General features: G+C 51.9%; 5 protein-coding genes across 5 annotated transcripts; 2 read left to right on the top strand and 3 right to left on the bottom strand.

The window, feature by feature from the left end:
• Positions 1-20,311: 20,311 nt before the first annotated feature.
• On the bottom strand, positions 20,312-26,396 carry CRYGS (crystallin gamma S). Its single transcript, XM_064721119.1, has 3 exons — positions 26,170-26,396; positions 21,333-21,575; positions 20,312-20,627 (listed from the first exon to the last, which is right to left on the bottom strand). Exons 1-3 carry the CDS (start codon positions 26,188-26,190, stop codon positions 20,355-20,357), a joined length of 537 nt encoding a protein of 178 aa, XP_064577189.1. The 5' UTR covers positions 26,191-26,396; the 3' UTR covers positions 20,312-20,354.
• A 1,548-nt stretch (positions 26,397-27,944) lies between these two features.
• Positions 27,945-38,322, bottom strand: TBCCD1 (TBCC domain containing 1). Its single transcript, XM_064721429.1, has 7 exons — positions 37,986-38,322; positions 37,749-37,898; positions 35,748-36,114; positions 34,022-34,208; positions 32,186-32,683; positions 28,982-29,157; positions 27,945-28,433 (listed from the first exon to the last, which is right to left on the bottom strand). The coding sequence occupies exons 1-6, from the start codon at positions 38,319-38,321 to the stop codon at positions 29,028-29,030; spliced, it is 1,668 nt and encodes a 555-aa protein (XP_064577499.1). The 5' UTR covers position 38,322; the 3' UTR covers positions 27,945-28,433; positions 28,982-29,027.
• A 316-nt stretch (positions 38,323-38,638) lies between these two features.
• On the top strand, positions 38,639-50,124 carry DNAJB11 (DnaJ heat shock protein family (Hsp40) member B11). Its single transcript, XM_064721072.1, has 10 exons — positions 38,639-38,771; positions 38,987-39,143; positions 42,151-42,248; positions 43,130-43,262; positions 44,152-44,294; positions 44,870-44,952; positions 45,395-45,452; positions 45,949-46,060; positions 46,529-46,688; positions 49,745-50,124. Exons 1-10 carry the CDS (start codon positions 38,704-38,706, stop codon positions 49,807-49,809), a joined length of 1,077 nt encoding a protein of 358 aa, XP_064577142.1. The 5' UTR covers positions 38,639-38,703; the 3' UTR covers positions 49,810-50,124.
• Positions 50,125-55,941: 5,817 nt separating this feature from the next.
• PROCR (protein C receptor) lies at positions 55,942-58,898 on the bottom strand. The gene is made up of 4 exons (XM_064720830.1): positions 58,521-58,898; positions 58,199-58,435; positions 56,893-57,159; positions 55,942-56,812 (listed from the first exon to the last, which is right to left on the bottom strand). The coding sequence occupies exons 1-4, from the start codon at positions 58,573-58,575 to the stop codon at positions 56,700-56,702; spliced, it is 672 nt and encodes a 223-aa protein (XP_064576900.1). The 5' UTR covers positions 58,576-58,898; the 3' UTR covers positions 55,942-56,699.
• Positions 58,899-61,090: 2,192 nt separating this feature from the next.
• Positions 61,091-67,223, top strand: PFKL (phosphofructokinase, liver type). Its single transcript, XM_064720829.1, has 22 exons — positions 61,091-61,245; positions 61,755-61,828; positions 61,932-62,009; positions 62,095-62,284; positions 62,416-62,581; positions 62,672-62,716; positions 62,801-62,909; positions 63,217-63,312; positions 63,392-63,484; positions 63,754-63,879; positions 63,967-64,031; positions 64,185-64,248; positions 64,335-64,481; positions 64,577-64,647; positions 64,734-64,821; positions 64,932-65,084; positions 65,204-65,368; positions 65,509-65,570; positions 65,861-65,972; positions 66,061-66,160; positions 66,276-66,381; positions 66,466-67,223. The coding sequence occupies exons 1-22, from the start codon at positions 61,158-61,160 to the stop codon at positions 66,611-66,613; spliced, it is 2,346 nt and encodes a 781-aa protein (XP_064576899.1). The 5' UTR covers positions 61,091-61,157; the 3' UTR covers positions 66,614-67,223.
• The last annotated feature ends 759 nt before the right edge of the window (positions 67,224-67,982 follow it).

Here is a 67,982-nt window from a genome sequence, read left to right as displayed (position 1 = left end):
ACAGGGACCTCAGGGCATCACAGATCTGCTACAGGTAGTGGAAATAAGTCTGAGAACATGAAAGAGGCCACATGGCCTTTGGGATCCATCTGCAGTTGAACAGGAGGAACTGGACCTTGGAGACCTCTGTTCATCACATGTTGATTTGAGCTGGAGAGAGAATGTGCAGCCACTCCTGTGTGCCAAGACTATGGCCTCAGATCCTGCACTTTCTCATCAGCTGTTCTCCCTCTTGCTCTGAGGATTCACCTTCCAAGGTGTTCCACTCCCTTCAAGTACCTACCTTCTTCATGAGGAAAACATCTCCTTTTCTCCCAAATCCAGCCTCTGTATTTCAGCACCCATTTCTACCCTTCAGCACCCAAAAGCCTGGGTTTGGAGGTTCATTCCTAGGGTATGTTGACAAGACTCTGGACTGAGGCATTTTGGAACCTCAAGTGAGCCCAGCTTTCTTTCCCAGGGCCATTGGTTGGACACAATGATCTTGGAAGGGGTTTCCAGTCTCTGTGAGTCTGTGTTTGTTGGTCTCATGTAGAGCTGTAGGATCTCTGCCCAGCAATTGATTCAACCTCTTTCCCTGGAGCCAACATTACAGGGAGGTGATCCTGAGGATTAGGTCCCAAAGATAACCTTGATATTCCTTTCTTCCAGGGGCAGAAGCTGATTTCAATGCCCAATGTTAGGCAGGTCTTAAACTCAGGAGCATCATGAGCAATTCCAGCCCTTACAGGTTTAGGAAAACACAGGAATTCAGCAGCCAGCCTTGGGAACTGATCAAGCAGAGCTCGACTCTTGCAATCATGACACTTCCCTGGATTTAGCACCAGGAGCAAGCTTATGAAGCAGCAGCAGGAGAGCAACGACCCCCTAGGCATCTCCAGGAGCTAATCCAGTCTCCTCAGGCTGATGAAGGCTCCCTCCTGTGCCCTGAGCTCTCAATCCTGCACAGTTCTGCCTCACACAGGGCTTGGGGGAGACTCCACATCCCACTGCCCCCCAGTGCCAGCACAGAGATCACAGCCACCCCCACACCCAGACAAAGGCATGAAAGAGCTGATGCACATCACACCAAGATGAGGCAGAGCTTGGGAGGATGGTCAGGACACCTGGAGAAGGTGAGAAACATCACCTGTGATTGCTGGAGCATGGCAGACCCCATACACTAAAACAATTTCATCATGAGATCTGTAACTTAAGGAGTTTTCCGAGGGCTTTAGCAAATTATAACAGGCAAAAAAAAAAAAAAAAAAAAAAAAAAAACCAAAAAAAAAAACAGAGAACTGACTCAAATGAAGCCACCAAAACCCCAGTTAGAACAGGGAGAAGTATGGAAGAGTTTTTCTTAAATATAGTATGTGTACTGCCATCTTTCAGGGAAGCTGTGCCTCCCACCATCCCAAGAGCCAAGCAGGTAAATGCACATTCCCGGCACCCTGACAAGCTACACAATCTTTTCAGGACATTTCTACCTCTATGGCTGAAACATATCCTGTGATTTTTTTATTATTTGCCTGCTCTCCACTCACCAAATCCTTGGAAGCTCTTAAAAAACAGGACAGCAGAAGTCATCCTTCTCCAGACAACATCTTCATCCTTCTCCAGACAACACCACATAACTCAGATGGCCTCTGTTTCCCATGGGACTCACCAAAAGTATCAGATTTTGCATAATGCATTTGCAAAAAGCAGCTGGATCATGAAAGCTGATCATGAAAGTGACACCATGTCCACAGGAGAAGTCAGGTCACTCCATGTTTTAAACTAAGAGGTATTTGGATCGGATATTAGGAAGAAATTCTTCCCTGTGAGGGAAGTGAGGCCCTAGCACAGGGTGCCCAGAGAAGCTGTGGCTGCCCCATCCCTGGAAGTGTCCAAAGCCAAGTTGGAAGGGTTTGGAGAAACCTGGTATAGTGAAAAGTGTCCCTTGCCCATAACAGGTGGAGGGACCGGATAGGATGATTTTTAAGGTCCCTTCCAACCCAAACCATTCCATGACTTTATGGTTGGATATCCAACAATAAAAACCAATCGAATTTGCTTCACACCCAAGCTTTAAATTTAGTTGCATTCAGAGCATGTCCCATCTGGATTATGTTTTTCATCCATAAATTTCAAAGTACTGGGAAGCCCTTAGTTTGACAACCAGCAAGTCACACACAGCAGGGCCATTCCAACAAGGTTGCACCGGTACCACACAGCAGGAAGCTCCACTACTGTCCAAGGTGGGATGAGCTGGAAGCCAAGGGTGATCCCAGAACAAGCAGTGCCCTCACCAACCCTGGCACAGCCCCTCAGCACCCACAGAGCTCACCCAGTGCTGGCAATGGACACCTTACACAACAAGGGGCTGGACCAGCCCAAAGCCCACCCCAAGAGTCCCCTCAAAAAATGGGATAAAGACAAGCTAAACCCAGCATACATTCCAGCCCTACCCAGGAGAAAGGCAAGGCTGGTGGCAAGCAGACTTGCAGCAGGGCCTTTGCCAGGAGCAAACACCCAGGTCTGGGCTTAAATGGAGTTCTTGATTCCATGGGCAGCTGGGTGTGTGTGGGGCAGGGTCCCAGGTGAACCTGCTCAGAGCAGTCAAGAGGCATCAGCACACTCAGGGCTCCGGCTTTATGCCAGGGCTGTCCACGATACCAGGGCTGGCTCCCTTTTAATCAGCTTCTAAATCTATGAAAATGCACGGAGAGCATTGAAAAGTCTCTATTCCTTATTAAAAACACACCTGGGCACTGAGAGCTTGGAAGATCATCCTGCTTCAAAGTGTGGCACAGAAATGCCTCCTCCTTCCCAGGAGCCCAAGATCCCTAGCCAGCTTCTTGCCCTTCTTGCTATGGAGGACAGAAAGACAAGGGAGGAGAATGTTTCCCAGCTCAGCCTCGGGCTGGTGGGGAGCACCAGGAGCCTCAGCCTCCTGTCCAGCCGTGCTGGCCGGGCAGAGCTCCGAGGGTGCTTCGGGACCTCAGGCAGCTGCCGGTGACTGCAAAGACAGCAGCAGCCTCCAGTGGCCAGCTGGCAAACAGCACCAGCGTGGCAGCCTGGACAGAGCCCCACAGAAATGCCAGCGGGGCCTCATGGCCATGTACCATGGTCAGCACCAGCATGGTTTCATCCCCAGTGTCCCATGGCCTACAACACTGTGGCCTTGTGTCCAGTGTCCCATAGCCTACACCACTGTGGCCTGGTGTCCAGTGTCCCATGGCCTACACCACCGTGGCCTTGTGTCCAGACTCCCATGGCCTACACCACTGTGGCCTTATGGCCAGAGTGATTTCATCCCCAGTGTCCCATGGCCCACACCACTCTGGCCTTGTGTCCAGTGTCCCCCAGCCAGCACCAGAGTGGCCTTAGGGCCAGTGTGGTTTCATCCTCAACAACCCACAGCCAACACCAGTGTGGTTTTGTGCCCAGCTGTCTCACAGCAAAGACCAGTGTGGCCTCACACCCAACACTCGTATCCAAGGTCCCACAGCCAAAACCAATGAGACCTTGAGTCCTATGGCCAACACCAATGTGGTTTCATCCTCAATGTCCCACTGCCAGCACCACTGTAGCCTCATGTCCAATGTCCCCTGGCCAATGCCAGTGTGGCCTCACTCCTGATGTCCCACAGCCATCCCACAGCCATCCCACAGCCACCAGACATGGTCCCATGTCGAGCACGCCATGAAAATACCAGTGTGGCCTCATGTCTGATCACCCACAGCCAACACCAGTGTGGCCTCACACAGCAAACACCATATCAGTGTGGTTTCATCCCCAGTGTCTCATGGTGAATTCCAGTTTGGCCTCACATCCAGTGGCCGAAGGCCACTATTAATGTGGCCATGTATTCAACATTCCCTGGTGAACACCAGTGTGGCCCTGTTCCTGACATCCCACAGCAAACACCAACACAGCCTCACACCCCAAGTCCTACAGCAAACACCGGCATGGCTGTGCACCCTGTGTCCTCCATGTGGCATGTCCACACCATCCCTCCTGTCAGATCCAAGCCCTCAGGGGCTCACAGTTGGCCCAAAGCCAGAAAGGTGTCAACCATTGAATCATGGAATCACTAAGGTTGGAAAAGCCCTCTGAGATCATCGTGTCCAACTGTTCCTTCAGTGCTACCAATGTCCCCAAGTGCCACATCCACACAGTTTTAAAGCCCTCCAGGGATGGGAATTCCACCACTGCCCTGCACTAATGTCCCAGGGCTGGACAACACTTCTGGGATGATTTTTTTCCCAACTAACCAATCTAAACCTCCCCTGGTGCCACCTGAGGCCTTTTCCTCTTGTCCTGTCAATTTTTTCTGGGAGAAGAGACCAACACCCCAGTGTTTTACCAAAAGGCAGCTTCTTACGATGAAAGATGACTCTCAGTCCTCAGTACCACTGTGTCACCAAGGCCCTCAGTGACCTCACGACATTGCTGTGCCTGCTCCAGGTCCCCAGGTCTTCACCCTGGTTTTCCTTCTCTGCTGCACAGGGAACACCTTGCAGAGAAGGAGCCCACCCAGGTGCCTGGACAAGCTGCAAAAGAGGAGTGGATGAGTTATTTCCTTGTTGTGTGCTTTCCCTGAATCCTTTGAAATAATCACAAACACAGCAATTATTGCAAAGATAAAATGCCAAGGATTACAGAATCCTCACAGGCAAAGCTCCCCATCAATTAACTAAACCAAGGCTTGCTGTAAAATATAATCCACTACAAGAAGACACAGCAAGAGAGAATTAAATTTTTTTAAAGACATAACAAATAAATATTTGTGAAAGAAACTGATGGGAAGGAGAGAGGAGGGATTTTTTTCAGAGATCAGTATCATTTTGGGTAGTTGTATGCCACATGCAAGCACCAAAAATGTCTCAGCATGGAGCAAGCCACGGCACAGTGTGAGGTTACAGATGTAACTGAGGGACTTGGGGATGTTGTGAGTTTTGGAGTAGCCCACACAAAAAAGATGGGTCAGGATTTTTTAAAGTAGTGCATAAAATTGGGTTACTCAGTCCAGTTTAGGGACACAGGGCTGGAAGAGCTCTCCGGGATCATCAAGTCCATCCTCCCTCATCCTGTTCTTTCATCTTCTCCTCACTCCCCATGTCAGCACAAACCTCATTCCTCTCCAGGGAGGGCTGAGTCTGGGGGATGGTGGAGGGGCTCCTCCCCAGGCCCCTGCTCTGCCCTCAGGAATTGGTTCAAGGAACTGAAGCTGAAGTTTCTTCCAGTTCAGCCCCATTTCTCCCAGTATCATCATCCCCTTACATTCAAATGAGCTGCCAACCACTCCAGTGCACTCTTGTTTGGGAGTAGAGGAAGCAGCACCCAAACCTCCTGCACAACCACAGGCTGAGTGATTAATTACTGTTTTAATTGAAGTTTTGCTTAATAACTCTGGTCAGGAATCAAACATCAGTATCATGGAATCAGAGAATCATGGAATGGTTTGGAAGGAACATTATAGCCCATCTTATCCCCTGCCATGGACAGGGATGCCTTCCACTATTCCAGGTAGCTCCAAGCCCCATCCAACCTGGCCTGGAACACTTCCAAGAGGAGATGTTGACCTGAAGTGAATACATGTCCTTCTGGAGAGCCCAAAACCAACACACTTGGCAGTGGTGAGCACTCATGAGCACCACAGGGCCTTGGAGACACATCCACTAAAACCTGTGGGCTCCTGTGAAAATTGGAATTGCAACTGTATGGAAGCCAGTTGGGGTGGATGTGCCACACAGCCTCAGCACCAGGCTGGCACCTGGAATAACAACAACTGGCCCATGTGTGATGAAATTTGGGGTTATGGCTCAGATGAGCCTCCAATTTCTCTTTTTTCTCCTTTTCTCTGTCCTCTGCCAGTGCTGATCACAAAAGTCCTCAGTACTGGGAGAGCCCTGGGCTATCTAGGCAGTTACAGCCACATCCCAAACCTCCTCTTCTGCTTTGTCTTCCTTTGGAAACCTCAAGCTCTGCTGCTGCAGCAGAGACAAACCATAAGGAACAATCAAAAATGTGAACACAAAAGTTGGAAACGCTCTGAAATGACAGCTCAGGCTGGAAATGTGAGCCTTCTGTTTGTTTTTCTTTGTAGCCTGCCCTGAATATCCCTGCTAATTTTCTGACTATTGCTGGCATGTACAGAAGAATTGCTGATGACACATTTTCCTAACACACACATTACACAAAAGGAGATTATATTTTAGCCTCTTTTAGGGACTATAAAATCAGATTCATCCTAACGAAACAGCAAATAAAAAGGGGTTTCCCTTTTCTTCCTCAATCTCTTGGCATTTTTTCCTCCTGTGGTTTTATTCCTCTCCTCCCCCCCCTCCTCCTTCTCCCCGTTATCTGTGTTTCCTGCTCATTCCAACTTGATGACATGTTGCTGGGACAACTAAGTCTCGTAACCTTCTTAACTTTGCCATTGTTACTGCCTGGAGTGTATTTAGGAGGAGTGTTTTAATTTCTTTTCGAATGCAGAGCGCCTGCCCCGTCGGAAGATATTAGAAATGGGGAAAGGGGGGGAGGAAGCTTTTCTTCTCTAAATGTCTGCTATTCAAATCATCTCTTTTTTTATTTCCTTTAAACCCATCATTTGTATGCTGTAGGTCGCTACTTTAAAACCCGGCTCGCTGTTGCTGAAAGGATCACCCGTATAATGATGTCATCCATATTCAGCTGGAATCTTGGCTCTGCTGGAGCCCAGCGCTTCCCTCCTCTCCCGCTGGAAGCTCAGCCGCAGGCTCCCCACTGCTCTGCACTCACCTGGAATTTCCCAGCGGGAATCAGCAGGCTCCGATGGGTATTGGTATCACCAATATTGGGGACGGGACATACCTTGGCTTGTCTGGCCCTTTGGTGCTGAACTAAATAGTGGCACTGTGGTGTTTCACCCCGGAGACACTTTTGGCTAGCTGGATGTGGTGTTTCACCCCACAGACACTTTTGGCTGGCTGGGTGTGTGGTGTTTCACCCCAGAGACACTTTTGGCTGGCTGGGTGTGTGGTGTTTCACCCCATAGACACTTTTGGCCAGCTGGATGTTGCAGCTGAGTGCTTGGAGACAAGTCCAGGCCTGCAGGAGCTCCCGTGGTGGTGGGATGGAGCTTCCTCCCATGGAGGGGCTGCTCCTCAGGTTTACCTCTGATGGAGAAGATTTAAGATGATGGTGAAGGGAAGGAGTCTCTGATGGAGGGTTTTAATCCAGAGCTTTATTCTGGCCTCCAGGCCTCTGAATGCAGCAACAGCTCCAACAGAACTCCTCGAACCGCATGGTTGCTTGCTCTTTTACCTGGGGGAGGGGAGGAGGGAAGGGGTAGAAATCCCACCAACCAGGTATGGGAAAGGACATCTCAAGGGACAAAGGACACCTGGATGGTCCAATGTCCTCCCAGGGATAAAGTGCATCTTTTGTATCTGCCCAATCACTCAATGCCCTTCTGGAATACCAGGATTGACAGACAGTGCTTGGCAGGGGTCAAGGTGGGGAAAGGAGAGGTGACTGACACACCTGGGAGGGATCATCAGGGGAGGAACCAGGGTTCTGAGGTAAACCATTAAATCACACTGCAACAGATAAGGGAGGAAGGGAGTCCTGGCACATGGAAAAATGCCACGATGCACAGTTTATAGAGCAGGAAACAATAAATCACCTGGCTTGGAGACCATCCTGGGGGAAGGTCCTTCCTTGGGGTCATCCCACACAGGAGAAGCATCTGTTGCCACTGACATGGCAGGAGAGAGAGCTGGGGGTGCTAACCTGGAGAAGAGAAGATTCCAAGCAGGCCTCAGAGCCCCTTCCAGTGCCTAAAAGGGCTCCAGGATAGTTGAAGAGGGATATTGGACAAGGGCCTGGAGCGACAGGACAAAGGGGAATGGCTTCCCACTGCCAGACACTAGGGTTAGATGGGATATTGGGAATGAATTCTTGGCTGTTAGGGGGGTGAGGCCCTGGCACAGGCTGCCCACAGAAGCTGTGGCTGCCCCTGGATCCCTGGAAGTGTCCAAGGCCAGTTTGGATGGGGCTTGGAGCAACCTGGGATAGTGGAAGGTGTCCCTGTCCATGGCAGGGGGTGGAATGGGATGAGCTTTAAAGTCCCAACCCAAACCATTCTGGGAGTCTCTGTCTGGGTCTGTCCTGGCTGTCCCAGCCCTGCCAGCCTGGGAAGAGCCAGGTTTCACACATGGAGCAGTATCTCAAACCCACCTGGATGCCTCCTGCCCACTCTAGCTTGTCTTTATTAAAATCCTAATTGTACACATGTCGTGCACAAAATCCCCCAGCCCCTTCCATGTCAGCCCTGATGTTTCCCTGACACACTCATTGTACCTGGATCAATGCTCTGTTAGCAACTAATTGATCTTTTATTAACATATAATAACTTACTTATTAAATAGAAATTAAAGACTTAATTGCAACACTTAATCAAGAGTCGCTCAGTATATCACCCTCATAAGCATAATGTATAATTTAATTAATTGACAGAGCTGATAATAGCATGTCATCTGTCACCAGTTCTCCTGACCTGGGAGTCGGTTATGCAGCCAGAGGTGTTTGCCATGGATACAAACACAGGGTTCTCCCAGGAATGCTACCATGGGATTTGGGATATTCTGGCTCATTATGCCCAGCACAGACAGCTGCAGGTGATCCCCCTCCTGCCAAAATGCACTCAGAGAATGTGGCCACTGGCCAGGGTCATAAATCCATTCTGAGGTTTATCTGTGGAGAAGGAGAACGCTGATGGGATGGACCAGCTCACCCCAGTGCTCCCCAGGATGCAAGGACATGGCTGTGCTGCCTCTCTCCTCCCTCCAAGCAGAGATTTTTCTCCAAAAACAAGATTTGGGCAGCATCCCCCAAGTGGGAAGGTGGCCCCACATTCCTTGGACTAACCAAACAGGGATTTATTTTCCCACTGGTCACTATTCCTTCTGTGCCAGCTAAAATTTGGGTCCATGCACCATTTTTCACAGCCAGGCACTTACATCCTGCTCCCCCTTCCCCATCACCATCTCCCAGCAATAAAGAATTTCATTTTAAAAACTGAAAGATTTAATTTAAAAATACAAAATGGCAAAGGGAGGGTTTTTTAAATAAAAAAATAAAGGTAAAGAGATGATGGTTGGAACAAAATGTTCTAGAAGAAAGCTGTTCCCTTGGGGTTTCTTTTCTTTAAGCTTTGCATATTACAATTTGAAATTTTTGTAAAGAGATCCCCATTTTATATTCACACTGGTAGCCTGAATTTAAATATCTCTCTCACCTGAGATTAATACAGGCTTCACCCTGAATTACTTCCCAGCTCTGAAGTACAGCTCTGGAGAGCTCAACTCTCCACAAATTCACTTCTCTTTTAGAAGCATAAAAGCTTATGAAATATATGAAATATTAAAATAGCATGTGTGCCAGGGCAGAGAGGGGGAAGGGAAGGCTGGGTCAGTGCAGGGGGGCTCCTTTGATATGAAAACACACTTTTCCCTCAAATGAAACCACAGATCTGTTAACACAGGACAAGAGCCCCATTAAATACTGGAGGCAAAGATTTGAGCCCACAGGATGATGCTTTTCTTTATTTTATTTAATTATTAAGCCCTGCAATCTGCATTGTGTGGGACAGAAATCACCATTCCCCTCTGCAATAGAAAATATCAAGTTTCTCTGGAGCAAAACAAAGGTTATAAACAAAGTTGTAAATGCTGGTTCCTTGTCAGGCCAACTCAATAATAACCAAATCCACCTGAAGGAGGGAAAATACCTTGTTTAGATGCTGAGCACCCATTAGCTGATTGCCACAGAAATCCAGCAGTTTATGAAAGGCTTTAACCCCTGAGGAGCTGTCAGGCTGGTGGGAGAGGCTGGCTGGCACAGCAGCAGGGTGGGCAGGGCAGGAGGACATCCTGGTGCCCCCACATGGATCTCCTCTCCTCCTGGGCTGTGCTGTTCCCTGTCTGCTACCCTGGCTTTACAAACTGGAGGATTGTGGTGCTGTGAAAACCAGCTCCTGCTCACCCTGAGTTTCCTTTCATCCTCTGTATCTACAAAGAAATCAACTCCATCAAATTTGGAGGGAGGTGATCTTTTAAGTCCCTTCTAACCCAAACCATTTCACGAAAATTAAGCTGTTTTCTTCTCAAACATCTGCTGGTCCCTGGTACCCCCTCTCACTGTCCCCATCTCTCCTTTTCCCCCTCCTTGGTGTTTTTCCATGTCCTTTCCTCCCTGGCTGCCCCTGCCAACCTGCACAGCCCAAAGCAGGAGCCCTGTCCCCAGCTGGCAGGGAGGACAGGAGCCGAGACAGGTAGGGTGATACAAGGTGGGACCTCCTGGAGACCCAATGCTGCTCAAATAAATTCTCAGGAGCAGCAAATCCCTGTTTCCTCATGAGCCATGAGTGGAAGATGGTGGAATCACAGTCACAGAATGGTTTGGATTGGGAGGGATTTAAACTTCATCCTCTCCCACTCCTGCCATGGGTGGGGACATCTTCCACTATCCTGGGTTGGTCCAAGCCCTGACTAACCTGGACTTGGACACTTCCAGGGATCCAGGGGCAGCCACAGCTTCCCTGGCAGCTTCTTTGTGCATCTGCAGCGTGCACCAAGCCCAGGAAATGGTGGCCCATCTCCCATTTGGGACATCCTGGATGTCCCCAAGGCAAATATGGTGGCTGCCAAAGTCAGCTGGACAGGCACATCTTGGGAGATGTCATGATGTCAACACACGGTTTGCTCTCGATAGGATAAGAAATAGTTTCAAGCTGAATCAGGAGAGGTTCAGGTTGGACATTGGGAAAGGTTCTTTGTGCAAAGAGCTGTCCAGGTCTGGCACAGCTGGCCAGGGCAGGGGGGAGTCCCCATCCCTGGAGGGATTTAAAAGCCCTGTGCATATGGCACTTGGGGACATGCGTTAAAGGTGGCTTTGGCAGCGCTGGGGGAGCAGCTGGACTCAGTGATCTCATTGACCTTTTCCAAGCTAAACCCTTGCATGATTCCATGATTCTACAGTTGTTTCTCTTCTCTGCAACATTTCCCAGGTGCCCAGTGATCCATGTGAGCTGTTCCTGGGGAAGGTCCCCAGTGCTGCGGCACAACGACTTCAGTGCAGCTGCTCCATTCTGCCAGCTGCAATAAATTCCTTTGCTGGCACTGCTCGTCTGAATCGAATATAGTTTATTTCATTTTAAGAAGTCCTTTTTCTTTTTTTTTTTTTTTTCATTTCAGGAAAATGAATGTTAGAGCCAGATAAGAAACTATAGTCTGCTTTCAAGAAGGTTACAAGAAAACTGCATCTTGCATTACTAATCCTTTATCTTTCATGTTAACAAAAAGATTACTGACATATTTTTGAATGAAAGAAAATAAAATAGCAAACGCATCTAAAGAACTGTGTAACTTTCATGCAACACACAAATCGGTTGTTAAACGGGGCAAAAAAAAGGAGGAGAATGAAGGGAAAATTCATAATACATTTCCCTTTGTAAAGTGAGCAAATCAACTTTCTATAATAAGAGAAAACTAGTGGAGGACTAGAAGATGCTCCTTTCATGAGCAGAAAACCATGCTATTTTTGCCAGAGGCTGGATTCAGGCAGCAGAGAAGGAAATCTCCCTTGCCCAGGTTTTCCAGGGAGGGGATCAGGAGATGCCAGCCCTGGCACAGCTGTCCTGCTGCATCCCACAGCTCCTTCCAGCAGCTCTGGCTCCAAAGAGCTGTGGATCTGCTCAAACTCAGAGGTGGGGGAACACATCCCACCACAGGGACACATCCAGGACAGACAGCCGTCAAAGAGAGCCTGGATGGTGGCACGTGGAGCTCACAGCAACCCTGCCTAGTGGAAGGTGCCCCTGCCCATGGCACGTTGGAGTGAGATGAGATTTAAGGTCCCTTCCAGCCCAAACCATTCTGGGATTCCATGATTCGATGATCTCTGTCCCCCGTGCACCAAATCCACCCGGGAGGATCTCTCTGGTGCTTCTCTCCCAGTCCCAGCCCTGATCCTCAGCCCTGCTTCTCCAGAAGAAAACATCCCCCTTGCCTTGGCACAGAGTGCTTCATTAGGAAACCCATAATTGAATTCCCTGACCATTCAGTTCTAAAACCCCTTTGATCGAGAATTAGTTAATTACATTGGGCCCGGTCTATTCCTTGTCACAAATTTTGCCCATGTCCCCCAGATATGCGGCGGCAGGATCCGCTCCGCATTGTGTCCTTTGAAACGCATTTAGGAGCCTTTGAAGCTCTCCCCCCTTAATGACGCATTGTTCCTTAATAAGTTGCCTGTAACGTTTCCCCATTAGGAAATAGCTGTCTGCGGCTCGCTTGGGCTTCAATGAGGAATAATAATCCAAATGTAATTGATAATGTTGGAGAATAATCGGGAAGAGGCGCTACCTGGGGAATGGGCTGGAGCGGGGCGCAGGGGGAGAGCGGGGTCCCCGCAGCCTCCCCGCCACCGCCCGACCTTGGGAGCGCTCGCCCCGCCACAAAATCCGTTTGACTTTGAGCCAGGGGCTCGATCAGGACTCAGGGAGCCTGATAAGAGCCGGGGAGATCACAGGTGGGGAGTCTGGGCAGCCGGCCCTGCCCCCAGCACGCTGGCTCTCCGGGAAGGTGAGAGGAGATAAGGAGCATCTGGAAGCGTGGCAGCGCAGGAGGCAGATCGGGAGATAACGCTGAGATGGGCAGATCGCGCCGCGCTCGTCTCGCCAAGGACGGCCTTAATGAGGCGGGTGGGGGGCTCTGCAGAGGAAGGTGGGGACGACCCTTCCTTCTTCTCCTCTAAGACCAGAGCCCTCTCTGCAAGCAGCAGCAGCCCAACAAAAAAAGCTTAAACCAGACTTCCAAATAAACATCGTTTTTTTCCTAAGGTCACACCCCGCAGCAGCAGCACCCCAAAAAACCCCCAGAGGTGCCTCCTGGAGTGTCAGGTCCTCCCAGGCATCCTACATCCAGGCCATCTGCAGCTCCCAGCCACAGAGATTTGACCCTTCCCTTTGAAATAATTGTTGTTTTCCCCCTCAAAAAGACGAGGTCTTAAGCGGGAATCTGCCAGGTGTGACTTCCCCTTGTGGTTCTGCAGATCCCCTGTCCGGGCTGTGAGGGCAGCTGTAGGATCATGCTCCTGCCATGGGACATTTTCCTTGTTAAACATCCATGACACCAAAGAATTTGGACCAAAAAAAAAAACTTAAAAACCATAGGGAGGTGACCTGGATATGTAGGAAATCCAATTGGGAATATCTGCCTAGCCAGGCAGGAGTGTGCAGGGAGCAGGAACAGAGAGCAGGAGAGGAGCTCCTGCCCAAGCTCTGTCCCAGCTGGTCCAGCTGCTGCAGGAAGCTGGAAGGGGATGCTGTTCCCAACTTCTCCCTGCTTCCTCACGCCCACAGCCTGCCGGGGTTTTCCCTCTGCAGGGAGGAAGGGAGCCCGTGGGCACTGCCAGCCCCAGCCCAGCACATCCCTCCTGCCAGGGCTCAGGCAGATCCCACAGAAGGCTCCAAGCACGCGTGGAATTTGGTTTCCAAGAGAAACTGAGCTGGGCTCAGTCGCACAATTAACCAGGTGGAATATAATCAGGGCTGGGAATTCTCAGAGCTTCCCCTCCCAGCATCGCCCACTGGAGGTGCTCAGCCACGCAGTGCTTTTCGTAAAAACTGACATCAAATCCAGAAAGTGTAAACAAAAGAGTTAATTATTTCCCTTTCCTTCTCCATCCAACCCCAAAACACTGAATTTAGGAGTTAGGAAAGCATCGATTTGCTTCAACTCCTAACAAAATAACCTTTAATTGCTGTTTTGCTCCTTCAGCAGCTGCCCCCAGCCCTGCTCCCCGCACAGCGCTCCGGGCGCACGGTCCCTGCTCTTGCACATCCCTCAGCCTGTACATCCTCCTGCACATCCCTCCGCTCTGCCTTGGAATCTGCTCCTGCCGCACATCCCTCGCAAGGTCTCGTCTCTTCCATTTGCTTCTATTGCCCTCTGCTGGGCTCTGGCAAAGGGAAGGATGGCGTCCTGGGAAGTGCCCTCTCCTCTCCTTTTCCTCTGCAATTCTAGGGGATTTCAGAGCCCCATCTGGTGTGCCAGCATCCCTCAAGGCCGTGCTCACATCCTGGAGAGGCAGCTCCCTCCCATGGCACCATTCACAGACACAGACAGCCTGGCACCTCTGGGTGACAGGACACGTGTGACAGTGGCCAGACACTGATGGAGTCTTCAGAACATCTGTGTATGACAGATACAAATCAGCTCCATCTCTCCCCGTCCAGATTTGGGCCAGACTTTCCCCATGATGTCTCAGGTTTTAGCTTTTATCTTTTCCAGATTCTGTACTGCTTTAGTGTGTGGGTCTGGGCTTCATATGAGGGGATGGTGAGCTCTCTGCACAGAGTAGGGAGACAAAACAATTCCTTCTCTAGCTGGGGACCAAGGACAAATGATCCAAATCTCAGCCCAAGAGCACAAACAACATGGTTTGTGTTTGAAGGTTTGAAGTTTTTCTCTTCAAAGAGAGAAAAACAAGCAGGATGGGACTTCGTGGGCTAAAGCTGGAATTGGACAATTAACTGCAATATGCAAATGGAGCAGAACTTATAAAAGTGAGAGATTCCATGACTGGTGGGGCATTTTGTGACCATTTTGGTTCATCTTGGGTGTAGCCCTAGCTGGGTTCTTGTGCTGCCCAAGATCCATTGAGGCCTTTTAATAAATCCCTACTTTATTCTTTAACTCTGTCCAGCCTCCATTCTAGGTCAGCCTCACAAAGCATCACCCACAGGCTCACAGGACGGAAGCAGCATCCTGAAACCACAGCTCAGTCAGGGCCAAGAGGGAATGAGCAGGGTGGGTCACACATAAAACAGAGGAAAAACAACACCTGGGAAGTGTTTTTGCCAAAAGCAAAGTGGGGGCTGCAGTCATCTTCAGACTGCCCAGACAGGGGCTGAGGTGGAGGCTGAATCCCTGATTCAGGGACTTGGGGTTCAGTGAGCAGATGGTGGGAAATGCAGGATCTGAAGTGGCAGGGCTCCAAGGGAACCAGGTGACAATGCAGTGCTGCCTTGAGTCACAGAGTCATGGAAGCATAGAATCATAGACCATAGACAAATGAAATCATAGAATGATGGAACTGTGAAATTTCAGAATTATAGAATTGCTTAAGTTGGAAAAGTCCCCAAAAAGCACCAATTGTTTCCCCAGCACTGCCATGCCCAACCCTAAACCAAAAATCAAGAAAGTACAAACAAAAGGATTGAACATCTCCTTTCTCCATCCAGCACCAAAACCATTAATTTTGCAGTTTTGAAAATTTTGCAGTTTTTCTATAACTTCTACCAAAGTGGCCTTGAACTGCTCTGTTTTGCCACATCTCTGTCCGTAAGTGCCACATCCACACACTTTTTGAGGATGGGAGGGAGAGACAGTGGCTCTCATCCAGGAATGATCTTTGCTGGAAGAGCAAAGATGTATCAAGGTGCTGACACCTTGAGACCAAGGACCATCAGCAACACCAAGGGAAGACCCACAAAGCCCTGAGGACCTTGGGAAAAGGAGGGAAAATGGGAGCCTGGGCTGGTTATAGTGGCTGTGTCCCCACTGTCAGGGCCTGGGAGCAGTTTGGGGGGAGCAGAGCTGAGTTTGAGTGTCCCACTGGGGCTGTGCAGCAAATTCCAGGCCAGATCCCAGAGATGTGCTGCTCCACCTCAGTGACATCCATGCCCCATGCTGGGCCACCACCAGCCAGCTCAGGAAAGGAACAAATTGGCAGCATTCAGAGGCAGCATTCTGTAGGCACACAGTTTGTGGTGATTGGGATGGGGCTGAGCCTCAATGGGCACAGCTGTGAGCAGCAGGTGAGCAGCACTGACAGCAATGAGCCATGGAGTGCCCAGGGGCACTGACCAACCACCAAAGGGAACAGAGGGCACACAGGGGCAGGGCAGCAGCAGGAGGGGATAAAAGGCTGGGCTAAAGAACGAGAAGGGCTGAGCTTGAAGCCTTCTGAGGAGGTAACGTGTTACTCTGTATGGATTGAAGCTTTCTGAAATTGTGTGGTGATACTCTGTGTATTGTGGCTGTCTCTACTGTGACAACATTCTTCATTTCCAAGCATGTGATTTCTGTCCTCTGGCAAAACAACACCCCCCTCAGCTTTTGTATTTTGTCAGACTGAACCCAAGATGGAAAAGGGAAGAAAGAGGAGACCATTTGCCTTAGAGGGCTGGGGAGATTTCAGCAGCAGAGGGGTTGTGGGGGCAGATTGAGGCTCCCCTGTCTGCCTCCAGAGCTGGAGGGAAGGGATGGGCCAGCCAGGACAGGTCAAGGAACAGGAGAAAGGATCAGGATGTCCTGGAATCCATTGGGGATGACCAGCTCTGAGGGAGATGATCTTTCCTCCTTCAACATAGGGCTATCTCCCACCATCACCCCATCCCATCCAGACCTGCTTTCCCCAGCAGCTGAAGAAAAATTTTGGAGGAGAGTGGCACAGGAAGGAAAAGAGGGAAAAATTACAGCAGGTCTTTGGGCACCAAAGGGATGGAAATGAAGGTGACTTCAAAATTTCCAAACCAGGCGGTGCCAGGCAGGCTGAGGAGGGGGGACAGACAGACAGACACCTGCCTGGAGGTCTCTGCTTCCAGAAGTCCTCACACACCCACCGGATTAGGGATGATGGAGGAGAGGAATGCCTTATACCAATTAATTCCCAAAGTGTAATTAACATCTGGGCCTGCTCCATGTGATCCCCAGCTGCTAATGAAGCATGGCACCGCTTTAATTCCTGCTACGCCGCACCATCTTCTCATTAAATCCAGGAGCAGGTTCCATCACATTTCCCTTAGAGGGAAAAAGGGAGAGACAGAGAAATGGAGCAGGATTTGTCTCAATGAAATATGATAGATTAGAGTTTGCTGGATAAAGAAAGTAGGGATGGGGGGGAGGGCATGGAATGGGAAATTTTGTAGGTGTGTGTGCACGGGCATCTGGAAATTCTCTCTCCCCATGACCTCCTTACACCCCATCCATCAGCCTGGGGTTGGCTTATTCCAAGCAGCAGAGCCTTTGCTCGTGTCTAACAGGCCCACCGGACACAATCTGCATGCCAATTACTGGAGCAGACCCCCTGATACTGGGGAATGGAAATTAGCTGTCAAGGAAAACCCGGCATCAGCACGGCTGCGCTCCCCGCTCATCTCCACAGGCACCCTGCTCTGCTGTGGCAGGGGAAAAATGGAAAAAGTCATCTGGAATCACAATAAAATAAAAACTAATGGTAAAAAAAACACCCAAGTAGCAGTTTATTGCTATTTGTGTCGGTTGCAAATGTTGAGGACACAATGTTCACCCAAGGGCAAGAGCCTGTGTCACTGTGATATTTTATGAAAAATCCCTTTGCCAGGATTTCTTCTCCTGGCAAGGTGAGAAGCCTCAGCTTCTCCACATTTTGCTCCTCTGGAATGTGATTTGGAGAATTGTTTGCCCAGCATGTGAATTGTTTTAATTTAATGACCAATCCCAGTCCAGTTGTGCCAGGACTCTGGTCAGTCACAAGTTTTTATTATTCATTCTTGTCTAACCTTCTGATGTATCCTTTCTCTTTCTTTAGTATAATTTTAATATATTATTTCTTTTCATATAATATCATAATAAATCAGCCTTCTGAGAACTTGGAGTCAAATTCTCGTCTCTCATCTCATCCTGGGGACCCACAACACCCAAACAAGCCTGGAGGACAAGGAGAAGGAGGGAAGACTTGGGATAATTGGGTTTTAAAAGTGGGGAGGTCGGCAGTGAAAGAGAAGGACGTGGGAAAATGTTACCTTAAGGGCAAACCAGATCCAGGTCTAGCTACTCCAATGCTCTGGGGTGGAGCAGCCACAGAACTGGAGCATTCCAAACCCATCCAGTGTAGGGCTTGTGGGATGGCAACAGGGGGACATTCCCCAAAATCAGGGTAGGAGGTAGCTAGAAATGATCTGAGTGGAGCTCACTTACCTACAGATTATTCATCCACAACAGGGACAGCAACAGGCTCACTGTCAAAAAAAAAAACAAAGCAGAAGCCAGGCTGTGCTCAAGCTGCTGCCCTCAGAGAGCTTTGCCAGAAGCCAGGGGGAAAAGGGGAGCTGGAGCTGAGGGTTGGTCCTGGAGAAATATTATGGGGAAAAATACAGTGAAATCCAACTGTGTTGTTGGATCATCTGCATCCTGCTGATCCATGATGGAGAGGAGTGAGGAGGGATGGAAGTGGGTGAAGATGCATCATCATTTGCAGAGAAAGGCTGGAGTGGGGCATGGTGCTAAGGGTGGGGGTGACAGCAGGGAGAGAATGAGGAAGGAGGGTGGAGGATGAGGAAGAAGGGGAAGGTGACTCTTCAGCTCATCTTTGTGCTGGGGGAAGCCCAGGGGGCTGGACTTGGTGGCTCCTTCCCATTCCCCACCGGCAGCAGCTTTCCCAGAGGTGGCAGCCCTGTGGCTTGATGAGGATCCCTTCCCCTGGCTCCCTGCTCTGTAATAGCCTCATACATCAGGGGGAAGAGACTGCAGAGCATGGCTGGGAGGGCTCTGCTTCCACCTCCAGCCTCATTGTCCCAAAGCCCCTCAGCTTCATGTGCAAACAGGCTGCAGCTCCCAGGGTTCCCAGGGGAAGAATCCCCAGCCATCACGGGAGGCTGTGCCTGGGACCTGCCTCCCCTCTGGTAGCACTGGGCAAAATGGGATGTTCCTGGTGGCAAACTGGGCTAACTGGGAGCCCCCTCTACTCCCTGCACATCTCAGGTGTCCAGGGAGCTCTCCCTGTCCTTCAGCAGCCACCTCCCAGAGGCACTCACTGCCTGCTGTCCTGGATCCAGCTCTCAGCTCCATGTGGTGCCCAGCCCCAGTTTAAGCAGCTGAATCCCTTGGCTCAAACCTCCAGGGGACATCCTTACCTGACACACTGGACTGCCAGTGTCCCCAGCATTCCCCATGGAGATTATGGCTGTCCCCTTCCTGCTCCATCTGGGATCTCAATTTTTACCCAGTCCTGGGAGGACAAATCCATCCAGTACCAGGACAGCAGCTGCCTGCTCAGGGTGTCCAGGAGGACACATGGCACTGACAAAAACCCCATCCCTTCTCCCAAGCCACCATGGAGCAGCAGAGCAGGCAGGGACTCCACAGGGACATGACAGACCGAGTCACCCACAGCCACCACCAACAACTGGAACCCAGGGATGTGTGGTGCCCCTGCTCCACCGGGATGGCCAAACGTTGAATCACAAACTCCAGCTTGGGGATGGCTTTTTCCTAAAGGATCAGAGGGGCAGGGTGTTGGGGAAGATGAAACAAGAAAGCCTTATAAATATAATTGCCTGGCAAAAGATTTTGAGAATATGGAAACTATAAGTGAGATTGAAATGAAAGCAAGCTTTGAGATACCTCAGTTACTGAACAACTGGAAGACAATGGTGTGGCTGGCTGAAGTGAATCCCCTTTTGATGGAACAACAGCCTCTGCTTGCAGACAGGTCCAGGGTCAGAGCAGACCCTACAGCTTGGCAGAAAGGGTCCAAAGAGGAGTTTTTAGGGTTTAAAATGTAACACAGTATGGTAATGTAGTGATTCTTATCGGCTGTATGTAAATGCTATAGAATTTGTATATTGTACTAGATTGGTTAGTGAGAATTAGAATATTCAGCACAGAAGAAGATTTATTGTATTGTAACGGGAACTTTGCGTTCTTACCCTTTTTACTCCTCTTGCCTTTTACTCTCATAGCCCTTTTACTCCCTTACCCTCTTACTCTCTCATCCTCTCTCCCCCTCTCGGGCCTGCTCTGAGCTGTGCCTGGCAGCTCCCAGCAGGGCCCTGCACCCAGGCCCTTTGCAATAAACCCCAAATCCCAGCAGGGCCCTGCCCCCAGGCCCTTTGCAATAAACCCCAAATCCCAGCAGGGCCCTGCACCCAGGCCCTTTGCAATAAACCCCAAATCCCAGCAGGGCCCTGCACCCAGGCCCTTTGCAATAAACCCCAAATCCCAGCAGGGCCCTGCACCCAGGCCCTTTGCAATAAACCCCAAGTTCCTGACCTGGCTGCAGAGATCTCTCATTTCCATCCGTCCCAACCGTGTTACCCCCGCGAGGCTCCTACAGCAGGGGATGGGGAAGGGGATGACAATGAGGCAGGGAAGGCTCGGCTCCACCCCAGCTCCCCCGGGATCAGAAGGGCAGGGGATGAGGAAGGTGACAATGAGGCAGAGAAGGCTCTGCTCCACCCCAGCTCCCCAAGGCAGGACACGTCGCACCCAAATCCCAAGAATAAGCAGGACAAGGCGGAGCTGAGCGACTCAGTTGCTTTATTGGGGGCTGTAGCAGCCCAGCACGGGGCTGGCTCACTCGGAGATGCTGCGGAAGGACTGGACGGCGGGGCTGGCCGCGCCCCACTCCACGGGCTTGCGGTACTCCCCCTTGGGCAGCACGTACTGCCGGCCCCGGTAGTTGGGGTGCTCGTAGAACACCCAGACGCCCTCCAGCACCCTGCAGGCGTGCACCTCACGCATGTGCCACTCCTCCATGATGGAGGGGCAGTCTTCGGTGGCTTCGAACATCTGCCCGCCAAAATCTCCCTTCTCAAACACCTGGATGTGGCCTCGGCCTCCACTTGGCTAGAAAAAAAAAATAAAAGGGTGAGGGAAGAGAAAATTATAGAGTCATGGAAAGGTTTGGGTTGGAAGGGGTTTAAAGATGATCCAGTTCTGCCTCCTTGCCGTGGGTGGGTGCTGCAGACAACTTTCATGAAAAATCCTTTCCTTAGGACTTTTTCTCCTGAGAAGCTGAGAGGCTTCAGGAACAAAATGTAAACAATGATTATCTGCTGCTGTGGAATGCAACAGGTGCATCTGTGATTGGTCTCATGTGGTTGTTTCTAATTAATGGCCAATCACAGTCAGCTGTATCAGACTCTCTGGTCAGTAACAAGATTTTATTATCACTCCATTCCTTTCCTTTCAAGCCTTCTGATGAAATCCTTTCTTCTATTCTTTTAGCATAGTTTTAATGTAATATATATATATCATAAAATAATAAATCAGCCTTGTGAAACATGGAGTCAGATCCTCATATCTTCCCTCATTCTGGGACCCCTGTGAGCACCACCACAGATCTGCCTTTCCCCACTGCAATCCAACTGGGACACACTCATCTTCTCCCCACACCAAACACCTTGCTACTCCCAGAGCAGGACTGTGGGACCAAACCCCTGCAGCCCACCCTCTGTGGCTCCCCAGGAAGATGAACACCACGTTCTCCCCCATGAAACCCTCCCAGGATGGGATAAATGGCAGCATCCCCTGGCTAGGGGTGACACCTACAATCTGGATGTACTTGCAGGAGCCCAGGCGGTCGTTGAGGCCCATCCAGTGGTGGTAGTCGGGGTACTCCCCGTGGGTCAGCACGTACATGTTCCCAGCATAGTTGGGCCTCTCGTAGGCCACCCAGGTGCCTCCATCCACACGGATGGAGTTGCAGCGGCTCAGGTAGCTGTGGAAATCAGGGCAGTCGCTGTCGCACTCGTAGTAACGGCCCAGGAAGTTCTTGTCTTCATAGAAGGTGACCTGAAACAAGCAGAGGGGGCAGAGAGGGGAGGTTCCTCATCCAGAACATCTCCATATTCCGTCCACATCACAGCAGGAAACATCTGAAAGCAGAGCCCTCAAGTGTGGCGTTCACATCCTCTGAAAAATCCCTTTGCCCAGGATTTTTCTCCCAGGAAGCTGAGAAGCCTCAGAGAAAAGGAAAACAATTCTTATCTCATTTGATTCTCCTGTGTTTTGCTCATGTGGAATGTATTTGGAGATTGTTAACCCACAGGTGATTGTTTCATTGGATTCTGCTGTGAGCTGTTTTCTCTCATTGGCTAAACAGGGCCAAACAGTGTAGTGACTTCTGAGTCTGGAGAGAGTCACCAGTTTTTATTATTATCTTTTTGGCATTAAGTATCCTTTCTGCATTCTTTAGTATAGTTCAGTTTAGTATTCTTCAATATAATATAGCATCATAAAATAATAAATTAATATTCTGAGAACATGGCGTCAGATTCATCATTCCTCCCTTCATTTGGGCACCCCACAAATACAATACTCAAGATATCAGAAATCATCAAGCCCAGCCTTGGAACGGGACCAACTGCAGTCAGACAGACTAATTCACCTGTCTGGCCCCAATGCCTCCAGCTGCCAACAGTGTTCTGCCCTTCTCAGACCTTTGTTCTGTCCCAGTCCAACACAACACTCCCACAGAGAAGCCCCTGTTCTTTTTTCATCAAAACACCATCAAAGCAATTCCCTCCCACACTCTCTAGATCGGGAGTTACTAAATTATGGCTGGAGAGCTGTGAGAAGTCAATGGAATTTACAAAGTAGGTTTCTGGGGACATGGGTGGGTCTGGCAGCACTGGGTTAGCAGTTGGACTTGATGCCTTTAGAGGACTTTTCCAGCCTTAACAATACCATTATTTCCTTTATGTTTTCTTACCAAGTGTTTGCAGTGAGATCTAAACTGATCTGAAGGGGGTGGAGAAGTCTCTTTCCTCCCAGATCATGTCTTCTAGCCCGTCCTTGTTCTCACTTGAACAACCCAAAACTTCCTTTCTCAAAATTCACTGCTCAAAGCTGGACATCACACAAGCTTTGCCCTTGCTAGGAGAAACTAAGGGAGCATTCCATGTTCATGGTTGGTAGCAGTTTTAAGGATATCCAAGGATTGTATTTGCAGTTGGCCCGTTCTGTTTTGGTTGCTGCAAATGAAACCTCTGACAAATTCACAATCCATCCCCACATTTCTTTCCCAAGAGCTGTTTTAAGCCAGGCTGCTGACCCCAAAGCACTTTATCCTTGAACATAACCTGGCTTGAAATGATCTTGGGAGCTGATGAGGGAATCCCATTCCTGCCACCAGAGGCATCACCCACCCAGCCAGCCCTGAAGAGGAGACCCAGTTTTCCTCAAAAATCCCTTCATGGAAATATTGCCAAGCCCTAGACACGACCAGTCCTTTCTCCAGCCCCATTTTTAGATCCTCCCAGGTGACAATTACTCATCAAACTTTTCTCCAAGAAGATTCCCAAACCATCCCATCTATCTTGACTACATCCCTTGCTTGCTCACAACACCAGATGGTCTAGAGAGAATCTTTCTGGCCACACTCAACATGCAGTGGTCCATAATCCATTTTTCCCATGTTTTTTTCCTGCAGTTTGACTATTAAAACATCCCCCTACCTGCAGTACTTCACCTACAGTGCTTTGGCTACTACTGGTATCGATGTAACCTCCCTGCTCTTCAAAAATCATTCATTGTCAGTGTTTCAATACAAATCTGGGACAACTCTCTCATTTTTTATTTTTAATCATTTGTTTTCTGCTAAAAATTAAATTAGCTGGGGTTTTCCTGGAGCTGATTGGTCAGCGTGCCCCACCAGCCTGACCAAGGGATCTGGGGAGTCAGACTGGTCATGCCAGAGGATTCAAGCTCTTCATTTTGTGGCCTGTTACTGGACATTTAATAGGATAACGCTATTTTCCTCTTAATTTCAAGAATTTGCCATCACAAAGCAGTTGGTGCACACAAAACAACCTGTCCCCTAACATCCTGAGCAAGCTCTTCCCACCTTCAGTGGAGAGCTGGGGATCACTCTGACCTTTCCAGTACTGAATGAGGGCTGTGAAAGGAGAGCACTGAAATGCCCAGCTCCTGTTTTCCCACTCTTGTGCAGTTAACCACACTGGCCAGGTCTTCCTGGCCACAACCCACTGCCTTTTCCACATCCTGCTTCTAGATCATTGTCCCTAAAGGTATCACCCAAAAAATCTGCCAGCCTGACCCAAAGGCAACACTGAAAGCTCTGCTCACTGGGTTTTGCAGTCATGCATCACCAGTCACACTCTTCTTGAAGCCAGTGTTCAAGGAAGCCACAGCAGCCCTGGAAAACCCTCTGCAGGGATTCATTTACTCCCAGTTCAGCATTATCCTCTGCTGGGATGGCTGATCCCTCTCTCCAACATCTGTCCCCAAGCTCTGATCCTGTCCCACTCCTGCCCAACATGGTTGATGGTGATGAACTCAATGTGGATCTGCTTTCTGGACAGAGGGAACCTGGATGAGTTCAAGGCCAGCTTGGATGGAACTTGCAGCAACCTGAGATAGTGGAAGGTGTCTCTGCCCATGGAAGGGGGTGGAACTGGGTGGGCTTTAAAGTCCTTTCCAACTCAAACTGTTGTGGGATTCAGTGATGCTCCTTCCCCACCCAGTCTAACACAACCAAACTGGAGCCTGATGTTTCCAGGGCGGAATTTTCCCTGTATTTATAAAAGCACAAAGCCAAAGAAATCCAAAGGCTTGTATATATACACACGTTAAGGATATGGCTGTTCCTAAGTTCAACCTAAGTCCTGCTCCCTGGTTTAATTTCAGAATTTAAGGGATTCTCCTCTCCCATTCTACAGCATAGCCCTTCAGACACACCCTCAGCTCCTTTCAGACCTTTGCTTCCCAGCTTTCCTGCATGGATTCAGGCTGAAGTTTTCACCCATAGAAAATTACAGATTCCAATTCCAGATTTGCAGCTTTGTTTCTGTCCCCTCTCACTTGCAGGGAAATCACTTTCCTTCAGCAAAACCCTGCAGGAGCTCTGCTCCCAGCACTCCCCTGTTAACCTCTCCATGTCCAAACCTTGCCTTTGGGGGTTACCAAGCACATACCACATTTGTCAGAGCAGATCTTGTTTGCAGGAATGTAAAACTCTCACTTTGGTCACCTCACCTGAGTTATCACATATTTCTTTTCAACAGTAGCTTAGCTAGAAGGAAAGTCATAAAAAATATCCAGTAGTGCCTCCTCTGTCAGCAGTGAACCCTTTCCAGGGCAGATCACTCACCAGGGTCATGAGCAATGGTGTTTAATTCCCTATTTTCCCCTTTTCCTCTCCCTGGAATGTGCTAAACAAGAGCACAGCATAGAGAACTAGGAGATAACTCCTCCTGGCCATCTTGCTGCCCCCCAGCAGTACATATTCCATAAATTTCCTGTGGCACACTGTGAGGGGACACGGCTTTCGGCAGGGGAAAGGCAGAATGTGCTCAAGGCTCTCCAAGCTGACAGGAGACTCAAGGATGGAGCAGTTGCAGTTCCCCAGTACCTTTTTTAGGTTTAGGTACAGAAAGTTTGCACCCCAGGATCCAGGAGCCGCCAGCACACCCTCCTCGGCTTCCCAGCCCAACAGCCTGAGAGCCACAGAGCCGAAGGACACGGAAAAGCCGGGGCCAGATGTGCCAAATCCACTGTGCTTCCAAAGCCCCTTGGGTCTCACAGCCTCCACAGGCTGAAAGGAAACCAGCCCAAAAGCTGAACTCAGATGAAGCTCTTCCCACAGCTTCCTAGTGTTTGGTATTCCATAGGGGACACTGGCCCAAATCCTCACCCTCCTTTCCTTTCCCAGCTGTTTCTCCCTGCCCAGTCCCAGACTCAGTACAAGTTCTGTGGGATCAGCCAGCTCAGCTCTGCTAAACCCAAGCCTGAGGTGCTGGATCCCCACCTGAGATGTCTCTCCAGCTGAAGCTGAGCTTCCCAACCTACCTCTTTCTCTGATTTCAGTTCATCCCTGCCGATTGCACCGAATCCCAAGGCCGGTGTGCATCATCCCTCAGGGAACACTCTTCCCTTCTGTGCCATGGCCATCCATGGAGCCTTTCTGTCCCAGCACACCCTCTGCCCCACCATGGAAAAGGGATGTGGCAGCTCTGCTGGTGCTGGCAGTCAGGCTCTCTCCAAAGGACCTTTCCATGAGCCCCCACTCTGGAGGTGCAGTGATTCCCAGCTGGCACAGCCCCTCCGCCCCCAATTCACAAGGCATCAGACCCTGCGGATTTAGGACCATTTCAAAATGCCTCTCACCAGTCACTGCACTTGATTCCATCCTCTGGCAGAGCCACACCTAGAGGAACCAGCCAAAATCTGGGAAAATACTTGGGAGGGCTCAGCTCCAGTTTCCCTCCATGTGAGGAGGGATTTCAAGCATTTCCCCCTGCCCACACACTGACAGAGGGGAAAGCTGTCAGCAGAACAAAAAAAAACAAAGTTTCTCCACAATTCATCCCTGCAAAATTCTGCACTTTTAGCCAAAATCATGAATATACACTGCAAACAAACCTACCTTGGTTCCAGCTCTGGACATTTTCTGTTCCAGCCAAGCTCCCCTGTGCTGGAGGAACGTCAGCAGCTGTTACAAACAGCCAGGATCCGAGGTGCCCTTTTTATAACGGGCTTGTTTTAAACCAGACAGCCGCTTTGTCATGAGAATAGGATCCAAAAATTGAGTCAGTGATTCTGAGGCTATAGCCGATTTCCAGAAAAGCAAACAGGATTATGGAATAAAGGAAGGCTTCGCCATCCTCCCTTTGTTACCATTTGCTGAGTCAGAACACCAAAACTCTGCCAAATGCACTCAAAACACGCAGCCCCCTGCCAAGGACAAGTGGTCATTTGGCTGCTCCCTCCCTTCCAAGCTTGTTAAACAAGAAGGAATCCTCGTTGGCTCTTGGAGACCCACCCCATTTGTAAGGAGGGCACATGGTATTCATCAGGGAATGTTCTGGTGCAGTGAAGGATGCAGTTAAGGAACGACAAACAAGTGCTCAGAGCAGACACCAGAGGATTGCAAAGACCAGCTGTGCATTGAAAGCTCTCAATGGAGACATCTGTGCAGCAAAGAGGCTGCAGATTTTCCTGGGACAGCCTCAGCTGAAGCCACACTGCTCCAAACACCTCCTGACATAGAGGGAAAGAAGGATGTGTGGCCACCTCCCCACTCCCCACAAAGTGAGTGATTTCACACATCAAACAACGCCCAGATTTCTGTTGTCTCTTCAAGTGTCACAAATTGAATCCCAACTCTCAGCCCAGCACCTGAGGTTGGAGCAGAGTTTTCCCTTCGGCCACACTCCGGCCCTGGGAGCGGGCAGGCCGAGGATCACTGGCTTCCACAGCCACCCCCCCGGCAGTGCATTATGAAAAACCACCTCTGCAGCTATTCAGTGCCCCAGCCCAAAGGCTTAGCGAGACAAAGGGACACGAATTTGGCACAGCAGCGCCCGAAACACGCAGCCCCTCTTTCAAATCTGTCAGGACAAGCACTCTCGCAACAGCAGCTCTGTAAATGCAGGCAGATGGGAGAGCCTGGGGCACACACAATCAGCAGCTGCTCCTCTTCCCATTTTAGGAGCCTTGAATCACCCAGAGCTGTTGCTCTCACTGAGGCCACTTGGACTGATTTAGTTTTTAACTCCTGAAGATCACAGTTCAAGGACAAGGTGGGTTCTATCAGCAGGTTCACAGCTCAAAGCTGTGGTCACTTCACACATCCCTCCTTTAGAGTTTGGTTAAATATAATAAATCATCTTAAATAAATAGAATAAATATAATAAACTCACCTCATCTGCCTGCCCAGGAGGCCTTCAGAGGAACTCTGAGGCTGTGCACTCGAGAGCACTGTGCCTTCCCCTCACTCTCAGCTTGGAGAGCTCTTCCCAAGGCACCACCAGCTGCTGCCTCCACTCATCCATGCAATGCCTTTGCCTATTTTCCAAGCTTATTTAAGTGCTCAGCTATGAGCACATCTCCCCAAAACACATCCCACCAGCACATGAGAATGGTGCTTATTCAAGCTGATAATCTTTATGAAAATTATGAGGGAGAGGAATAGGGCTGGTTTCAAAACTTTGTGCCAGGGCAGCCTTCAGCTGCATGGCTGAAGTTTACAGGAGTTTTGCTTTCAGCCTGGCAGGACTTACATTCTTTTTTTGCCCCACTTTCCCCATAAATTAGCAGTTTCTCTGTCTGACAGGTTCACATTTCATTAAGATAAAAGATGCTGTGTCCCCCTAAGACCATCAGTACAGGTAAAACCCCTTCCCCAGGACATGTGCCAGGTTTATCCAACAAATCTGGTTTATTGACATTTGTCAAAACGACGCAACCATATACAAAAATTTATCTTCCAAAAGTGCCATCTTCATATTAAAAAAGAACCTGTTTGATTTCACTCATAAAAAATTTAAACATTCCATTTTCACATTTATTAAAACAGCACCACTGGTTTGTACCATGAGGATGCAGGTGATGCCCCAGGGCCTGCATCCAGCTTTGTCCCAGTAAAGCTGGTGTGTTGGACACTATAGACTGCTGTGACAGCTCTGCAACAAGGCACACTTCATCTTCCCCCAGTGCCAGGCACCTCTCTGTCACCTACAGGATGGCTACAACACATTCCTGGGAAAGCAGCAATGCTCAGGAATCCTACAGCAGGCAGGCAGTCCCATCCACACCAGGGCTGGCTGGCAGATCCAGTGGGTGCAGCTGGGATGGCACAAAGTCTTAATGAGAACTAGGCTGAGTGGATCACTGGCTGCTCCCAGAGCTCTGGAACAAAATAAAAGGAGACAATTTTACTTCTAACACCAGCAAAGAAAAAGGAATTCAAAGGCTAAATCAAAAATAAAACAATTTTCTAACAGTTTGAAACATGCCATGGCAGAAGAGCACAATAAAGGCAGGTCTCCAGCTCCTAAACCACTTCTGCTTGGGAAGAATGAGAATTATCCAAAGTCTTATTGTAAGAATGACCCAAAGTCTCACTCAGCTCTCTTTAGCAAAAAGTGAGAGGGGTGGACATCAATATACAGTTTCTTTGAAAGAGCAGCTATTCCAATCAGTTTTGTATCACATTATGTGCAATTTGCCCATCTGCCTTAGAGATGCCTCCAACAAATCAAAACTGGCAGCAAGGCTATGCTGAGGACAGAGATTTCAGCTAAAAATGGGTTTTGATAGGAAAGTAAGAACTAAACCCAAATGCCAGGCTCTTGTGAGAACACTCCCTTCTCCTACCTCTGCCTTGGCTGTGTACACCAACATGGGACAGTTCTTGGGGGAAGAGATGAACGAAGAAAAGGAAGCCTTTTACTCACCTCCCTTTCCTCCTGCTGCCCAGGAATGTTATCCTGGCCAGGAATGTTATCCTGCTGCCTGCTTGGAGCCCAGGGCAGGAGGGACCAGGCTGTCCAGCTGCTGCCTGTTCCCCGTCTGAACCAGCCACTCATAGAATTTGTCTTCTACCACAGCCTGTAACCGCTTCGTCTGATCCCTGAAACAGACACAGCAGCAGGGAAATATGGAAAAATTCACATTTATTCACAGTATTATGCTTCTACCATGCCTTCACTATCCAAACAAGTCTCCAGATGGATGAGGAAGAGCCAGGTTCCTGGACCTTGCAGAGACATCCAGAAAAGGTTTTTACCAAGTGAATGTGATGATAATAAATCCCAAAGGCAGAACCTGGTGGAGTTGGAGAAGTCATACAAAATTCTCCATCCCACCACCACAATCACCCTGTTCCAGGGCTGCCTCCACTTTCTCCTCAGGGCACAGCAGAAAAACTGTCTGAAAAGGAAGACTAAAATTAACAACCAGTGGTTAAGCACTAAGGACACAAAATTCTGTTCTGACAGCACCAGAGAGGAAGGAGATCAGGAAAAAAAAATGCACCTATAAACAAATCTCACATCATTTTCTGTTTGGGGTGTTTTTGGCAAGCCTAACAGGGTGGGCCACTCAGCTCAGGCTAACTGGCACTGGTCAGATGCCCAAAAGCATCTCCAGAACAGCATCCCAGCCCTCTGGGATCAGCTCACTGGAATTTCTCAAGCCAAAGGTGGCACAGCTGTTGAGTAGCTCCTGATGGACTTTTTCAAGCAGTTGACACAATTCATTTCTGAACAGCAATGAAAATGAACACTTTTCAGTATTCTGGAGGGTTTATGTAGGTTTGCTTTGAACCCATTCCCAATTTGATGTGCTGACCCCATTCTGTACTGGGAAAAGCAGGAAATCAGCTCCAGAGGAGACCACAAGGGTGATCAGAGGGATAGAGCATCCCTCCTCTAAGGAAAAGCTGGGAGATTCGGAATTGTTCAGCCTGGAGAAGAGAAACTCCACTGTGGCTTTCCAGTGCCTGAAGGAGCTACAAGAAACAAGGAGAGAGACTCTTTGCAAGAGCCTGAAGTGACAGCACAAGGGGGAATGGCTTCTCACTGCCAGAGAGCAGGGTCAGATGGGATACTGGGAAGGAACTGCTCCCTGTGAGGGTGGGCAGGCCCTGGCACAGGTGCCCAGAGCAGCTGTGGCTGCCCCTGGATCCCTGGAAGTGCTCAAGGCCAGGCTGGACAGGGCTGGGAGCAACCTGGGACAGTGGAAGGTGTCCCTGCCCATGGCAGGAGGGGAATCTGCTTGGTCCCTTCCCTTCCCTTTTTAAGGTCCCTTCCAATTCAGGCCATTCTATTCAGTTTTGTCCCACTCACCCTCAGACAGGCTCCATGTATCCACACCCTTTTTTCAAGTTAAGGCTGCTGTGTGTGTGTTCTCTTCCATTTGAGCCATTCCCCACAAAGCAGGGTTTTGGAACACAAACTAACCCAAATTCCTCCCCAGTGAACACAAAGGCAGCCACTTCTTTCTTCCCTTGTGGATTTATCTTCTCCAAGAGCTTTTTCTCTACCTTGATCTGCTACTGACCCTGAAAGACTTTCTGTCTGATACGCTCAGGAAAATGAATAAACAGGATTTTATGCTTTTGCAAGTTGTTCCTCAAGCTGTCTTCTTGGTCCTGTCTTACTGGGGTTTTACTTTCAGCCTGGCAGGATTTACATTCTTTTTTTGCCCCACTTTCCTCAATCAGACAACTTCAACTTCTTGAAAGATGTCTTCTTATTTCTAACACTCTCTTTCACCTCCCCGCTCAAGCACAGCAGCTTTTTTCTTTCTACAAGCCTGATATCCTGTTTGCTCTAAGCCTCCTACTTGTCTCCCTTCTTGTTTCCCTGCCTGCAGGAGACAACAGACATTTTCCACTGTCAGCTGCCCACTTTCTTTTCAGCAAGCTTCTAAACTTGCCAGAGTTTCCCCCCTTTTATGGAATAAGCAGCAAGCTCTTGCTTCCTGTGACTGCAGCAGATGATGGCAAATCTAAGCACATTTCCTCACATTTCTTTCACAGGAAGGTTCTGACAGGCCAAACTCCTTCCCAAAACTGTGCAGGGAAGCAGCAGAAGCCTGGGAAGAACAACAGATATTTGAAATGGGGTTTTATCCCCATTCTGTGCTTGCCAAGGAAGCTGGGCAGAGGAATTTCAAAATTACTGCCCAAAGGTGATCTGCTACAATGATCCAGGAGCACATTCCCTCAGCAAGGGCTGGGACAGCCATTTACAGCTTCAATCCAAGGGGAAGGCTGGGCTAAGAGGGACCCCAGGCAGCTCAGGGTGCACACCCAGCCCTGGCCCAATCCACTGCCAGGGTGGATCCCTCACCTCAGCAGCATCTGGGAGTGCTTTTCCTGGAGTCTCACAAGCTGGGAAAATGCAGCCATGAGAAAGCACCTCCTCAGGAGCAGTGTGGGTGAGGAAGAGGACTGTCCCCCTTCACTCCACTTGGTGAGGCCCCACCTGCAGAGCTGCCTTCAGCTCTGGGATACCCAGCACAACAAGGATGTGCTGCTGCTGGAATCCAGAGGAGGCCACGGAGGTGCTCCAGGGGCTGGAGCAAGGCTGGGAGAGCTGGGGGTGTTCACCTGGAGAAGATAAGGCCCCAGGGAGACATCACAGCACCTTCCAGTGCCTAAACGGGCTCCAGGAGAGCTGGAGAGGGACTTTGGACAAGGGACTGGAGTGACCCGACATAGGGGAATGGCTTCCCACTGCCAGAGGGCAGGGATAGATGGGATATTGGGAAGGAATTCTTCCCTGAGAGGGTGGGGAGGCCCTGGCACAGGGTGCCCAGAGAAGCTGTGGCTGCTCCATCCCTGAACTGTTGAAGGCCAGGCTGGACAGGGCTTGGAGCAACCTGAGATAGTGGAAGGTGTTCCACTGCAGGGAACAGGATCAGCTTTAAGGCACCTTTCAACCCAAGGCATTTTGGGATTCTCCAACCCTGAGCTATGCCTGTGAGCATTTACCTTCCCCCATCACCAAGCAGAATCCCACGATTGCTAATTACTAATGCTCTAGGACTGGCCTGCAAGACATGGCTCACACAACCCAGGCCATCCTTCAAGGATTTCTGTAGAAATCCCCATCAAACAACCCTCTGTCCACGTGGCTGAGAGGAACACTCACCTGCTCAGCCCTGCCTCCTTCACCATGCGCTGCCACACCTTCACCATCTGCTTCCGCTTCTTCAGCACCTTCTGGTACTCCTGGGGAAGCCCCCCTGGGGTCTCTGTGGTGTCTCCCTCCATCACAAAGGGAATCACAAAGGTGTAGAAGTCTGAGGGCGGCAGGAGCCGGAAGACGCTGGTGTCACCGCTGTCCCTGCACACCAGCATGGGGCTGTCCCAGTAGTTTGGCAGAGTGGCCAAGCCCACCTGAGCCATGTGGTCTTCCAGCATGGGATAATGGGTGTGGAAAGGGGCAAAGCTGACTTCCTGGTTCCCAGAGAGGATGAGGGGCTGCGTGGGTGTGAGGGTGTGGAAAGTGCAGCCCTTGGTGGACGAAAGGGACAAGCGATAGCAAACCGCGATGACCTTGATGTTGTCACAGCTCTGGACGTGCACTGATACCTCCACAGGGCCCAGGACAAAGGTGCTGTTCCGGCACTTCTCGATGGTCACAGACCTGCCAAGGAAGTACAGAACCATCAGGGGTGGGAGGAACCTCCATCCAGCCCAAGGCAGGGTCACTGTCACAGATATATTTATGAAAAATCCTTTTGCCAGGATTGTGGTGGTGTTTGCAGGATGAGGGAAGAGATGAGGATCTGACTCCATGTTTCAGATATCTGATTTATTATTTTATTAAATATATACTATTAAAACTATATTAAAAGAATAGAAGAAAGGATTTCATCAGAAGGCTTGAAAGGAAAGCAAAAGAATGGAGTAATTACAGAATCATGTGACTGACCAGACAGTCCAAGCCAGCTGACTGTGATTGGCCATTAATTAGAAACAACCACATGATACCAATCACAGATGCACCTGTTGCATTCCACAGCAGCAGAAAATCATCGTTTACATGTTGTTCCTGAGGCCTCAGCTTCTCAGGAGAAAAAGTCCTAAGGAAAGGATTTTTCATAACACATGTCTGTGACACAGGATTTTTTTCTCCTGAGAAGCTGCAGAGGAAAAGAAAAACAATAATTATCTGCTGCTATGGAATCCAACAGGTGGATCTTTGATTGGTCCATGTGGTTGCTTTTAATTAATGGCCACAGTCCAGCTGTCTCGGACTCTCTGGTCAATCACAAGATTTATTATCATTCCTTTCTGTTTCTTGCAAGCCTTCTGATGAAATTCTTTTCTCTCCATTCTTTTAGTGTAGTTTTAATATATAATTTTCTTTTAATATAATAAATATCATAAAATAATACATTAGCCTTCTGAAACATGGAGTCAAGATTCTCATCTCTTCCCTCATCCTGGGATCCCTGCAAACACCACCACAGGGTCACCTGCAGCAGGTGACACAGGAACGTGTCCAGGTGGGTTTGGAATGTCTCCAGAGAGGGAGATTCCACCTCTTCCCTGGGCAGCTGCAATAGAAGGAAGTTCTGTTGTGTTTTAGTTTATGGCCATTGCTCCTTATCCTGTCACTGTCAGTGCTGAGCAAAGCCTGGCACCACCTGGAGGTCTCTGTATGGATTGATGGGATCCCACCTCAGTCTGGTCTTCTCCAGACAACCAGGCCCAGCTCCCTCAGCCTTCCCTTATCAGGGAGATGTTCCACTCCCTTCATCATCTCTGTATCATCCACTGGACCCTCTCAGGAGCTCCTTGCCCCTCCTGAGGAACCCCAGCTGTGCCTCACAGGGCTGAGCAGAAGGGCAGCATCACTCCCTGACCTACTGGGAATGCTCTTCCTAACATCCCCCAGTATCCCACGGGCCTCCTGGCCCCCAGGACACACTCATGGTCAGCCAGGAGTCCAGCTGTGTCCAGGAGAAGCCTAACTCACCTCAGAGGGGACAGGAGGTAAATGAAGGAATCGTGGCAGCGACAGATGCTGACGTGAGCCCCCACCAGGGTGTCCGAGCTCTTGGCCACGGTCTGCTTGTACACGTGGCTCATCATCACCAGGGGGGACACCTCTGGCACCACCCGGGCACTGCAGGCAATCTTGGCTTTCCTGGTTGATCCTCCCCCTGCAAAACAAAGCCCACAGAAGTTCTGGGTGCAGCAATCCCTCAGGAAAATAATCAGCCCCAAAGGTCAAGGATGATCTATCCCACAGCATCCCTGATGCCTCCTGGGCAGGTCAGCAGCATGAGCCACCAGAAATTTCAGAAACTGAGAGACACTGAAGGATCAAAACCATTTCAAGATTACTTAGGAGAACTCAAAGCCTCCCACAAGTTCCAGAATCTCCAGTTCCACAAGCCTGTTGCTGAACACAAGATTCAGCTCAGCAGGAAGATTCTGAGGGTGGGTTTTAAGCAGGAATTGTGTGGTTTAAAAAGGGAAATGCTCCCTCTAGGACACAATCCTTAAGCCCTTTCCTATCCTCCCTGCCCCTCCTGGGACCCTGCAATCAGGGAAACAAAACATTGAGTTAAATTCCTTATCCTAAAGGGGAAAGTGTCTTGGCTCCACTGCCACATCCCTGAAGGAGAGGGGCTGGATTGGAGACAAGGAAACCTAGACCAGGTCCCACCCCACTCCCAGATCCCTGCTCAGCAACAAGAGCTGAGTTCTCATTTCTGTTTTTTTTTCCCTTTAAATTTTATTTATACTATTTATTTAGATTTATTTTTCTGTATTTCTAAATTGATTTCTGTATTTCTAATTCTATTTTCCGATTTCTCTACACTTTTGTAATTCTATTTATTTCTCTATATATTTATTTTTATTTATTATATTTATATACTTATCATATTTTTATATTATAGTCATATATTTATTATATTTATTTATTTACTTATTATATTTATTTTTATATTTTATATATCTTTATTTCTATTTTTTCTACATTTCTGTGCACTTCTGCTTTTGTTTTTCCATACTCGCACTTACCATATTTCTGTATATTTCTATATAGAATTTCTATTTTGCTCACATTTTTCCATTCCCCTCCACATCCCAATGTCCCCCCACACTTTTGTAATTCTATTTATTTCTATATATATTTTAATATTTCTATCCTTATTGTATGTATTATATTTGTATATTCATTATATTTATATATTTTTATATATTTATTTTTTATATATTTATTTCTACATTTCTGTGCACTTCTGCTTTTGTTTTTCCATACTCATACTTGCTGAATTTCTGTATATTTCTATCTATTTCTATTTTGCTCCCATATTTCCATTCTCTCCCACATCCCAATGTCTCCCCACACCCCCATTTCCCCCCCCACTTTTGTAATTCTATTTATTTCTATATTTTTATTATATTTATATCTTTATAATATTTATTATATTCTATTTATATATTTACTATATTTATTTTTATATATTTATTTCTACATTTCTGTGCACTTCTGCTTTTGTTTTTCCATACTCACACTTACCGTATTTCTGTATATAGAAATATATATTTCTATATATTTCTATTTTGCTCACATATTTCCATTCCCCCCCACATCCCAGTGTCCCCCCACATCCCAATGTCCCCCCACTGCCCCATTTCCCCCCATATTTCTGTCTATCTAACAACACCTCCCCAGCAGTTTTGCCCACCTTGCTGTGCCCGTACGAGATTCTTGCCAGCATTGATGCAGACAGTTATTCCCAGGGGATTGGCAGTGAGGGAGGAGCGCAGCCAGCTCTCCAGCTTGGGCAGGGAGAAGGTTCTGGAACCTTTGGAGTACCCATTGAGGCCATGGCAGGGCTGCCTGAGTGCCAGCTTGTGCAGGGGACGGACGGTGCCCGAATTGCTGACGGTGCCCTCCAGCAGGAAGCTGAGGGCACACACGGCTTCCAAGGACACCAGGCTGCTGCAGCTGGAATGGGAGGAGGCTGAGAGCTGCTCTGGCTCCAGCAGCAGCTCCAAGATATCCAAGAGGTGGCTCTGAACAAAGGCAAGGTGCTCCTGGTCATCCCAGCTCTGGAGAGGCAGGAAAACACACAAGGGGGTGAGTTCTCCAAGAAGCTCCATGGACATCATATATACAAATTCTTGCTTAGAATCCTTCTAGAAGAAGGAAAGCCAGCCAGGCACAATGCTCATTCCTGCTGCTCTGCTCTCACAAGGCTGGAAAGACATCCCAAAAACTCAAAATACCAACTCAAGTACCAAGTATTCGTTCTGGAGGGGCAGGAAAACACATGAGGGGTGAATTCTCCAAGCTGAGAAGCCCCATGGACATCACGTATACAAATCCTTGCTTAGAATCCTTCTGAAACAAGGGAAGCCAGTCAGGCACAGTGCTCATTCTTTCTGCTCTGCTCTCACAAAGCTGGAAAGACATCTCCTCCCTGAAAACTCAAAATAAAGCATTTCAATCCAACTCAAGTATCAAGTATTTCATTCCAGTTCTGGAGGGGCAGGAAAACACAGGAGGGGGTGAGTTCTCCAAGCTGAGAAGCTCCATGGACATTATGTATACAAATCCTTGCTTAGAATCCTTCTAGAAGAGGGAAACCCAGTCAGGCACAGTGCTCAATCTCTTTCTGCTCTGCTCTCACAAAGCTGGAAAGACATCTCCTCCCTGAAAACTCAAAATAAAGCATTTAATTCCAACTCAAGTACCAAGTATTTCATTCTAGAGAGTAGCACCAGGCTCTTCTACAGCCCCACACAAACCCAGGCCACTGCTGCTGGCATTCAAAGGGAGGACACAAATCAATAATTGACACTCAAGGTCCTGGAGCTGCTCCACTGGAAAATCCCTGCAGCCAGGATTGAGTGCCAGGATAAAAAGCAGAGGGTCATTTCTCCAATAAACCAAACCCTCTGAAAGAATCTTATTTCAAATTCTAGAGGGCTCCAGCCCAAAAAAAGCAGGAGACTGCAATTCTGGCAGAGATTCATAAAGCTGAGTTTTGCTGCAGGAACACAGGGCTGTGATTACACCTTGTCCTCGCCACTTTTGTTCAACAGTTCAGGATAAAGTTATCCAGCTCCTATTTTTAATCACTCCAACTTGCCCCAAGCTACATTTCATCAGCTCATCCCGCTCACAGCAGCACATCTGTGCCAGAATTCCAGAGGCTGGCGTTGGCCTTATGCAGGGTAGCAAATTGTAATGCATTCTCCCACACAGAGTTGCCCACAGGACACATTCAACCCACTCCTTCCTAAATACCTGGCAGTATTTTAAAAGGAAACAGCATTTCCATGTGGCTGATCTACAGCTGAACAACCAACTCCCCTCTCAGAAACAAAATGTGATGCCCTGGAATGCAAAATTCCACACTGGATCATGGGAAAGGCACTATGAGCATGAGGAGAGCTCCCTGCTTGACTTACAAAAAGACTGCTGCTTCTCAAAAGGAGACTTGCCAAGACTCTCAGGGAATAGTCAGTTGGGTTTGGACTCCAGGAAAGTCTCATCGAAAAATTTAAAGAATCTTTTTATAAACTGTAGAGATCACTTCGTTTACTATGGAACAGGAGTTCTGCAGCTGGAGCTTTGCTCACAGGTGAAACTCTCCGGGGAACAAACCAGCTCCTTTCCCAAGCCTCCTCAGAGTGAAGAGGCTCCTCCTGCACACGGACAATCCCGGAGGCACGAGTACCTTATTCCCGGTGCCCGATTTCTCTGACAGGCAGGGAGACTTGGTCCTGGGGCTGGGCCACTCGTCCCCGAGCAGAGAGCGCCGCAGGGACACGTTGTGGAACTGCTGCACGTACAGGAACAGCAGGAACTGCAGCGTGTCCACGGAGAGCTGGGGAGAGACAGAGAAGTGTCAGCCTGGGCCGGGCTCCCCTTTCGGCGGGGTCGGGGCTCCCCCTGCCTTAGGCCGGGCTCTTGCCTTGCTCCGCTCCGACTCCAGCTCCTCGGCGCTGCTGCAGGCCGCCTCAGTCTCGGCCCAGCGCAGGCGGAGCGTCGGGGAGGGCCCGCGGAGGCCGCGGTAGAGCTCGAAGTAGAGCCAGGCGATGTCAGGGCTCAGCAGCAGCTTCCCGCAGGCAAGGTGCCGCCAGCTGGGCCAGCTCAACCGCGGGAAGCAGCCCTGGTCCGCCCGAGCGCGGGCGTAGGCGGCCGCCTTGCGCAGGTAGTGCGGGGCGAGGCGGGCGGGCGGCGGGGCCGGGAGCGCTCCCACCAGGAACGGCTCCGTGCGCACCCACAACCGCACCGACCCCGCCGCCATCGCCGCCGCCGCCACTTCCGGCTTCCGCCGCGGGCACCATAGAGACGGCCGTTCCCGCCCGCCGGGAGCCGCCGCCCATTGGCTGAGACTGCCAGAGCGAGGGCGGGAAAAAGCGGTGCGCTCGCTGATTGGCTGTTTGGAAGGAAGTCACCCCGGAGGGGCGGCGAGGCGTGGCCGGCGCGCTGCGATGCGACGCTCCGGCTGGCGATTGGCCGGCGGCGGTGAAGTGTGAGCAGCCCATTGGCCGGCGTTGCGCGGAGGCGCGCTCGGATTGGCTAGCGTGGAACACCCCGCGCTGCCATTGGCTGGGGCCGGGGCGCAGCGAGCCGCCGGGACGCGCCGCTCCCGCCGCTCCCCCTCAGCCGGCAGGGCCGGGCCCGCCATGGCCCCCGCCTGGATCGGCCGCCTCTGCCTGCTCCTGCTGTGCCTCTGCGGAGAGGCCGCCGCGGGGTGAGTGCGCCGGGCCGCGCCCACGGGCCGGGGGCTCCGCCTCAGCACCGGCCTTCCCCCTGCTGAGGGTCGGCGGGCGCGGCGCTGACGGGACCCCGCTGCCTTTCCCTCATCGCTCCCCTGTTCCCCTTCTCCCTTCCCGCCTCTCCCATCCCCGTTCTCCTTCACGCTCTCCCCGCTCCCCTTCCCTCACCTTCTCTCTCCCCCCACGGCAGGAGAGACTTCTACAAGATCCTGGGGGTGTCCCGCGGCGCCTCCATCAAGGACATCAAGAAGGCCTATCGCAAACTGGCGCTGCAGCTCCATCCCGACAGGAACCCCGACGACCCCCGCGCCCAGGAGAAGTTCCAGGACCTGGGCGCTGCCTACGAGGTGAGGCCGGGAGCTGGGAGTGTCCCTAAGGGAGCCGGGAATGGCCTCCCCAGGCTGGGAAGGGTGGATGGGGCTCGTAGGATTGATCCTGGAGCGTTCAGGGGATGGAAAAGAAGGTTTGTAGGGAATTAAAGGCTTTTCCCCAAGGTGCAGCTGGAATCCATCCTTCCCCTGTACCATGTGAAATTCCATCTTCCCCCTGTTAATATATTGAATTCCATCTCACATCTCTTATTGTCACAGAATCCCAGGATGGGTAAGGTTGGAAGGGACTTGAAGATGATCTCATTCCATCCCTTCACCATGGGCATGGACACCTTCCACATCAAATTTCCTTTATTCCTTCTCCTTCTCATCAATTTTCATCCTCCCCCTATTACTACACCAAATTCCATCCTTCCCCTCTTAGTACAACCAGTTCCAGATACTCTCCCAAATGAAAAACAAAGATCCAGAGCATACCAAATTGCTTTATAAGAGACACCCAATTCTGTTTCCATTTTATCCAGAAAAAACAAATCAACTCACTGTGTCCCACAGCCAGTTCAGCAGAAGGATTTCCAAGCTGTCCTGGCTAAACACGGATAAAGACCTTGCAAGGAAGGGCAGGTTTCTTTTATACTACACCAAAATCCATCCAGCCCCTGTTAATACATCCAGTTCCAGACTCTCCCAAATAACAAACAAAGATCCAGAGCCTACCAGGTTGCTTGGAGAGCTGCTCCTGCCAGAGGACCATCCAACACCTCTCAGCCAGAAGGCAGCTAAGGCACCAGCTTAAAGTTTTTTGGAATTTATTCCCAGATCCTCAGGGGAGAAGTGGAGGTGCAGCAGCTCCAAGTGTGTGTAGGGCCTGGCTGGGGTCAGTCTGAGCTGATGGGAAGTAAAAGAGGCTGTCCTTGGGTTTAGAGGATATTAAGTGAGAAATGTAATTGTGGGACGCAGCAGGATTCCTGTTATTCCATGATGATGTTGTGGCATGCAAATTATCCCCCACACTAATAACCCAGGACATTAAATAAATCAAATACAGATCATTGTATTGCCCAAAGGTGTGAAGTCAAAGCCTGCTTTCCTTGGCTGTACATACACAGTGATGGAATAGAGGCTGTTTCTTCCATGTTTTCTCTCCTTTTTGTCACTCCATCTGCTCCTGCTCCCCTCCTGTGCAGCAGAGAGGAAGATGATGCTGAAAAATTCCATTAGCAGAAATTCCTAGCAGTGAATTGCTCTCTGGGTGGGAGTTTGGGGTCCTTAGGGAAAAACCAGCTGCAGGAAAAAGGGTTTGCAGCCTGGCTCCTGCTTCCATCCCTGGTGCTCCTCAGATATGCAAATATTCCCCAAAAGAGGAAGTGAGAGAACCAGTTGGCATTTGGTTCTTTGTGTTGAGAAAGAAAACTGTTCACTTTTGTTTTCTCTAAAAGCTGGGACCCCTTTTTAGTTCTGACTTAGATAAACTGGCTTTATTATCACAGGGAAAATTTATATAAAGACATTTTTGGGGGGGAAAAGTAATTCTCTATCATTTGCAGCACCTCAGGATGGAACTGTGAGCACTTCAGGATTGATGGAGCTGTGAGCTTGGTGCTGCTTCTGTGAGCTGGGATCTTGTTGGCACTTCCTGCTGGCAAAGGATTTCTCTGCCTCTTCCTCAAGTTCCAGCTGGTTTAAGTGTTTGCCAGCAGCTGAGATTATTCTTTCTGTTTGAAAGCTGAGTGAAAAAATGGTTGTAAAATCAAATCAGAAATCCAGTATTCATGTGTGTGAGGTTTGGAGGAAGCTTTTGATGCGTTCCCTGCCAGGTTTTTATCTGTGTTTAGCCAGGACAGCTTGGAAATCCTTCTGCTGAACTATCTTTGGGACACAGTGAGTTGATTTTTGGGCAGAATGGAACCAGAATTGGGTGTCCCTTATAAAGCAGAATTTTCCTCACCATAAACTCTCTGTTAACAGCACTGCTGTTCAAGGTCTAGGTAGCTGATTATGGCAAAGCTTTCCCAAAAAATTGAGGGGAAAATAGGTTAATGAACCTGCTCAGTGTCTTCATTTTCACAGGCTCAGTGATTCCAGACTGGAGCTGTGTGCTCTGAATTCAGCTGTTGGAACCAGGAAAGAGACTGATCCCAGGAGAGGGAGTGAGACTCTTCTGCAAAGAGCCATGGGTCTCAGGATGGGTTTGGGAGGAGTTTCCATGGGAGTCTCAGGTGCAAAGGGAGAACTGAACCCTTACCTGCTGGGTGGAATTGGTGAAGTCACTGCTGATTTTCCCTTGTTGCTAGCATTTATCAGTGGTTATAATTCCACAGAATCTCAGCATGATTTGAGTTGGGAGGGACCTTAAAGCTCATCCATTTCCACCCCCTGCCATGGGCAGGGACACCTTCCACTGTCCCAGGTTGTTCCAAGCCCCATCCCACCTGGCCTTGGACACCTCCAGGGATGGGGCAGCCACAGCTTCTCCAAACACCCCAAATTCAGCTGGTTTTCCTCTTTTAGCTGCTTCTCCACCTGTTGAGTTGCTTCTCCGTCTGTTCCCACTCCTCTACAGCCTTCTGAAAGCCAAACTGCCAACCCTGGCTTTTCCAAATATGATCAATAAAGGAGGAAGGGCAAGGAAGACTAAAAGTGACCAGAGACTTCTGGATCTCTGAGGCAGGAAAGAGCAAAGATCACAACTTAGGAAATAAAATCAATGCTTAAAAGTCATGGCTGAGACATGATGGTATGTGATTATTTGTCTCAGCATGTCCTGCTTTGTAGGATTTGAGTATTCCTTGTGATTAGTTTTTTTAATATTTAAGATAAACTCCGTGTTTATGTTTTCCAGGCTGCTCCTGCCTTTTTAATGAATGAAGTGTGCTTTTTTATGGGCTTAACTTTTGCAGACAGCACAGCAAGCTTGGCTCCTGCAGAGTCCCCAGTGAAAAGTGCTGGGGGCCCTCAGAGCCTTGTCCAACACCTCCCTTGAGCTCCAGGTGAGCCTTTGCTCCATCCCTGCCTTTTCCAGGTGCTGTCAGACGAGGAGAAGAGGAAGCAGTACGATGCCTATGGAGAGGAGGGCCTGAAGGATGGCCACCAGAGCTCCCATGGAGACATCTTCTCCCAGTAAGGAGTTTTAACCCCTTTGGGCTGTTTTCACCCCTTCGCAGCTGCTGCTCTGATTCTGTGATGCTCAAGCACCCTTTTGATGGGGTTTTGTCTGGCCCAAGATTGCTGATGTGCAAGTTGAGAATTTGGAGAGATACATTACATGCAATTTCCAGTTTTGGTGTGCTCCACTCCTTGCTGCCAGCAGGATCCAGTAGAGACTTCCCACATGGGCACCTCTGGGCACTGTGGGTGATTTTTCAGGTGCAGCACCTGCTTCAAACACGTGGAAACTTTCTCAGGTTATCTGTGTGTGATTGGGTTTAACCTGTTGTCACACATCACTTTGGGGACACTTTGCCTTCTGCAAAGCAATGCTGTGGTTACTTGCACAGCCCCTGTAGAATTTGGAGCATTAAAAACCAAAGGCACTTGCACATAGCTTGGACAGAACCTGATTTTCTGCCCCTTTGGATAAATTTCCTAAAATAATTCCTGAAGTTGCTCAGCTCCTGTAATCCTGGGTGAGGATGCTCTGCTCTGCTCTGTTCTGAGGGACAATATGCAGGATTCCTAGGGAGTTTTCCTCATCCCTCTTGTCTTTAAACTACTAAAAACCAGCCTGCTAGCAGTACCTTGCAGTGCTACTCAGAGTTTACACCTTTTAGTGATGGCAGCTGAGCAGCAGTGCAGTGTGGAGAGTCAGATTTTGAGTGTTCTGCTCCAAAATTTGTTTTCTTTAGTGCAGAAAACTCTTCTAAAGTGTTAGACTTTAGTTGTCTAACAAAAAGAGGTTTCTGGGTTCACTCTGGAGCTTTAGGACTGCAAGGAGGATGCTTTTTAGTGGAGTAGAAGCATCAAGAATTCCTTCCTGAGCTAACCATTGTGATTAACTCCAGTTTCTTTGGGGACTTTGGATTCATGTTTGGAGGAAGCCCTCGGCAGCAAGACAGGAATATTCCCCGGGGAAGTGACATCATCGTGGACCTGGAGGTCACACTGGAGGAGGTGTATTCAGGAAACTTTGTAGAAGTAAGTTTATTTGTCTCAGTGTTTCTTCTGTTCCCAGGTTTGAGGGGCCTGACCAGAGCTCAGAATATCTTCTCCCAAAAATTAGAGCTGAAGTAGATGCTGCATTTCTGTGCTGGCAGTGGAGGATGTTGTGGTGCTGGTTCCTGTAGTTTACTGAAAAAAACACACATTTATTCATCTTTTGCATCTGGCAGTGTCTCCATAAATGTGATAATACTGAATTGTTGGTTGTCACTCAGCTGCTCATCTTGATTAGTGCAGCAGCCCAATTGAAAGAGGTGCAAATTGTCCCTCTGTAGAATTAAGGAATATTTAAGAGGCTGTTGATAAGCTTCAAATCCACTTTGTAATTCTTGTAAAACCACAATGAGGATTTTTCAGTCTCTTTCTATGGCCAAATGTGCCACTGCAAGTTTCTAGATTATATAACTGAGAAGAGTATGTGGAAAATTATTATTTTCTTTCAAGCAAGCTCCATCTGTGGTGCTGACAATCCCTCCTGTCTGCTGGCTGGCTTTCCTGTGGTTGATTTTGTGTTGTGTCCAGATAATTTCCCCATTGTGTGAGACAAGGAAGTGTCATAACCAAAATGTGGGGTGTTCCATCCTAGTGTTACCTTTCCTGTGTGGAAAGAGAATGGCAATAGTGATGTCACAGAGAGCTTTTTTGCTGTTTAACATGTGATCACAAGGTGCAAACTTGTCATTGTTTTGCCAAGGGCACGTTTGGAGCTATTGTGGCAGCACCACACAACGTCCCTGCCTGTGGCACAAGGCTGGAATTAGGTGATCTTTAAGGTCCCTTCCACCCCAAATTCTCTGTTCAGAGAAATGCTGGCCCTTGTGGAGACCCAGGAACACTGACATCAGCCTCTCCCTCTTCCCTGCAGGTTGTCAGGAACAAGCCAGTGGCAAGACAGGCACCTGGCAAACGGAAATGCAACTGCAGGCAGGAGATGAGAACCACCCAGCTGGGCCCTGGGCGCTTCCAGATGACTCAGGAAGTTGTTTGTGATGAGTGTCCCAACGTCAAGTGAGTTTGGTGCTCTTTCCTGCTCCACAGAATCCTAAATTCCGTGATTTTATGCAGGGACGTCAGTGTAGGGAGGTTTATTCCAAAACCCACCGCTAGATGGGGGAGCGCGCCTGTGTTCCCAGGACGAGCTGGGGACTTCGGGAAGGTTTAACACCGGGTTCTCATTTCCAGGGAGCCACTCTTGATTCTTACATCTATTGGGTGAAGAGCATTCCAATTTCCCCTTCCAGCCTTTTATTCCTTGCACAGAGTTCCACAGCTAGATCTGAATGGGAAGCACACAGCTGGGAACAGCTGGATATGGAATGCCATGCTGAAATGGAATGCCATCACACCCCCTGGTGCTGACTGTGTATTTGGGAGCTTTCAACTTCACCTTCTTTGCTCCCTGAGTCTCAGCTCACCAGAAAGGCAGCTGAGACTCTCTAGGTTTAGATGTGAGCAAGAAGAGCATGTGTGAGCTTGTGGGGGGGCTCTCCTTACCCCAGGGACACAAATTAAAAGTTGAGTTGAAGCTGAAATAAATCAATCAAGTTGCAAACTGAGTGCTGGGTTGCTCTTCCCGTTTTCAGGCTGGTGAATGAAGAGAGGACACTGGAAGTGGAGATAGAGCCAGGGGTGAGGGATGGCATGGAGTATCCCTTCATTGGGGAAGGTGAGTGTGTGCTCAGCTCCGAGCTGCTCCTCCTCCATGCTTCTCTGGCACGTGGTTCCCATGTGCTTGGAAGTGCTGAAATCCAGGAGCATGTTCCTAAGTCTGGATAACACAGTTCCACTCCCTTAGCTGGGAGTGGGGACAACACCTGAGCAGGAGCATCTGTTCCGAGCTTTTGGCTTTGAAGGGATCCCCTCTGCCCTTCAGTGGCTAAAAGACATCATTAACATGAGACAGATCTTCCAGAAAAGCAGAGGTGTGACCTTGCTGAGGCAACACCCATAAAGCCCTAAGCTCTGTAGGAGATGTTTAAGCAGAATTTTGATCATCTAAAGATCAATTAGTTGGGGTTTTTTTTTTCCTTCAACTGTAATATCCTGCTTGTCTCTCCACTCATTCCTAACTATTTCCTTTAAACCAAACTCTTCTTTCTCCCCCACAGGTGAGCCCCACGTGGATGGGGAGCCAGGAGATTTGCGCTTCCGAATAAAAGTTCTCAAGTAAGTCTCTGGCCTAGCTGGGCTCTTGCTTGGCCAGATGGAGCTTGTCCTTCAGCAGGGCAGCTGCAGGTCTGGCACTCAGGGCTGTGCAGGATGCTCAGCCCTCATGGTGCTGGAGGAGCTGGACTTGATGCTGTTAAAAGTAGAATTGTCAAAAGTATCTTATTTTTTTTGGCTGGAATTCACCATGTGTGATTCAGAACAAATATCTCCTTTTCCCTAACACACAATCTTGCTATTGTAAGGAAATGCACTACTAAGAAAATTGCTGTGTGAGTCAGGACTTCTTGCCACACCTCACCACTCAGTGCCCTAGAAATAGAAAAGACATTTATCAGTGCATATCTTATACAGGAAAATGAAGCTAAATTTGATTCATTCCTCACTTCCCCTCCTATTTATGATTTCTCCAACCTCCCAAATTGAAGGAAAGAAGCTCAAGGACCTGTTTCCCCTCTGGGGAAGGAGTAAAGTTCAATGGCTCTTATTTCCACAGGCACCCAGTGTTTGAAAGGAGAGGAGATGACTTGTACACAAACGTGACAATCTCGCTGGTCGAGGCACTGACAGGCTTTGAGATGGATATTGCCCACTTGGATGGGCACAAGGTGAGGCCCAGGGTGTTGTGTGCATCCCAAATTTCACCTGCAGCTCTGTGCTGAGGGTTGGCTTGCTCAGGGTCTGGTTATCTACAGTATTCCCTCTGTTGGAGCGTTTCCAGGCCAATGGGGGGTGCCTCACTTCCATTAGTTCTGGCATGTGTCCAGTGAAACAGCCTGGAGCCATGGGATATCACTGCTTTTGGCAAGGAATCAATGCCAGTTGGAGCTTTCCAGTGGGTTGGAAAGAGTGTTGGAGTATTGGGGTGCACACACAGAACATGGACTGCCCAGGGAGGTACTGGAGTCCCCATCCCTGCATGTGTTCAGGGAACATCTGGATGTGGCCCTCAGTGCTCTGTTCTGGTTGACAAGGTCAGAATCAGTCATGGCTTGGACTCAGTGATCTTGCAAATCTTTCCCAACTTCATTGATCTTGTAACACCACTAATATTCTAACTTTCCTTTTCTCTCCAGGTTCACATTGTGAGGGATAAAACCACAAAACCCGGCGCCAAGCTGTGGAAGAAGGGAGAAGGGCTTCCAAACTTTGATAACAACAACATCAAAGGCTCCCTAATAATCACCTTTGATGTGGAGTTCCCCAAGGAGCAGCTGACACCGGAGCAGCGGGAAGGTGAGTGCCCAGAGCCCTCAGGCTGACCCTGGCACAGCTCCTCCAGGGCCTGGAGCAGTCAGGAGGGGTTCTCCTGTCCCTGTGCCCCTTGTCCAACATAGCACAGTTGGCTGGTGGCCTGTGATGGACTCCCACATCCCTTGGAAGCCAGGAAGCTTGGCTGCTGAGGTTGGGATGTGCTGCTGCTGGAATGCAGCTCTTGGCAAGTGTGCAGGTGCTTTGTTTTGGTGCTGCCCATCTGTCTGACCCCACAGCCTTGCTGGGCTCAGCCTCTGTCTGCTTTGCCTCAGCTGGAATGGGATCACAAAGGGTTTTCCAGCCCCTGCTGCTACTTTTTTGGAGGGAAGACTTGTGGAAATCCCTCTGCTGCTGAGGGGAAGGAATGTCACACTGTGTCAGGAGAAGGGTTATTCCTTCCCACAGCTCCTTCCACCCTACTCCCTCTAGGACAGATCTGCTGCTCAGCTTCACATGGAAACCTGATGAACCATGTTGGAATCCTAAAATTGCCAGGAGGGTAAATCCTGAAATCCTGTACTCCCAGCAGGGAATTTTTTGCTCCAGCAGCCTCTGTGGTTCTGCTGCTCCACATTAGAGTAGGAGTCAAGGGCCTCATCCTCTGCCATGGGACAAAGATATTCCTGGCATGTACTAGTGCAGCTCTTCAGAAAATCCCCAGAACTTCTTCCAGGGGTTCTTCTGAAGTGGATTGACTTCTTTTAGTGGATTTCCTGGACTCCACAAGTGGTGTTTTATTCCACTGCCAGTAGTTTTTATTCCACTGCCTTGGCCACACTGTTCCAGCTGCCCTGTGCAGTCCAGCTGGTGGCTGCAGCTCCAGATGTCCTGAGGCTCTTTCCTGCAGCTCTTTGGGCTGGGAGCTCTGTACCTCTGGGCTGGGCTTAGAGTGATCCTGCTTTGTGGATTTATCCCTGTGCTTTCCCTCTTGTTCCAAGAGTGTTGTACAGGGCACAATGGCCTCCTCACTGTGGAGTCTCAGTCCAGGCTCTGCTGCCCTTCCAGAAGCTTCATCAGGCAACAGCAGCTCTGAAACACATGTGAGGTTATTCCAGCTGTTGTTCTTGGCAGTTTGGAGGACCCTGGGCAAGGAGCAGTGGCAGAAGCCTCTGTATTTTTGACAGAATTGCTCACACACCTCTACGGATATCCGGGAACAGAGAGGTGATGGCACTGGCAAGGGTGTGCTCAGGCACAGGGCCTTGGGTGTTTCTCTCCCTCCCAAAGCAATTACACATTTCCCAGGGGAAGGTGACTGGGTAGGCAGTCAGATGCTGTTCTGTGTGCTGGGTATCTCCAAACATCCACGATATCAGGAGTTTTATGAGGGAATAGGTCTATCCCTGTGTGTGGCAGCAGCTCAGTGTACACATTCAGTGGAAAACTGTGGGCTTCAGAATTCAAAACATCCCTTTTTTCCTTATTGTTGGCAGTGCTCCTCATTTCTTATCTCCTGACCACATATCCAGCTCCTGGGGCTGTCAGAAGATACTCTGGCTCCAAGAGCACCACCCCCAGCTTTGGAGTCACAGAAATAATATCCCTTCTTTCCTGCAGTGGGACTTGATCACTGCTGATCAGAGCTTCCTCTCCCTCTGTGCTGTAACCTGTCACTTCTTGTTGGTATCAACAACATTTCAAAGGAAAAATTGACTTCAGGCTGCACTTCAGGGAAGTGCAGTAGCACCACTTGTTGGGATTCCTGGTTGGAATTCCTGATTAAACCTCTGGTACATGATGAAATATCCTGTGCACTACAGGGGGTGTTCTGCCAGAGGTGTGGTAGCTGCTGGGAAATGAGGTGTGGGATGGTGCTAATCCCAGTTTTTTTTCAGGATTACACCTTTCTCCAGCTACAGCCTTCCTTTCTAAGAACCAGACATCCAGGAGCCACATCCTCTCACCCAGCAGCTGGAAAGTGACTTGAAGGCTCCTCAGGAAGTGAATTTGCCTTAGAGAATGACCTGTTCTAATAATGAGCAGCTCTTTGCCAGAGGTTCACTTTGTCCTGGTGTTCCTAAAAAAAAGTTCAGGAATCTCTGGCCATCAGGGTAGGCATATGAGAAGTTCTTGCCTGGCAGAGAGACATCCTGCTTCCAGTTACTACTTCCAGGGCAGTTTTCCAGTATTTTAACACAGCTGCTGTGACCCTTATGCATCCCATCACTGGTTTTCAAGGACAGTGGAATGTGCAGCCAAAAAGGTTTAAGGATAGACAAGCAGGACAAGGGTTGCAGGGAGACAAACTGTTTTTTACCAGGATTTCCTGAAGGATTTGCATGCCTGAAGGTTGGAATTTTCTTCTGTACAAGTAAATTGGTTGGTTTCATTACTGATAGTCAATCTAAATCTCCCCTGGAGCAACTTGAGGCCATTTCCTCTCATCCTGTCCCTTGTTCTCCTGAGCAGAGTCTGACCCTCACCTGGCTTCCCCTCCTGTCAGGGGTTGTGCAGAGCCACAAGGTTCCCCCTGAGCCTCCTTTTCTCCAGGCTGAGCCCCTTTCCAGCTCCCTCAGCCACTCCTGGTGCTCCATTCCCTTCCCTGGACACGCTCCAGCCCTCAATGTCCTCCTTTTAGTTATTTGAAGGTCGCCCACAGTGTTGGGAGTTTCCCTCTGTTTTGGGCTCAGTGGTTTTTGAGGCTGCTCTGAGCTGTGTCCGGAGGGGTTCCAGGGCAGTGAGTGACCAGGCTGAGTTCATCAGAGGGGACTCCCTCTGTAATCTCTGGAAAAACAGTGACACATCCACCCTTGCCATTCTGCTTCCTCTGCTCCCTCTGGGCTTGCCCTTTAAGCAGCAGTGGAGACCTGCCAGCCCTTCCCTGTCGTGCCGACCCCAGGAGAATGAGCTATTATGGATTGAAGGGCTGACTCACTCTTTGGGCTGTTTGGTAAGAATTTGATACTGCCAGATCCTTGAACTGCCAGTTCCTTGGAGTGTTCAGTGGATGGGATTTCAGGAATGGGGAAGAAGTGCTGGAAAAGTCATCCTGACATCTTTGCTGTGCTCTGCGTGTGACACTCTCCCTTCCCTTGCAGGTCTCAAGCAGCTGTTGAAGCAAGGATCAGTGCAGAAGGTCTACAATGGATTGCAGGGATATTGATGTGTGGAAAAATTGGACTTCCCTGGAAATGCAAAGTCAGATTTGTTTGCAGTCTTTTCTCCTGCCCACTGTAGAAGGGGGAAGAGGGAGGGGGGAAATGGTTGAGGTTTAGCTCATCTTTGGTTTGTAAATTATGGAAGTGCTCACAGTTTGGGGAAATACTTTTTTCAGGACATAACTGGTGCTGCCTATCATGTTCCACGTCCTGGAACAACAGAGATTCCTTGAGCAGGAAAACATAGGTGGGGGAAAGGAGTTTTAAATTCCACACAGATTGGAATTTCTGGTTTTTAAATATATTTTGATGTGACTTTTCTTGGCCATCTCAACATATTTTCATAGCTGCTCCTGCTTTTTACGTCCTTCGTGTCAATTTCTTCCAAATTCCTGTTGTTTTGGGGTGATATTTTTAATCCTAGCCCTTCTTCCCCTTCCCCTCTGAGTCCAGAGTGTGGTATTGGTTCAGAGTCTGGTTTTGGGTCAGGAATACTGGTGCTGTTGGAAGTGCACTGGGCTGTGTCAGGCCCCGCAATTGATTGGGAAAAGAATCTTTCAAGCCCTCTGTGGGCTCTCCTAACTACAAAGTCCCAAAAATTGGTCTGAAATTTGAAGTTGCACCAGCTTAGCAAGGACTCGTTGGTCATGGTGGAATTTGGGAATGGCTCCTCATGGCCCTGGTTGTCCCTCGTTGCCCCCACATGGAACCAGTCTGGAAAAGCTCCCTCCCCTCCTGCGCTCTGTCCTCCGTGAGGACAGGTGAGGCTGATGGGAATAAAGTGTTTGTTGGAGTTGGAATGGCAAAACCTCCCTGGTGATGTGTTTCTGGGACAGACCTGGGCTTCCCTGTGCCAGGCAGCAGCAGAAATCATGGAATCAGTAAGGCTGGAAAAGCCCTCTGAGGTCAAGTCCAACTGTTCTCCCATCACTGCCCTGTGTCCCCAAGTGCCACATCCATGGGTCTGTTTAACCACTCCAGGGATGGGGACTCCACCAGCTCCAGTGCCAGTGCTTGACCCTCCTTTTAGGGAAGGAATTTTCTGTCAAATCCAATCTAAACCTCCACTGGAGCAACTTGAGGCTGTTTCCCCTTGTCCTGTCACTGTTCCCTGGGAGAAGAGCCCAATGCCACCTGGCTCCACACTCCTTCCTATTCCTTCAGGAATCTTGGGGCTGTGAATCTTCCACCTTCTCCCTATCCCATTCCCTCTTTGGGAAGTGGATGGGCTCTGGTTTGCCTACAGGGAAGTGTTTGCTGAGGAGCAGCAGATGCAGCCTCAACGTGGTTTTGTTTTCAATTTTTTCCATTTTCCTTCCTTGGGAGCCGGAAGCAGCTCGAGGTGGGCACAGCCCCTGTGTCCATGCTGCCCTTGCTCCAGCAAGTCCCACCCTCCCCTGCAGCTCCAGAGGAGTGACGCAGGGGAAGCAGCAGCCCTGGGAAGATTTCCTGTTGGATCCTGTGTACATTTGCCTTGGCAGAGCACAGCAGGGGCTTGGGGAGCAGCTGAGACCAACCCACAATGCCAAACCCCTGCTTCTCCTCAGAATCCATAAGGATAAAGTGGTAACCCCAGCTGAGGGTGCTTCCTCTGCCCACGATGCCCAGTCTTTTCCAGGTGCTGCCTCTGCTCCCCCTTAGCTCAAGTTTCTAGGAAACCTCAAATTTCAAAGAAGTTCCTTCCCATATCCCTGTTCCTGGGGCTGTTTTCTGTTATTCCAGCCCCTTGCAACCCTGTTCACCTGTAGCAATAAATCCAAAAAGCCAGGATTTTACCCCTAAGCTCCATTGTGTAACCTCTCCTACCTGCACCCCCAGCAGCAGCCTGCAGGTTTATTTTGGGCCTGAGTTCTTGTTCCCACTGCTGCTTTTCCTTTCCCTGCTAATTCCTTTCCTTCCTGTGGTTTGTTTTTATTGCATTGTGGGGCCAGACTCTTCGGAGAACACAACAATGGCTGCAGAGCCCCAGCTTGCACACCAGCAGGGAGAAAGACAGGAAAACAAAAGCCCCAAATTCCAACCAAAACCCCCTGCTTCCTTCCACCCTTCCCCCCTGCTGTGGGGTGTGTTCAGAGCCAGCTTCCAAAGCCTTTCCTACCTCCAGACAAAGCTTCCAGGGTTCCATGCTGTTGCCCAGCAGCCTCAGCAGCGCTTGCTCAAACATTCCCAGTGGTTTTGGTCCTGGCCCACTCACAGTGTGCTTGTTTTAGCACATGGAATATTTGTCCTCCAAGGACTGGGGTTGCAGAGGGTGCTGGGTGTCCTCTGTCCCCTTCTCCTGTGACATGGAGCTGGTGGGAGCGAGTCATGGCACACATGGACTCCTTTATCTATAGAAATGCTTCCCACGAGGTTGAGGTGTTCACATCTTGGTCTGGCCCCAAACAAGGATCCTGACTGAAACTCCAGGCTGGAAATTCTGTAATGCACAGCTTGAATTTCCAGTCCTTTCTAAGCAACACCATTCCCAAACTGGAACAAATAAACACAAATTTCCTGGGCTTCTTTTAACCTAAGTCCTTGGAACATAGAGGATTGTGAGGGTTCAGATGAAGGCATCTTGTTCAAGTCTTCTAGGAAAACACTTGTCCTTGGAATGCACTCCCAGAAGTCCCTGCTGCTTTGGGAAGGCCTGGCTGAAATGGGGTCCTGGTTTATTCCTGAAAGGAATGGTTTTCAGCATTTTCAGCGCCTCCAAAGCTGTGTGTGTTCTTTCAGGGCCTCACCACAGGCTGGCTGTTAGATGTCATCACCTCCATCAGCTGTGTTCCCACCCTCTGGCTGGATCCCTCCCATCCCAGGGGAGGGCAAGGAGCAGATGGGATGAGGATTCCATAGCAGGTTGATGATGGGAGGGAATACAGGGCTCAGATCCATCATGCCCTGCAGCCTTGTCTGTGTTTTCTGTCCCTCCACAGCCTGGGCTGGCTGCACTTAAGAGACACATTCCCCATCCCAGATTAGATGGTGGAGTTTTGGGGCTGCTCCAAGGAGTTGGCGTTGGGGTCTTGGGAGGAGAGCTTTGCTCCCAATGGTCTCAGTCACACCAAAGGCTGCTCCCAACTTTGGGGAGTGGGTGAAAATGTTCCCAAACAGCCATTTTTCCAGGGAAACCTCTCTGAAAGCAAGCTTGGGTTTTTTGCAAAGAAAAATCTTGTTTTTTCACATGTTTATCTCCCTCTAAGCCTTTCTGCTCCAGGGCTGGGCAGTGGAGGGAGAAGAGAGAAGGGACTGGTGCCAGCAGAAATTTGCTGGGTTTGGAGAGGCAACCTCCAGCTGGGAAAGAAGGTGAAGCAATGGTTTTTCACTGGAATCCTGACTGTGATTCCCAGCCAGGAGTCCCCATCCCATCGCTGCTCCCTGCATTGCAGGGGCTGCTGGAGCAGCCCCCAGGGCCAGGGCAGAGGTGTGGGATGGCTGATACCCACTGCCTGCCACCTATCCCTGCTCCTGGCCAGCAGCCAGCTCTCTCCTCCCCTTTCCTCCTGCTGACCTGGGAGGTGAGCAGGAAGGGAAGAGGGCAGCGCTGGGCACCGATGGCCCTGCGAGGAGGGAGTGGCCAGCACGGCCCTTCCCTGTGCTCAGAGGCTTTCCAGGGAGCTGCTCCTTTCCATGTGGGAGCAGGAGGCTGTTGGGAGGCAGATCCCCTCACCCCCAGTGCAGTCCCTGGTGTTAACAAGCATGTCCCAAAGTCAGGAATTCAAACATCTGTGGCTGTGACACTGTGGCCCCTGAGAATTTGGAAGGATGGGGTTTGTTTAGTCCTGAAAAGCCACAATGACACCAGTGCAGGCGCCGAGTGCGTAAGAGGTGTTTACAGGGATAATCCCGCTTCCTTCCAGATGGATCCCATCAGCCCCACTTTTTTCCCCCCTCCCACCCCAGCAGACACCAGAGCCTGGTTTTGGGCAGCTCCTGGAGCCATCCAGCCCTTTGTCCTGAGGCACAGCAGCTCCCAAAGGATACGGGTGGACATACCAATCTTGCAGAGGGAGTGATGTCCTAAAGGAAACGGGGTGATGCCCATCCCATCCAAGTTCCCCATGGGATGGGTGAAGGAAAGAGCTGGTGCACAAGGACATTGCCTCACTGGAACAAGTGAGGATCACTTGCTGGATCAAGGCTTGGGTGTCTTATCTGAGCCCTTATCCAAGACAGCAGCAGTGGAGCGGGCTGATGGAAACCACACGTGGAAAACAAAGCCTTGCCCGGCAATCCCCGCAGATAACAGGGATGGGTCACTCTGGGAGCTGGATAAAGCTGCCAGAGGCTTCCATGCGGGTTCATTCACCCTCCTGCAGAACCCAGAAGTCCTCCAAGGAGAAAATTGAAACCATCCCTCGCTGATGGGATACGCACTGGCGCCCATCCCGAGCTGTGAATGGAGCGGAAGAGCAACCAAATTTGGGAAGGGATGAGCCGTGCATGTGGCTGCTGTTGGAGTGTGTGTGGAACAGGAGCCCAGCTCCCAGTTCTGAGGCAGCTGGGCTACTGTCCCCAGCTGCCACACCCAGCCAGGCCTCAGTAGCCCCACCATGAGGTACTTGATGGTTTTGGGGAGAGGAAGAGAAATGTTGGGGCTACAATGTGTTGGAGGTAGATGCTGCCACCACGTCCAGGTTGGACACTGATGCTGGTCACAGCCAGGGAGGTGACTTGGTCTGGAGGTGCCAGGTTTGGGTGCATTGCCCATGAACACCAATGGAGATGAAGCTGTTCCTTGGGGTTCTGCACTTTTGGGGCATCCCCACTGCCCAGTCCCTTGTGGAAACTCAAGAGCAGCAGCAGGGTCAGCTCTGTTCTAGAGCATTCTCCAGACACACACAGGGAGCTCGGGGGCAGGAAAAAGGCTTTTCTGGAGCTGTGTGAAGAGGGCAAGCTCAGACTTGCTCATCTGTCCAAAAGATGACACATTTCTGGAGCAAAAAGCAAAGCAAGCTCTGCTGTTCCAGGCCTCCTCCCCAGTGTTTGCCACCTGGGTCTGTCCATTGTGGGTGCCATCCCTGCTCCATCCCAGCCATGGGCACCCCACAGCATCCACACTCAGCCATCCCAGCCAGAGCAAGGAGCTGCAGCCCAGGGAGAGCAGACTAAGATCAGGAATCACTCCAAGTCTTGGGGACCATGGTACAACATCTGCAGGCAGCAGAGATGCCCTGAGTCTGAAACTCAAAGCAGAGCTGGGAATGCCGTGGTTCCTCCCAGCTGGAAGGGATTGCATCCCTTTGCAGGCAGCAGATGCAGCACATCTGACCTTGGGCACTGCCCTGGTGTCCCTGGATGTCCCTGCAGCACTCAGCCCACAGCACAGCTCCTGCCAAGGGCCCCGCTCCAAGGGCTGAGCCATGACGTTGCCGGGCCTCGGCCGTGTTGTTTTGGATTCTCCGGCCTCTCAGAGCCCGCCAAGGGTGGGGAGCGCCCCAGCCCCTGCCCCAGGAGCCTGGGGGAGGCGGGGGCTGCTCCAGGGGTGGCTGGGGGCCAGGGTGATGAGATGTGACCTCCTCCTCCTCCATCCCTCTGTGAGGACAACCCCTAAGGTCATCCTCGCATCCCTTCTGTCCCTCGTCTCTTTTCCCATCTTCCCTCATCCCACCCTCTCTTGTTCACAGGGTGTTTAGAAAAGAAAGAGCTGGAAGCTAATCCAGGAAAGCCTCTCTCCTCTGCTGTCCCCAGCCAGCTCCTGGCTCCCTTCCTGCTGCCAGAGCAGTGGAGATGCACAGGAGAGCTCAAAATCCACTTTTGGGTGAAAGGGAAATGTGGCCAAGAGTTTCTTATCAACACAATCAAAGTTTAAACAGTCAGAGTGGAGGTTTTAGCTCAGATTTGGATTGTGGAAAACTGTCCCTTCACAGCTGTGTGTACTTGACCTCAGCATCTCACATCGAGCAAGGAAATTAAAAACATTGAGAAAATTACTCAATTGAGTCAAACCAAGGCTGGGAGAGGGTTGAAATGAGTTCAGGAGGTGCAAACACCACCAGTGTCTTTCCAGAGACCTGGAAAACTTAGCACACAACCCAGGGTCTGGCACAGGGGCTGGCAACACCAGCGAGCCTACCCAGCAGCAGCAGCCGTGGCCAAAGATGCATCCACAGCCCCACATTGGTGCTGCCAGGGGAAACAAGAGCAGCCAGAGGTGTGGTGGGAGATGACGGGTGGTTTTATTACACAAGGTGTGACATCCTCCCTCCATCCCCACTAGAACAGGGATGAATGAGGGTTTAACACCATCCTTTTATCCATTCCATGGCTGTTCCTCCTGCTGCTTTCCCCCATGCCTCTCCCCCGCCATTTTCCCATCCATGCCCAATGTTTCTGTGTGGAGCCTCAGTGCATTGCCTGAAGTGAGGACCATCCATAGGGCTGGGGGCTGCTGGAGAGGTCAGCCCAGCAGGGACAGGACTGGGAAGCCACTGGTGTCCTTGGGGAGCAAAGCCTGCGGCAATGGGGACATGTATCCCTTGTCAGGGATGGGCTTGGTCCCCTGATGGGCTTTCATCCCCTCTGTCTCTATGCAGGGATGATGGACCCATCCCTGCCTCCCCAGGCTGATGATGGATCCATGGAGAGTTGCTGGATCCTTGACAAGATGACAGAACAGATCCATCCTTGTCTCCACAGGGAGATGATGGATCCATGGACAGTTGCTGGATCCTTGACAAGATGATGGATCCATCCCTGCCTCCCCAGGGTGATGATGGATCCATCCCTATCTCCACAGGGACATGGTGGATCCATCCCTGTCTCCACAGGGAGATGATGGATCCATGGAGAGTTTCTTGATCCTTGGGAAGATGATGGATCCATTCCTGACTCCACAGGGTGCTGATGGCTGCACGAGGAGATGACAGGTCCATCCCCGGTGTCCTTGGGGTGACATGGGACAGCTGCCCAGCTAGCAGCTCCCTCCCGTGCACAGGAAGATGCCCAGGGCCATGCCCAGCAGGCCGAGGCTGCCCAGCACCAGCCCCAGCACCAGCGGGGTGCGCGATCGGCCGCTGACTCTTCCTGCAAGAGGCGAGAGGGACACAGGTGACAACCGGGCCACGCCACCGCGTCCCTGTCCCCAGCCCCAGCCCAGCACAGACCTGTCCTGGCGCTCTGAGCCTGCAGGAGGTTGACACAGGTGGTGTTGAGGAAATACTGCAGGTCCTGCGTGGTTATGGGGTATTTCATCAGCTGTGCCTGTGCAAAGGCGGCCACCGGGAGCTCTCCGGGCCAGCGCCGCTCCCAGGTGGCGCTGGGGACATGGAAGCTCAGGAACGCCGTCCTGTTGAGGGTCACCTCGTAGAAGCTCTGGGCCGTGCCGTTGGGGTAGAGGCGGCAGCCGAGGTGGCAGCACAGGTGATGGGTGACTGCGGGGACACAGGGAGGGGACAGGGTCACCACGCTCCCACCCTGAGCACCAGCGGCAAACTGGGCACGGAGTTCACCCAGCCACAGCTTTGCTTCCCCTCGGTTTGAGCATGGCAGTGACCAATTTTTCCCCTCCCTTATCCCCACACAGCACAGGGTTCTGCAGAGAGGGAGGCTCTGGGCACAGAGCTGCTCGTGGCTCTTGTGGATGGAGCAAGACACTGGGACAGGGACACTGGGAGAGGGACAGCTCATGCCAGAGACTCCGTGGTGACACCGGGCTCCCCAAGGGTACAGGAGTGTGGGGCTGGGGCAAAACCGGTTTGGGGACAACAGGAAAGGAAAGGAAAGGAAAGGAAAGGAAAGGAAAGGAAAGGAAAGGAAAGGAAAGGAAAGGAAAGGAAAGGAAAGGAAAGGAAAGGAAAGGAAAGGAAAAGGAAAGGGAAAAGGAAAAGGAAAAGGAAAGGGAAAAGGAAAGGGAAAAGGAAAGGGAAAAGGAAAGGGAAAAGGAAAGGGAAAAGGAAAGGGAAAAGGAAAGGGAAAAGGAAAGGGAAAAGGAAAGGGAAAAGGAAAGGGAAAAGGAAAGGGAAAAGGAAAGGAAAGGAAAGGAAAGGAAAGGGAAAAGGAAAGGGAAAAGGAAAGGGAAAAGGAAAAGGAAAAGGAAAAGGAAAAGACACCCCAGACAAGAGCAGCAGAGGTGACAGGGCTTGTGGGGCAGAGCGAGCAGGAGCACGAAACCATCAGCAGCAGCGTCCCATAGGGCACAGGCAGGGAGCAGACAGGGCTCCTACACCTCACCACCCCACAGGCTGCAGCCCCCAGCCCTTTTCCTGACAAGCAGCAACAGGTTGAGCATCATCCCGTTCCCAGGATGTGCTCCGGGTAAGAAATTCCCGGCTCAGCAGAAGGGCTCCCTTTGCCCACAGGGAGGTTTTGCACATGGTCCTGTCCCCATCCCTTCGCCCATCTGTCCCTGGCAGCACAGAAGATGCTCCCAATCCCCAGGACACCCACCCCCGTGCCCCGGGCACCACTCACAGTCAGTGGGTCTCTCCTTGTTGAAGAGCATCACCAGCTGCCTGAAGTTCCTCAGGTAGGCGATCACCTCGTCCTGCCGCCGGGCCCAGGCGTCCGGGGACTCCAGCGGGATCACCTGAGTGACATTATTCCCTTCCAGGACATGGCTGAGCTGCCCATTCAGGCTGGCGTTCCCCCGGAATATGGAATTGCCCTGGTAGACGCGGGTCAGCTGCAGCATGGTGAAGGCGAGCGGAGCTGCGGGAGACGCGGGACATCAGCCACTGTCCCGTCACCCTCCCTGAGCCCCGTGTGTCCCCATGCTGTCCCCAGCCAGCCTTACCTGCCTGCTCAGCCCCGCAGCCCAGGATCCCGGCGAGAAGGAGCAGCCGCAGCATCGTGGGGACGGGAACCGCGCTGGGGACACGCTGGGGACACGCTGGTGGCCCGGCTCGGAGCTCAGCCTGGACACCACGATGGGGACACGCTGGTGGCCCTGCTGCTGTCCCGGTTCGCAGTTCAGCCCCGGCTCTGGGTTCGCGCTGCTGTCCCTGTTCGGAGCTCAGCCCTGGCACGGCGCTGGGGACACGATGGGGACACGCTGGTGGCCCTGCTGCTGTCCCGGCTCGCAGCTCAGCCCCGGCACCGCTCCGGGCTCGGTTCGCGCTGCTGTTCCCGCGGCTGGCCCGGGGGATGTTAAGCGGGCCGGGGAGGGAGGTGGGGCTGCGGGGGGAGGAGAGCGGGACTCCGGCCAGGTCTCTCCCATTTCCTTAAGCCGAGCCACCCCTTCCCTGCCGGATGTGCCGGGCCCCGCCGTGCCTGAGGATGCAGGATGAGGCTCCAGCTCCTCCTGGCACAGTTGGAATTGGGCGAGCTGCCAGCACCTGACTCAGTTTCCCCATGGGCAGGGCACTGTCCCACTCTCTTGGGGAATGTCGGAGAGCAGGGGGACACGGGGATGGGGACCATGGCCAGGGAATGGGGAGTATTGGAGGGAGCAGCATCCCAGCACATCACTGCAACCACCTGGATCCCATTCCCTGTGGGGTTTAGGATCCCATGGGGTTTCCCCTGCTCGAAGGGAGACACCTCAGGGTGTCACCTATAGGACCCCATCCCCTGTGGAGAGGGCATCCACCAACAGGATACCCCTGTCTGGAAAGGGGTGGCACTCTGGGTAGCTGAGCTGGGCAGTGGGGGTGAGAAATCAATGGCAGGGTAAAATCTCCATAGGTTTGTTTTTTAATTACATCTAAAATAATTATAAATTTAAAATTTTAAAATGGGAAATTTCTGCTAAAAGCTCCAGCTTGTCTCATTGGCACAGCATGGCACAGCCTGGCATGGAACATAATAGCATCAATGCCATGGCATGGAATACAGGCATGGAATGCTCTGGGTGGGCAGAGATCTGAAAGCCCAGCTCATTCCACCCCATGCCACAGGTAGGGACACCCTGGTTTGCTCCAAGCCCTGTCCAACTTGGCCTTGGACACTTCCAGGGATCCAGGGGCAGCCACAGATTCGCTTGGCACCCTATGCCAGGGCCTCACTGCCCTCACAGCCAAGAATTTCTTCCCAGTATCCCATGTGAACCTGTCCTCTGGCAGATTGAAGCCATTCCCCTCTGTCAGGGCCCTTGGGAATATTCTCTCTGCATTTTCCTTGTTGGCTGCTTCAGGTCCTGGAGGGCCACAGTGAGGTCACCCCAGAGCTTCTCTCCTCCAGGTGAACACTCCCAGCTGTGCCAGCCTTTCCTCCCAACAGAGCTGCTCCATCCCTCTGCTCACCCTGGTGCCTCCTCTGGGCTCTCTCCAGCAGCTCCAGCTCCTTCCTGTGCTGGGCCCCAGGGCTGGGGCAGCTCTGCAGGTGGGGTCTCACCTGAGCAGGGCAGAGGGCACAATCCCAACCCCTTTCCTGCTGCCCACCCTGGGATCAGCCCAGCACAGGGGGGTCCTGGCATGGGGCATGGCCAGCCCTCACCACCTGCAGCCCCAAGTCGTCCTCCAGGGCTGCTCCCTCTGCTCATCCCCAGCCTGGATTGATCCCAGGGGTTGCCCTGACCCAGGGGCAGCACCAGCACTTGGTGCTGTCAAACCTCAGGAGATTCCCATGGGTCCCTTCTGGAGCTTCTCCAGGGCCCTCTGGATGGCCCTGTCCTTCGGGAGTGTCACTGTCACTGCACCCTCAGCCTGGTGTCACCTGCAAACCTGCTGAGGGTGCCCGACCCCTCTGTGCCAGTGATGGAGACCTCAAATATCACTGGTCCCAGCACAGAGCCTGGGACACCACTGGTCACTGATGGCCACTGTGAGCCTCTGGATGTGACCCTCCAGCCAATCCCTGATCCATCTGACTGCCCATCCATGGAACCCAGCTCTCTGCAATGCAGAGAGAAGGATGTTGGGTGGGATTGTGTCCAGGCTGTACAGAAATCAGGATAAATGTCATCCATAACCTTTCCCTTGTCCACTGAGGGAGTGACTCCATCAGAGAAAGGCAGGGGGCAAGTCAGGGGCAACTTTCACTTGGGGACAGCTCCATCTTTCCCAGCACAGAGGGGAGGCTGGCGGGCCGGCAGCTCCGCGCCCCAGGCTCCACCTTTCCACCCTTTTTGAAGATGAGGACAAGGAAAACCTCTCCGTTTTTTTGCAATGGACCTGGACCTGACCGGACACCCAGGACCTTCCACACATCCTGGAGATCAGCTGGGCAGCTGCATCAGCCAAATCCTTCAGGATTCAAGGACGGATCTCCGGCAGGATGGCGCGGTGCAGGACGGCTGGGCACGTCCCCACTGTCCGGCACGATATAACAGCGCATCATGTCGCGACACGGAGCGACGTGTCCCGCCGTCTGTCGCTCCGTGGCGCGGCCGGGGCGTGTCCCGGGGCGTGTCCCCTGGCTCGGGGCGTGTCGCCGGTCCGTGCGTGTCCCGGGGCGTGTCCTCGGCGGCGGCGCCGGCACCGGGAGCGCAGCGATGGCGGCGGCGGCGGAGCTGGAGCGGCTGCGGATGGCGGGGGCCGGCATGGCCATCGCCGTCCTCACCAGCGGCGGCGACGCGCAAGGTGCGCCCGGCGGGGCGGGGGGCTCGGCCCGGGCCCGCGGGGTCCCCGCGTGTCCGTGCCCGTGACCGCGACCGCCCGGGGCCGGAGCCCGCGGCCCGCGCTGCTCCCGGGCGGGCGGATGGATGGGGAGCCCCCTGCCGTGTGCCCGCCCCGCGTCCCCGTCCCCGGGCCCTCGGGCCGTGGGAGGGCAGGGGCCCCACGGGGGGAGCCCCACGGAGGGGGTGTGCCCGTCCCCGTCCCCATCCCCGTTTCCCCCCGGGATGAGCAACTCGCTCGCTGCCGGGCTGTTTCTCGTCCCCGGCTGCACGCTGAGTTTCCCCGGTCGCAGCCCACGTGGCTCCCCGCCCACTCAAGGGGACACCTCAGGGTCACCTATGGGATCGCATTCCCTGTGAGATGCAGGGTCCCATGGGGTTCCCCCCTCTTGAAGGGACACCTCAGGGTCACCTGTAGGATCCTATATCTGCAGGATTGCAAGGGAATGCTCCACTCACATATCACTTTTCCAGGCATGAACGCCGCTGTCCGCGCTGTCACCCGCATGGGGATATATGTGGGAGCCAAGGTCTTCCTCATCTACGAGGTTGGGGTTCCCCCTCTGCTCCCCATCATGGCTGGGGGGATCCATACCCCCCCGTGCCAGGATTCCTTTATACCTTTCACTTCCACCCTCTGCTTCTCCACAGGGCTACGAGGGGCTGGTGGAGGGGGGTGACAACATCAAGCAAGCCAACTGGCTCAGCGTCTCCAACATCATCCAGCTGGTGAGGGCCACCATGGGGCCGCGGGACTCCAGCTCCCAGCCCCCCAAAGGTGTGTGACAAGCCCCGTGTCCCATTCTGTCCCCAGGGTGGGACGGTGATCGGCAGTGCCCGCTGCAAGGCCTTCACCACGCGGGCGGGCCGGCTCCGCGCCGCCCGCAACCTGGTGGAGCACGGCATCACCAACCTGTGCGTCATCGGCGGCGACGGCAGCCTCACCGGCGCCAACATCTTCCGCTCCGAGTGGGCCGGGCTGCTCGAGGAGCTGGTCGGAGACGGTGGGTGAGCCCCTCTTTGGGGTGGTGAGGTCTGGAGGGTCACCGCAGTGCTGTGACCCCAAGGAGGCCTGGGCTCCAGCCCCATGATGGTGCCCTGAAATAACCGGTGTGGTGGCTGTGACCCCCTCCAGGGCAGATCAGCGAGGAGGTGGCGAGGAAGAACTGCCACCTCAACATCGTGGGGTTGGTGGGCTCCATCGACAACGACTTCTGCGGCACCGACATGACCATCGGCACCGACTCGGCGCTGCACCGCATCATGGAGGTTGTGGATGCCATCACCACCACGGCGCAGAGGTGAGGGGGATGGGGGGCTGGGGGCTGCAGTGCCCAGGCCATCACACCCACTCACCCACTCACCTTCTCTTCTCACCTCTGTCCTTGCAGCCACCAGCGGACATTTGTGCTGGAGGTGATGGGTCGCCACTGCGGGTAAGCTCCCGTGGATGGGGAAGCCATTGATGGGATGGGATGCCACATTTTGGGGCCAGTGCTGCCACCTCTGTGTCCCCCCAGGTACCTGGCGCTGGTGTCCGGCCTGGCCTCGGGCGCTGACTGGCTCTTCATCCCTGAATCCCCTCCGGAGGACGGCTGGGAGGACCTCATGTGCGAGAGGCTCGGGGAGGTGAGGGGGGGTTCCTGCTATCCCATCCATGCCCTGTTCCCCCCGGGGAGTCCCCACGGGGGCCTGGGCTGAGCCTGCAGCCGTGCCCGGCCCCTGCGAAGCTTCGGGAGCTGCCGCCATTGTCCCTGTGAGCCGGGGCACTCAGCCGAGCGCAAATCCAGCCCTCGCGTGCCAGGGGCAGCGCTGGCCTGGGGGCTTGGCTGCCCGTGACCTGAGCACCCCCAGGACAGCACAGAGGGTGGGAAGGAGAGGGCAGGGCGCTCACACATAGCTCAGGTGGTGGCTGTTTGTCCTTCCCTCGTGGCAGACACGCAGCCGGGGCTCGCGGCTCAACATCATCATCATCGCCGAGGGCGCCATCGACCGCAGCGGCAAACCCATCTCCTCCAACTACGTGAAGGACGTAAGGGACTGCTCCAGCACCACCCTGGCACCCACGGACACCGGCGGGTCCCCAACGTGGTGTCTCCTCTTCCCCACAGCTGGTGGTGCAGCGCCTGGGCTTCGACACGCGGGTCACCGTCCTGGGCCACGTGCAGCGCGGAGGGACCCCGTCCGCCTTCGACCGCGTGCTGGTAGGTGCAGGGGAGGACACAGAGAGGGGAAACCCTGCTCCTGCCATCCCTCTGCCCAATGGAAAGGGGTGAGGCTCAGATGGGCTCAGCCCTGCACCCATTTCTCTTCATTTACTCCAGATTTCATGGATTTTTAAATAAACCCATCAGCTTTCCAGCAGTGAATCAGCAGCCACATGGTTTCCAAGCCTGTGGGAGTATCCCTGAGCATCCCACCCAGCTGGCACTGGTGGCCCCAGTGTCACAGGGGTGCCCATGTCCCTTTGCAGAGCAGCAAGATGGGGATGGAGGCGGTGATGGCGCTGCTGGAGGCCACACCAGACACCCCAGCCTGCGTGGTCAGCCACTCCGGGAACCAGTCGGTGCGGCTGCCACTCATGGAGTGTGTCCAGGTGGTGAGTACCAGGGAAGGTAGCTGGGGGTCTCACTCCCCTCCCTGTGAATGTGGGTGTTATGGTGCTGCATCTTTCTCCCTCCTCCAGACAAAGGATGTGCAGAAGGCCATGGATGAGAAGAGGTTTGACGAGGCCATCCAGCTCCGTGGAAGGTGAGGAGCAGGGACCAGGACCAGGGGAGACATCCCTCTTGGATAGGGGCTTCTCCTTGTGAGGAAGCTGTCCCCAGTCACACCCCAGGGGCAGTGGGGAGATTTCCCCTTCTCCCAGACGTGCCTTGGGGACACATCACCGTGTCCTTGCAGGAGCTTTGAGAACAACTGGAACATCTACAAGCTGCTGGCTCACCAGAAGCCAGCTCAGGAGAAGGTGAGGGGTGACGGGGAGCAGGAGGGTACACCATTCCTCCTCTGGGGACATGTGGGGATGTGCTGTTGCCATCCCTGTCCCCGCAGAGCCCCTTTAGCATGGCCATTCTGAATGTGGGAGCGCCGGCCGCCGGCATGAACGCTGCGGTGCGCTCGGCCGTGCGCATCGGCATCTGCCAGGGACACACCATCTACGTGGTCAATGACGGCTTCGAGGGCCTGGCCAAGGGGCAGGTAAGGGGCACCCTGAGCCTGGGATGTCCTGGAGGATGGGACTGGGCTTGGGGATGGGGGTTCTTCCCACCCTAACCTGTGGCTGGTGCCCGCAGGTCCGCGAGGTGGGCTGGCATGACGTGGCAGGATGGCTGGGCCGTGGTGGCTCCATGCTGGGCACCAAGAGGTGAGTGCAGCCCTGGGCATGGGGACATAGGGGAAGGGTGTCCCCACCATCCTCACCCCACTGTCTGCTCCCCTTCCCCACCACAGGACGCTGCCCAAGACCTGCATGGAGAAGATTGTGGAGAACGTGCGCAAATTCAACATCCAGGGGCTGCTGGTCATTGGGGGCTTTGAGGTGAATCAGTGGGGACCGGGGTGGCTGTGGGCATCCTAAAGAAATCTTTCTGGCATGCAGACCTGGCTGCAGGGAGGGCCAGCATTTCCCAATCCTTTGGCCGCCTGCAGGCGTACGAGGGGGTGCTGCAGCTGGTGGAGGCACGCGGGCAGTACGAGGAGCTCTGCATCGTCATGTGCGTCATCCCCGCCACCATCAGCAACAACGTGCCCGGCACCGACTTCAGCCTGGGCTCCGACACGGCTGTCAACGCCGCCATGGAGGTGAGGGACACCAACAGGGACAGCTCACTGTGCTCCACCACCTCCATCACGGCCTGGAGTGGCCAATGTCCCATGGAAGGTGGCTTTCCCTGGTGTGACCTCCCCTTGTTTGGGCGCAGAGCTGTGACCGCATCAAGCAGTCGGCCTCGGGCACCAAGCGCCGCGTGTTCATCGTGGAGACCATGGGGGGCTACTGTGGGTACCTGTCCACGGTCACCGGCATCGCCGTGGGCGCCGACGCCGCCTACGTCTACGAGGATCCCTTCACTATCCACGACTTAAAGGTGGGCGGGCAGGAGAAGGAAAATTGGAGAAGGGAGGGCTCCAGAGCAGGGCAGGAGCTGGAGGACATGGCCGTGCTGGGTTGATGTCAGGACAGGAGGGCTGTGGGATGGCTGCTGGCATCTTGGTGTTCATCCTGCAGGCCAACGTGGAGCACTTGACTGACAAAATGAAGACGGATATCCAGAGAGGGCTGGTGCTGCGGTGAGTTGGGGGCAGTCACTGCAAACCCCAGCCCCATGGCAGGGAGCAAGGCTGGAGCTGAGCCCTTCCCGTGGCCAGAGAGGGGTCCTGGGCATGGTGAGGTTTGGCACTTGGCCTTGGGGACACTGGGTGCCTCTCCAGCCCCAGGGTCGTCCTGGAGACACGAACTGGGGCTCTGGGCCTCAGGGAGAAAAAAACACCACAAAAAAGGTGTTACGGGAAACAAAGGGAGACCCCCTGGTCATGCCAGGGGAAGGAGCAGCCCCCCAAACCCTTTCTCTGCTCCCCAGCAATGAGAAGTGCCACGAGCACTACACCACCGAGTTCCTCTACAACCTTTACTCCTCCGAGGGCAAAGGCATCTTCGACTGCAGGATCAATGTCCTGGGCCACCTCCAGCAGGTACAGAGGGACAGGGGACAGGGTGGCAAGGGCCCTGCTGGCCCTGAGAGCTGGGCAAGGCCTGAGATCCCCATTTCTTTGTCCCCAGGGGGGAGCCCCGACCCCCTTTGACCGTAACTACGGGACCAAGCTGGGAGTGAAGGCGGTGCTGTGGATGTCAGAGAAGCTGCAGCAAGTCTACAGCAAGGGTGAGCCGAGGGCTGGGGATCCCACAGGGGGTAGGGAAGGCTGGTGGCTGCTGCTCCAGGCTTCCAGGCTTGGTCCCCAGTGAGGTGGCCAAGGTCAGCAGTGTCCTTTTCCCAGGACGTGTGTTTGCCAACTCTGGAGACACTGCCTGTGTGATCGGGCTGCGGAAGAAGGTGGTGGCCTTCAGCCCTGTGACAGAGCTCAAGAAAGTCACGGATTTTGAGTAAGTCCCCATGCCCCAGCGGTTCACCAGCTCCTGGGGGAACCTTCCTGGGGTGTCTGCTCCAGAGCTGTGTCCCCTGCACAGGCACAGGCTGCCCCAGGAGCAGTGGTGGCTGAACCTACGGCTGATGCTGAAGATGCTCGCCAACTACCAGATCAGCCTCACCGAGTACATCTCAGGCCAGATGGAGCACGTCACCCGGCGCACCCTCAGCATCGAGAAGGGCTTCTAGTCCCACCAGCCTGGCCCACAGCCCCCGCCATGTCCTCTCTGTGCCCACATGCTGCTGGGGGAGCACTGTGTCCCCTCTGTTCTCAGTAGCCCTGTAGCTTTGCCATCGACCCCTTACAGCAGGCAGAGCCTGGTGCTGTGTCCCAGAACAGCACAATCACTGCTGCGGGTTCTGGTCCCTGTGCGGATGCAGAAGAGTTGCTTGAGCCAGCAGTGCAGCCCAGACCCTTAATCTTCCCTTAATAGTTTATTATTATTTAATCTTGGGGTATTTTGAGTCCTTATTTAGCGGCTTGACCGCCTGAGCCAGCTGCTGCTGCTTGTAGTCGCCTGCCCCACGTGCGGGAGGGGAGCGAGGAGGATGCAGAGCCATTCCAGAGTGGGTTGGAGCGGTTCCGTGGAGCTTCTGGGTGTCCCTGTGGAGCTCCATCCCCCGTGGGGGTCTCGAGGGCTGAGCACGGGGGTCCTGGCGAGCCCCTGTCCCCTTGCATGACGCTTGGCTGCGACCGTCACCGCGTGGCTGTGGGCGCCGTGTCCGTCACCTCACCCTGGATCCTGCACCGCCCGCAGCACTGCTCCTCTCCTCTAGAGATAAAACCTGCTGGAGCCAAGCCTGCCTCCTGGAGTGGTCATTGTGGGGGCAGCGGGTGGCAGGACAGGGCTGGGGTGGGGGGAATAGCAAAGCCTGATGGGTTTCTCAAGCCGGGTTAATGTTGGGCTATTCCAGCCTCCCACCCCGGGACAGGCTGCACTGTGGATTGCTCAGTCTTTTATGGGGACAGACTCCCGAAATCCCAAGCAGCTCCTAGCCACTGGCAACCTTAGCAAGCTTAAGGGATATCAGCTCTTTTAGTGATTATCAATCAGCCCTTTGTGATTCTAGCTCCTAGCTTGCAAGGTACTGCAGGCAGGCCTGCAGACTCAGGGCAAGAGAGGAGAAGGCTATTCTGGCATTCCACAGTGATGTCTTTATTGGATGTTCTGCAAAGGGTTCCAGCGACAGCTCTTCTAACCAGAATGGGCTAAAACAGCTCATTACATAGGATATAGGGGGATCCAAAATTGTCCAATAGCAGGGGTTAAGGAGAAGTGACCTATGGGGTTACAGAGAGATAAACTGGGGTCAGAAAGGTGGAAAACGAGCTTGCCATGACTTGGCATTTCTTATCTTCAGGCCTCTGCCTTCCATGGGGCCCTAGCAGGCCCTGTGCCTGCTACATTGGGCCAAGACATTCCCTGGTTTTGTGCATCCTCAAAGCCTGGGAGAGTGGGACCACAGGCGGCTTTTCCTCCCTGTCCAAGTCGTGGTGCGTGCAGGAGGTGGGAACCAAGTGCTTTAGGGTGGTGCTGTGCTTGTTTGTGAGGCAGTT

The sequence above is a fragment of the Zonotrichia leucophrys genome, chromosome 9 (assembly GCF_028769735.1).
Source record: "Zonotrichia leucophrys gambelii isolate GWCS_2022_RI chromosome 9, RI_Zleu_2.0, whole genome shotgun sequence".
In the NCBI taxonomy this organism is placed as follows: domain Eukaryota; kingdom Metazoa; phylum Chordata; class Aves; order Passeriformes; family Passerellidae; genus Zonotrichia; species Zonotrichia leucophrys.
Note: the sequence above shows the minus strand (reverse complement) of the source record. Positions and strands in the feature narration are given on the sequence as shown.

Excerpts from the sequence above, each read along its gene's own strand:
- PFKL (XM_064720829.1), top strand. The coding sequence starts at position 61,158 with ATGGCGGCGGCGGCGGAGCTGGAGCGGCTGCGGATGGCGGGGGCCGGC. Across the intron at positions 63,485-63,753 it reads CCGCCTTCGACCGCGTGCTG|AGCAGCAAGATGGGGATGGA; the intron begins GTAGGTGCAGGG and ends GTCCCTTTGCAG. Across the intron at positions 65,973-66,060 it reads TCCTGGGCCACCTCCAGCAG|GGGGGAGCCCCGACCCCCTT; the intron begins GTACAGAGGGAC and ends CTTTGTCCCCAG.
- PROCR (XM_064720830.1), bottom strand. The coding sequence starts at position 58,575 with ATGCTGCGGCTGCTCCTTCTCGCCGGGATCCTGGGCTGCGGGGCTGAG. Across the intron at positions 58,436-58,520 it reads CTGCGGGGCTGAGCAGGCAG|CTCCGCTCGCCTTCACCATG; the intron begins GTAAGGCTGGCT and ends CGTCTCCCGCAG. Across the intron at positions 56,813-56,892 it reads GGCTCAGAGCGCCAGGACAG|GAAGAGTCAGCGGCCGATCG; the intron begins GTCTGTGCTGGG and ends CGCCTCTTGCAG.
- DNAJB11 (XM_064721072.1), top strand. The coding sequence starts at position 38,704 with ATGGCCCCCGCCTGGATCGGCCGCCTCTGCCTGCTCCTGCTGTGCCTC. Across the intron at positions 42,249-43,129 it reads CATGGAGACATCTTCTCCCA|TTTCTTTGGGGACTTTGGAT; the intron begins GTAAGGAGTTTT and ends GATTAACTCCAG. Across the intron at positions 43,263-44,151 it reads ATTCAGGAAACTTTGTAGAA|GTTGTCAGGAACAAGCCAGT; the intron begins GTAAGTTTATTT and ends TCTTCCCTGCAG.
- CRYGS (XM_064721119.1), bottom strand. The coding sequence starts at position 26,190 with ATGTCCAGAGCTGGAACCAAG. Across the intron at positions 21,576-26,169 it reads TGTCCAGAGCTGGAACCAAG|GTCACCTTCTATGAAGACAA; the intron begins GTAGGTTTGTTT and ends TGCTTGTTTCAG. Across the intron at positions 20,628-21,332 it reads CCTGCAAGTACATCCAGATT|CCAAGTGGAGGCCGAGGCCA; the intron begins GTAGGTGTCACC and ends TTTTTTTTCTAG.
- TBCCD1 (XM_064721429.1), bottom strand. The coding sequence starts at position 38,321 with ATGGCGGCGGGGTCGGTGCGGTTGTGGGTGCGCACGGAGCCGTTCCTG. Across the intron at positions 37,899-37,985 it reads TGGAGTCGGAGCGGAGCAAG|CTCTCCGTGGACACGCTGCA; the intron begins GCAAGAGCCCGG and ends GTCTCTCCCCAG. Across the intron at positions 34,209-35,747 it reads TCTCGTACGGGCACAGCAAG|GGGGAGGATCAACCAGGAAA; the intron begins GTGGGCAAAACT and ends TTTGTTTTGCAG.